This window comes from Cetorhinus maximus, chromosome 11 (genome assembly GCF_964194155.1).
Source record: "Cetorhinus maximus chromosome 11, sCetMax3.hap1.1, whole genome shotgun sequence".
In the NCBI taxonomy this organism is placed as follows: Eukaryota; Metazoa; Chordata; class Chondrichthyes; order Lamniformes; family Cetorhinidae; genus Cetorhinus; species Cetorhinus maximus.
In genome coordinates this window covers 118,715,253-118,787,341 of record NC_135889.1, presented here as the reverse complement: position 1 = coordinate 118,787,341, position 72,089 = coordinate 118,715,253, and positions in this window count along the sequence as shown.

Here is a 72,089-nt window from a genome sequence, read left to right as displayed (position 1 = left end):
TTCCGATCTTGCCAACAGGAATCCACGTTGGTCTGAATCACATTTGAGAAATAGCGGTGGGCGGCAGTCAGACCTCACTTCACTCGCAACTCCGAGGTGAGTGCCTACCTGCCACAGCGCTGCGCTGACCTCTTTGCAGTGCTAGTGGTGCGCCACCCTGCCAGGGGTTGTAGGTCTGCTCCTGGTGGGTGCCACTGTAGCCCTGAAGGACACGACTGTGCAGTGGTACTCAGGCAGGGCTGAACATTCAGATAGAGACCAGCATTTCGACCGGGGGAGGGGGAAATGGATAAGAAACACACAGGGGGGCAAAAGGGCAGGAAGGATTTGCAAGGGGGTGGAGCAGTGGGAACAATGGAAGACAGAGGGGACAGGTCCATGTCCAAATGCAGCAAGACCTGGACAATATCCAGGCTTGGGCTGACAAGTGGCAAGTAACATTCACATCACACAAGTGCCAGGCAATGACCATCTCCAACAAGACAGAATCTAACCATCAACCCTTGATGTTCAATGAATCCCCCACTATCAGCATCCTGGAAGTTACTATTGGCCAGAAACTGAACTAGACTAACCATATAAATACTGTGGCTACAAGAGCAGGTCAGAGGCTAGGAATCCTGCGGCAAGTAACTCACTTCCTGACTCCCCAAAGCCTGTCCACCATCTACAAGGCACAAGTCAGGAGTGTGATGGAATACTCTCCTCTTGCCTGGATGAGTGCAGCTCCAACAACACTCAAGAAGCTTGACACCATCCAGGACAAAGCAGCCCCGCTTGATTGGCACCCCTTCCACAAACATTTACACCCTCCACCACCAACGAATAGTAGCAGCAGTGTGTACCATCTACAAGATGCACTGCAGGAACTCACCAAGGTTCCTTAGGCAGCACCTGCCAAACCCACGACTTTACCTTCTATAAGGACAAGGTCAGCAGATAGATGAGAACATCACCACCTGCAAGTTCCCCTCCAAGTCAGTCATCATCCTGACTTGGAAATATATCACCATTCTTTCACTGTCGCTGGGTCAAAATCCTGGAACTCCCTCCCTAACAGCACTGTGGGTGTACCTACACCACATGGACTGTAGTGGTTCAAGAAGGCAGCTCACTACCACCTTCTCAAGGGCAATTAGGGATGGGCAACAAATGCTGGCCTAGTCAGTGGCCCCCACGTCCTGTGAATGAATTTTAAAAAATCAAACTTCCCTCTGAATGCTATTCGCCTCCCTGTTGTAGTAAGTTCCACATTCTCCTCAACCTCGTAGTAAGGACTCCTCAATTTATTAGTGACTCTCTTCCGTTTGTGTTTATGTTTGAACGAGGTCTGGGGTCTCACCTCCTTCCTGCCATATCCTTTTTATCAAAGTAACGCTGATTTTAATGTTCAGGGGCAGCAGTGATAATGGATCACCCACCCACTGTGGGAGGAGCGGGAAGCTGAGGTGGGGCTTACAAAGGGAGACTGGCCCACCGGACCTGCTTCTTTCCACCAGTAACTAAGGTGAAAAATCAGTCCTCGGGTATGTGTGCAGAACCTGGGTAGAGCCCCTCTCATTTATACTACCAGCTGAAGAGAAGATCACAGTTGTAGCGACTTCCAGACTGACCGCTTCCCACATCCACGATGAGTGCTTTCCTTCACAGCTCCTGTCGCAATCGGGATCTACTCTTCCCTTCAGCGATAGGACAACAATCGCACGGAGCATTGGCACTGCCTAATGCCTTTCCGAGTCGCAGATGGGGACATATCATCGCAGACGGGTCTAATTTCTGGAACTCGCTCCCCAACAGCACTGTGGATGTACCTACACCACATGGACTGCAGCGGTTCAAGAAGGCAGCTCACCACCACCTTCTCAAGAGTAACTAGGGATGGACAATAAATTCTGGCCCAGCCAGTGACACACATCCTAAGGACTTTTTATTTATTTATTCTTTTTTTCATGGGATGTGGGCAAGTATTTATTGCCCATCCCTAATTGCCCTTGAATTGAGTGGCTTGCTCGGCCATTTCAGAGGGGCAGTTAAGAGTCAACCACATGGCTGTGGGCCTGGAGTCACATGTAGGCCAGACCAGGTAAGGGCGGCAGATTTCCTTCCCTAACAGACATTTGGGAACTAGATGGGTTTTTACAATAATCGATAGTTTCACGGTCACTATTACTGAGATTAGCTTTCAGTTCCAGGTTTTATTCATTGAACTTAAATTCCACCAGCTGTGGCGCGGTTTGAACCCCTGGCACCAGAGCATTGGCCTGGATTACCAGTCCAGTGAGAAAACCACCGTCTCCCTTTAATGACTGTTGATAAAAGAGGGAACATCACCAGGTAAATGGTAGGTATCGGGGTGGGGGGAGGGGAGGGGAGGAGGGAGGGGATTGCGAAGACCTGTTCCCTTTCGAAAGACTTGGCTGACATCAAAGTGTACCTTTAAATCTGCTGATAGAGGCTTCCAGATGCTGAAAGGCGCACTTCAAACATTACTTCCCTGAATTCATTGCTTTCAATTCACTTTATTGCTCCATCAAAACTAACATTTACCTTGGCAGCCCTCGCAAACTGTGCAACATCCAGCAAACCCCTTTGAAAGGATTATACGCAGCTCCCTGTCCCAGTCTGATGCCTGCTGTTCCCTCTCAGCCAGAAGGGTTGAGGGCTCCAGCCCCTTTCCAGAGAGCTGGGCATGTAATCCAAGCCGACACTCCAGCGCAGTGCTGAGGGGGTGCTGCGCTGTCTCATGTGCCACCCTTCGGGTTGGACGTTAATCGGAGGTCCCCTCTGCCCACTCAGTTGGGTGTAGACCCCCCCACAGCATTGGAGTGTCTACTGAAAGGGTAGAGGAGAGGGGATGGATGGATGGATTGGATTCTGAGGAAATGGAGCGTGTTTCCAGCGGAAAGTAGAAGGTTGAGATGTGATAGGATTGTGTTGTTTTCTCTAGGGTTTTAAAGTACTGGGTAATGTAAGCCAGACTACTTCACCTTGACCAGAACCGTGAAACCAAAGGATGTGGCCCAGACCTGAAGAGGAGTTAAATTCAGAACAAATCTGCGGAAACGATGGGTGAAATTTTAATTCACTGGAAGTTCATGCACCTGCAAAGTTAAAATTGGGCCCATAACTCGGTGAGCGAGTGTTCGATCTGTGGGACAGGCCCCCTGAGGGAGAGTGTGGAAGCAGTTAGTATCAATTCATTCAAGTGCAATTTTTAAAAATTTATTCATTCACGGGACGTGGGCTTCGCTGGCTGGGCCGGCATTTATTGCCCATCCCTAGCTGCCCCTTGAGAAGGTGGTGGTAGATTCCTTTTGAAAAATTCCACTTTGGAACCCCGGTGTTAGAGTCATTTTAAACATGATATGGGGCGGAATCTTCTGGCTGGTGTGCGGGTGGCGGAGTCTGCACGCCAGCGCTTAAAATGCCGCGCGCTGATGTCACACGAGAGACCTGACATCAGCGCGCGGCATCGTGATGTTTCGGTCGGTGGGTGCGCTATACAGCGGGACGCGCGCCCACCATTAATTAAAGGCCTCGTTAAGGCCATTAAGTGACCAATCGACTAGGATTTTGAGGGGCCCATGCGAACTTTGGCTCGGCGCACGGGCCCAACGGGCAGGCGGGTAGGAGATTTTTTCCGCAAACTTCATCCAGTGGCGGGATGAAGTTTGATTTCGGTTTTAAAAACGTTTACTAAAGTTTTTGTTTATTTCATTAACACGTCCCATCTCGTGTGACATTTTCACGTGAGAGGGACATGTTAATGATTTTTTAATTTTTCTATTATTAATGTCTCACAGACTTTCAGCGATCTCCCTGAGGCAGCACTTTGCCTCGGGGAGATGTGGGTTCTTTCGCGCGCATGTGTGAAAAAGCACACTCTCGCTTCCCATTGGGTGGCACGCTGGGTGGGCCTTAATTGGCCCACTCACTTAAAATGGCGGCGGGGCCCGCCCGCCCATCAAGGGAAAAATTCTGCCCATGGGGTGAGTGCAGGTGACTTTGTAACTATGATTCCTACAGCAACTGGGAGCTTTCCCTACGCCATGTCTGCGTCTGTTGTAGAGTAATTATGGGGGGGGATAGTGGCATAGCGGTGATGTCACTAGACCAGTAATGCAGAGGCCCCAGTTAATGAACTACTCCTGAGGGCTTGAAGCATTGGCTGCATAGTGAGAAACTGGAGTCACAAAGCTGGTAGGAGAGCAGGGCCCATGAGTGTGTGTGTGTGTGTGTGCATCTATGTGTCCGTGTGTGTGTGTGTGCGTGTGAGCAAGTATATATGTATGTTCAATCCCTGATCTGTGCTGATCGCAACCAGATACTACACTTGGCCATGTACCTGTGAATTCTTTCTGGGCAGAGATAGTGGCAGCTTGGAAATTACTTTGTACATGTGTAAGTGTAGGTAACTGTGCATGCTACACCCTCATTCTGCAAGGGCCTCCTTCAAATAGTTATAACCACATAACATCAGAGTGGAGTATAAACGTATAGATTATATGAACGCGTGTGTGTGTGCGTGTGTATATGTGCAGGTGTGCGTGTGCATGCGTGTTTGTGTTTGTGTGTACATGTGTGAGTGTGCATGTGTGAGTGTGCATGTGTGTGTGTGTGTGCATCCGGGTGTGCATCTGTGTGTGTATGTGTTTGTGTGTGTATGCATGCGCAAGTATGTGTGTGTTTTTAAGTGAGCTGTATTTGCTGCTGACAGCTGTAGGTTGCCATTGTTATAGGGGGCAATGTGCAGCAGGGCACATGCGTGGTCAGCACTGGCCCTGTCAGCAGGTGGAGAGCATGTTGTGAATTGCTATCCTGGACTGACAGGGATGGATTTTGAAAACTCCTTTTACAGGGGTTTAGAAGGGAAGGATTTGCAAATGGGGTAGTCATGTTGGCGAGTGTTTCTAATCTCTGTGTCGCTATCCCAGTAATGTAAGTGGATTATAGGTTGCTGTGAGTGTTAGGCTATATTGCCTGTCCCCATTCCTCTCCCTGCTGCCATTCTGAGTTCCAGACTGTAAGTTCCAGCAGTGATGTGTGCATGTGCAGGCCAGTGCGCATGCGCAGAAGGGTACCAGAGGCCATTTTACGTGACCAGGAGACACGATGTTTTAAGTTGTTACGCCTGGTCCCTGGGTAAGACCCCCCCAATTTGTTATGATCTTGGACGAGGTACCCCAAATTGTTATGCTCCCGGGTGAGGAGGGATGAATTGGCTTCCTTTCTTTATTCAACCCCCTCCGTTGGTCGCAACAAGGTTAATTTAAAAAAGGACCCCTTCCCTCGTGGGTACCTGTTCCCAGTCCAAGTGTATTTATGTTTTGGAAGGAGCCAATCTAACCGGGCTTTGTTGAGTCAAAGAAAGAGTGACTTTATTAGTTACTAAATGCGAGAACAAATAATAAAAACTCAACACACATGCACACAGGTTAGAAATGAAAAATTGAGTTCAAAAATAAAAGCTAAAAAGATATATGGATCAGTCCTTTGGCTTGTCTGTGAGGAGTAGATGGTGCAGCCATTAATTTGGGATGATGTCGCTAGCGCTGACTTTGGCAGTTGAGCAGTTGGGATGGAGATTCTTGGTTCTGCAGGTTAGCAGAAAGGACTTGTCCTGTTTCCTTTTAGACTGTGGCTTTGCTGACTTGTGACTTGCTCCCAGCAATCGGAGAGGGACCTATTTACCTGTAAGCACAGGGATGCCCAGCTGGTGTTCTTCGGTTGTGACATTCACAGCACACACACACCAGAGCAGAACACCAGGCTAGCACACAGAAACAAGACTTCAGTTGACTTCTTAAAACCCCTTTCCTTGTGTTTTCCTGGAAGGGAAACAACAAACATGTCTTTCACCCAGATCAGCTTTCTTTTCAACTCAGTTCATGTTCACAGTCTGGGATATAACTCAATAGGAGGTGGTTTTGGCAGAGATGGTAATCATTTTCCATTATCTCTGCAACCACAGGAGATTACAGTTCAGTTTGCATTGTACCTTTTGCTTTAAAGAGCCTCTGCCTGAAGTAGGCTGTGTCACACCTTTTAGGTGCAACATTCCATTCTCTCTGAACTAGTTGGTCAAGTAATCCACATGGGAATTTTCCAGCAAGTGGTTACCTTACAGTCTCAGCCAGCTTTTGCTTGTATGTCCTTGTTTTAAAAAAAAACACGTCTTCCTTAAAAACTCAATAAGTCCATAAGTAATTCGGGGGTAGGATCCTTGGTCATGACAAAGTGTATGTACTTGTGTATGTGTTCCACCACTCTCCTGACTTGTGCCTTGCAGATGGTGTCAGGAGCTGAGTTACTCTCTGCAAAATTCCCAGTCTCTCACCTGCTCTTGTAGCCACAGTAGGAACATAGGAAACAGGAGCAGGAGTAGGCCATTCAGCCCCTCGAGCCTGTTCCGCCATTTAACTAGATCATGGCTGATCTTATTCTGAGATGTGTCACCTGGCTCTAGACCCCCCCCCCAGACAGGGGAAATGTCCTTCTTGCATATACCCTGTTGAACCCTGTAAGAATTGTGTATATTTGAATGAGAATGCCTCTCGTTCTCCAGAGCTGGATCTGTGTGTGTGTGTGTGTGTGTGCGTGTAATAAAATGAGAACATAAGGAATAGTGGCAGGAGTGGGCCATTCAGTCCCTCGAACCTGATATTCCATTTAATAAGAACATAGCTGATCCTTGACATTAACCTCACTGTCCTGCCTGATCCCACTTCCCTTGATTTCCTTCGAGTATAAAAATCTAGCAAACTTAGCCCTGAATGTGCCCATCACCTGAGAAGGCAGAGAGTTCCAACGATTCACAACCCTGAGTGAAGAAATTTCTCCTCATCTCATCTCATCTCTTATTCTGTCCATAGCTCCAGCCCGGGAAGCAAGGGGAAACACCATTCAGGGAAAATCCACCCTGCCAAGCCCTCTCAGGATCCTAATATATTTCAATAAGATCAGCTCCCATTCTCCTAAACTCCTGTGAGGCCCATTCTATTCAATCCTTACCTGTCTGTGTTTATGAAAGAGCCAAAGAAGAAAGACTTGCATTTATATAGCGCCCTTCATGAATTCACAACCTGCCTTCTTATATTCTTCTTCCTGCTTCTTATGTTTTTATATTCTTATGCCAATGTTTTTACACCAATGAAATACTGCTTGGTTACTTTTGTAATGTAGGAATGTGTGCGTGTTTGTGTGTGTGTGAGTAAACAGTGTATATGTGCATATAACTGTCTGTGTGTTTGTGTATAACTGTTTCTGTACTGTGTGCATGTGTATAACTGTGTTTGTGCGTGTGTGCATGTGCATAACTGGCAGTGCATGTACGTATAAAACTGTGTGCGTGTGTGTGTTGTGTGTGTATAACTGTCATTGTGTGTATGCATAAAACTGTCTGTGCCTGTGTGTATAACTGCCTGTGTGTGTATGTTTAAAACTCTGTCCATGTGTGTGTGTGCCTAGATGAGGAGCTCATAGAATGTTTTCAGGATAGTTTCTTGGAACAGCACATTCTGGAGCCAACCAGAGAACAGGCTATACTAGACCTGGGACTGTACAACGAAATTGGATTACTCAATAATCTCATAATGAAGGCACCCCTAGATAGCAGCAATCATAATGTGATTAAATTTTATGTTTACTTTGAGGGAGAGAAGATTGGGTCCTAGGCTAGTATTTTAAACTTAAATAAGGTCAACTATGAACCTACAAACATAAGAACAAGGAGCAGGAGTGGGCCATTCGGCCCCTCGAGCCTGCTCCGCCATTCAAAAAGATCATGGCTGATCTGATAGGAACCTCAAATCTGCATCCAGCCTACTCCTGATGACCTATCACCTCCTTGCTTACCAAGAATCTATCCACTTGTGCCTTTAAAATATTCAAAGATTCTGCTTCCACCAGGAAGTTTTTCAGGAAGAGAGTTCCAAAGTCTCACAACCCTCTGAGAGAAAATATTTCACCTCATCTCCGTTTTAAATGGGAAACCACTTATTTTCAAACAGTGACCCCTAGTTCTAGATTCTCTCACAAGAGGAAACATCCTCTGCACATCCAGCCTGTCATTATCTCTCAGGATCTTAGCTAGAGTGAACTGGCAAATGAGGTTAAGGTATATAGGCCCATAGAGATGCAGTGGCAGATGATTGAAGGGATATTTCAGATACACAGAATAGGTATATTCCAACGAGAAAGAAAAATTCCAAGGGGAGGACCCATCATCCGCGGTTAACTAAAAAAGTTAAAGACCATATCAAACTTAAAGAAAAGGCATATAATTGTGCAAAGAAGGTCAGAAGATTGGAAAGAATGTAAAGAACAGCAAAGAATGACAAAAAGATTAATAAGGAGGGAAAAATTGGAGTACGAGAGAAAGCGAGCTGGAAATATAAAGACAGACAGTAAGAGTTTCTACAGATATTTCAACAAAAAAGAGTTAACGAAGAGGTCCTATAGAAAGTGAGTCTGGGGATTTAATAGTGGAAAGTAGGGAGACGGCAGATGAATTGAACAAGTATTTTGCATCGGTTTTCACTTCAGGGGATATAAGTAACATCCCGGAAATAGCTGTAAATCAGGAACTGGAAGGGAGGGAGGAACTCGGGAAAATTACAATCACCAGGGAAGTGGTATTGAGTAAATTGTTGGGGCTGTGGGCTGACAAATCCCCAGGTCTGGATAGACCTAACCCTAAGGTCTTGAAAGAAGTGGCTAGTGAGATAGTTGATGCACTGGTTTTAATTTTCCTAAATTCCCTAGATTAGGGGAAGGTTCCATTAGATTGGAAAATAGCAAATGTAATTTCTTTATTCAAAAAGGGAGGGAGACAGAAAGCGGGAAACTGTAGGCCAGTTAGTCTAATACCTGTCATTGGGAAAATGTTAGAAGCTATTATTAAAGATGCTTTAGCAGGGCACTAAGTAAAGTTTAAGGCAATCAGGCAGAGTCAACATGGTTTTGCGAGAGGGAAATCATGTTTAACCAATTTATTGGAGTTCTTTGAAGGAGTCACATGTGCTGAGAATAAAGGAGAACTAGTGGATGTGCTGTACTTAGTTTTCCAGAAGGCATTTGATAAGGTGCCACATCAAAGGTTATTGCAGAAAATAACAGCTCATGGTGTAGGGAGTGACATATTGGCATGGATAGAGGATTGGCTGGCTAACAGGAAACAGAGAGTCAGCATAAATGGGTCTTTTCTGGTTGGTGGAGTGTAATGAGTGGTGTGCCACAGGGATCAGTGCTGGAGCCTCGACTGTCTACAATTTATATAAATGACTTGGATAAAGGGACAAAAGGTATAGTTGCTGAATTTGCTGATGACACAAGGGTAGGTAGGAAAGTAAGTTGTGAAGATGACATAAGGAGGCTACAAAGTGACATAGATAGGTTAAGTGAGTAGGAAAAGGTGTTTGTGTGTGTGTGCGCACATGCACGTGCAAGTGTGTGTGTAACTGTGACCAGAATTTTATGTCCCTCGGGCGGGGAACGAATCCAACCCACTCGGCTGTGAAATAGCGCGAGGTGATGGCGAGCGAGCATCCCGACGTCATCGCGCACTGGCACAATATCTCGCTCGGCAGATGTGTGCAGCAGTCGGAACTGCGCCCGCCGACAATTAAGTGGGCAATTAAGCCCATTAAAGAGGCAATTGAACGTGATTTTTCGTCCAAAGCTGCCGCCAATCAGTCGGGTGGAGTGGGGCGGAGGTGGGTGGGGCGGGGGTGGGTGAGGTGGAGGTGGGTGGGGCGGAGGTGGGTGGGGCGGGGGTGGGTGAGGTGGAGGTGGGTAGGGCAGAGGTGGGTGGGGCGGGGGTGGGTGAGGTGGAGTTGGGTGGGGCGGAGGTGGGTGGGGCGGAGGTGGGTGGGGCGGAGGTGGGTGCGGCGGAGGTGGGTGCGGCGGAGGTGGGTGCGGCGGAGGTGGGTGCGGCGGAGGTGGGTGCGGCGGAGGTGGGCGGGGCAGAGGTGGGCGGGGTGGAGGTGGGTGGGGTGGGTGGGGCGGAGGTGGGTGGGGTGGGCGGGGCGGAGGTGGGTGGGGCGGAGGTGGGCGGGGCGGAGGTGGGTGGGGTGGGCGGGGAGGAGGTGGGCGGGGCGGAGGTGGGCGGGGCGGAGGTGGGTGGGGTGGGCGGGGAGGAGGTGGGCGGGGCGGAGGTGGGCGGGGCTGAGGTGGGCGGGGCGGAGGTGGGCGGGGCGGAGGTGGGTGGGGTGGGCGGGGAGGAGGTGGGCGGGGCGGAGGTGGGCGGGGCGGAGGTGGGCGGGGCTGAGGTGGGCGGGGCGGAGGTGGGCGGGGCGGAGGTGGGCGGGGCGGAGGTGGGCGGGGCGGAGGTTGGCGGGGCGGAGGTGGGCGGGGCGGAGGTGGGCAGGGCGGAGGTGGGCGGGGTTTCCGGTAGCCATGCAGCGCACTAATCTCTGGCCATCCAAGAGACGGCCAGCCCTCTCCGAGAAGCATTAAGGGGCCTTCACACTTAACCAAGAGAGGTCTTCGTACACCCAAGCTGACCCATCCTTTCATCCTGCAGGAGGAGTACATCAGGATCATGGAGCCTGGTGGCCTCGCTGTATGTTCGTGAAACACAGAGATTGACAGAGGCGCCTGGCTGCGCAGGGGAGGAGCAGGACCCTGTGGAAGAAGAGGCAGCTGGGGCTCCTGCACACGCCGCTGAAGAGCCACAGTGAGCCTGGTCAGTGCCTAGCTAGACCCAGGGTCTATAGACGCCGCCTTTCATTCCTGCTGACGATGTGAGAACCAGTGCTGCAGAATACTGCGCATGTCCAGGGAACAGGTCGGTCACATCTGCCAGCTACTGCAGGATTTGGCACCACAGGGACATGGAGGGCATCCACTGCCAGTAACTGTGTAAGTGATCACCGCGCTCAATTTCTACGCCAGTGGCTCTTTCAGGGTTCCACAGGTGACCTCTGTGGGATGTCACAAGCCTCCACCCACAAATGCATCCATGAGGTCACGAATGCCACCTTCGCGAGGGCAACAACTTTGTGCATTTCGCCCGGGGCCAGGACAACCAGGATGCGAGAGTGATTGGATTTGCTCAGATCTGGGGCTTCCCACAGGTGAAGCGTGCCATCGACTGCACTCACATGGCGCTCAGATCTCCATTGCAACAAGGGGTCAACTGTACCAACCGCAAGGGATTCCATTCGTTGAATGTGTAGCTGGTGTGCGACCACCATGAATACATCCTGTGGGTCTGCGCATGGTTTCCAGGGATTGTGCACGGCTCCTACATTCTCAGTCGGTCACAGATCTCTGAAGTCTTCCAGGGTCCACAGAAGCTGCAGGGATAGCTTCTCGGGGACAAGGGCAACTTACAGAGGACGTGGCTGATGACACCCGTGTGGCGGCCTCAGACTTCAGCAGAGTAAAGGTATAACGAGACTCATGCTGCAACTCGCAACTTAGTGGGGCAAACCATTGGGATGCTGAAGATGAGGTTCTGACACATGGATCGGTCTGGTGGAGCCCTGCAATATAGTCCACAGAGGGTACCGTGCATCGTTGTCACCTGCTGCACCCTTTATAACCTTATGCTGCAACGGGGAGAGGAACTGGCTGAGGAGGAGATGGAGGAGCGGGAGGTCTCCTCTGATGAGGAGGACGTCAATGGGGATGAGGGTGAGGAGGTCCTCAAAGGCAACGATGATGGCGATGAGGCCATTGCACTGGCCAGACAAGGCAGGCACGCTTTGGAGCCCCTCATAGCTGCTAGATTTGTACGGGATCATGATGACATGCAGTGAGGAGACACCATAGATCTTCATATTACATCTATGAATGTTTGACTCCTGTCTGGCTGAGGGCAGCTCACTTGCGTTCTGTGATCAGGGTCATAGCATAGAGACGCAGCCATGAAAATTAAAAGCATCTGATCCTCTGTCCACCTTCAGCACCTGACCCCTTCTGCAGCACAGCATCACTGGTCACAGATACTGAAGAGATGGGGGCCCAGCCCCACCTTAAAGTTACTGAGAGCACACAGAGAGAAAGACAGAACTCTGTGACACCTGCCCACTACATTCTGGCAGCATTGACAAGCACCATGGAGACCATGGCCCAGGGAGTGTGTCCAGGGAGTGTGAGGCTAGACCATCACTGTGGTCTGAAGGCTGCACAGAGCACAGGGAAGAGGTCCTGGACTGAGACACCTGCCTTTATCTTGCGTGGAAAGGTTTTGTATCCGAGTGACATGAATACCACTCATCAGAACAAGGAGCCATAGGCAGGGAAACATCCTTGGGACTTTATTGACAATAGTGAAAATCATGGCAAGTGATTAACTCCCGTGCCCAGGCTGTGTGTCAGCTGTGGCTCAGTTCATAGCACCCTCGCCTTTGAATCAGAAGGTTGTGGGTTCATGTCCCACTCCCGGAAACCAAGAACTGTGAATGTACTCGAAAGAGTTACAATCTGTGACTGTTGATAACTCAAAAGAGTTACATCTTCTTGATTTTCCTAACCCTGCCGCTACATCTTGGTGCTCCCTGGACATCTACAGTGGAGGTGGAGGCAGCCTGCTGACTTCCCCCCCACCCCCCACCCCCCTGTCTGTTATGACCTTGGCGGGCGTCCTCTGGAGGACTGAGGCCTGGAGAGCCCTGGCCTGCTATCAAGGTCAAGCTGAAGCTGCTGAAGTTACAGGAAGAGGGGATTTGGATGGGCCGGACACTCCTGGAGTCACCTGGGCCCCGGGGTGTGCACCTGCCGACCCTCCTCCCTATGGGTGCCCAAGAGTCTCTGGTTGACCCATTGAGGGGAAGGAGAAGCTGGAGTGAGATCGAGTTGCCCTATACCCCTCTCGCATGCACACTGTTGGAGGCCAACTATGGTGTCAGCGATGGAGTTCTGCCCGCACAGCCAGTGCAGGAGTGATACCCTGGATCAAGGTCTCCATGGAAGCCGCCATCCTATCAGTGTTGACCTCGATGCATCGACATGCCAGTGCTATCACCTCAGAGTGCAGGCAGACGGACTCCTCCATCCTGCCTTGCAATCTGAGGAGTGCAGCGGACATCCCTTCCTGATGTTCCCGAGCTTGCCTTTGCAGCTCCTGCAACTGTGACATGACCGAGTCCAGAGACTGGTCATCTGACCCAGACTCAGCAATGTTCTGGCCTCCAGCAGTCCTCCGAGTGCCAGGGACCTGGGAAGTCCCTGTCTCCGCCTGCTGTGGATCAGACAGTGCACTGTGCTCACCAGATTGTGATCCCGAGACTACTCTAAAGCTAGGTCTCACCAAGGTGTGTGTCTCTGCGCTGGTGGAGGTGTGGGGTGAGCGCTGTGATGGGACTTCAGGGAGGGTGCCTCCAGATTCCCCTTCAGAGGTTTCTTTGGGGCTTGATTGGAGGCCTTGGGTCATGGAGTCCATCAGCTGTTTCCCAGATGTGCCTGTGAAAACAAGGGGAGATAATTAGTGCGCGGCAGGGACTGTGGAACAGGACACATCACTCACCGCATGGTTGTCTGACAGATGTTGCACTGCTGGATCCTCACTTGGTAGAGCAGCACCGACCTCACTGTCAGCACAGGAACGGTCCAGATCCTCGCCAGACAGCTGGGTGGCTCTGTTTTCAAAGTCTGTGAGGGCCTTGATTTTGGGCATTCCCCCACCGGTCTGCGGCCTCTCCCTCTTGTTGTGTGCCAGCTTGTCCTGCATGGATAGCGAGAGAGTATAAGCAGGATATCTGCCAGGCCAGATGATAAGTATGCCTGGCATGTGTGGGTGGTGAGTGAGACAATGACGGTGTGTGTGAGAGAGTGAAGGATGCTGTCTCTTGCACTGGCAGCGAGTGAGGGCCCTGTGGATGTGTGATGGGTGTGAGTCTGTGAGTTGAGTGTGATGGGTTTGTGAGTCTGTGAATTGGGAGGGATGAGAGGAGTGACTTACCCTGGCGGAACAGAGAAGATCATTCATCCTCTTGCAGCACTGGGTGCAGGGTGTTAGCGCTGACCACCACCTCCCACGCTGGATTGGTAATGCCGCTGCCCATCCTACGGCCAGAGCAGGGGTAGAGGACATCATGGCGAACCTCCATTGCATCCAAAAGGTGCTCGAGGGACGAGTCATTGAACCTGGGGGTCTGCAGTCTTTCTGCCTTTCGGGGTCATGTCTTCTGTGCAGCAGCCCTGGGCTGGAAACACTGAGAGGTGTGCGCGCGGCTGCACTTTAAACGTGGTGCCCAGCGTGATGAAGCAGCAAGGTGATGGTGTGGTGGGCGAATGATAGTCCGAAAGCCATGGAAACAGCGTGTTTCCCGGGAATGCATAATTAATGGGGCCGGTTCAGGACGATACAGCGTGAGAAGACGCCATTGCGGCCAACGGGTAAGACGTCATTTTACCCACCCGCTACCGCACTTAGTGTAAATCTGGCATGTTTCCACCCTGTATGTCTGTGTGCCTATGTATGTACACATGACTGCGTGTGTACATGCCTGTGTGTGTACATGCCTCTGTGTGTGTGCGTGTGTGTGCGTGTCTCTGTTTATCTATGTCTGTGTGTATGTATTATTTGTACGCACACTGTTAGGTGCACAGTTCCTTCAGCCTGTGGATGATATCACTGAGTGGGCAGCCTCAGCCTCAGCCTCAGCCTCCGCCCGTCACTGGCATATGCTGCTGATTTTGGACCAGCTGTGCACAGCAACAGCAGCATGAAGTAAGAAACCAGTCTGCTCTTTTTAAATGTCAGAGAACAGAGGGGAGGTGGTGGGGAGGTGGTGGGGAGGGGGGGGCGGGGAGACGGGGATGCTAAGCTACTGATAGAACTCCCTCTACACCTGTCAATAGCAGGATTCATGGTCCAGCCTTGACTGCCATCTGCGTTTGATAGATTAATGATGAAAACAGTCCCAGCCCCAGTCTCGTCTAATACAGATCCAAGAGCAGAATAAAAATGCTCTTTGTTTGTTCTTTTCAAGGGTACATTTAGAGAATCATCTTTGACGTAAAAGCAGAACCATGGACCGAGTTCAGATATACCCATTCCAAGGCAGTTAGGGAATTAAAGATCTTCCTCGGGCTTCCGTCACTAACAGCCTGTGAGGGCGATGTTGTAATGCTGCAGCTATTGTGTTAGTGCAAGTCACTAGAGGCTCCATGATCCTTCCTTCAAACTGTAGCGACGCGGGTATTAATAGATTGTAAAATCCTCAGCTCTGAGGAAGAGTCACACGGACCCGAAACGTTAACTCTTGTTTCTCGCTACCTCCGACGCTGCCGGACCCGCTGAGCTTTTCCAGCGTTTTGCGTTTTTATTTCAGGTTTCCAACGGGTCGGGAGGAAGGGGGGGGGCCACACCAATGTGAACCGCGGGTCGCACACCAAAGACGCTGGATGGTTTAGGCTCTCCGCCAACCCCAGCCAGACGCAGGCCCGGCTCTCGCTCGAAGGAAATTCAGTGAGTCAGCCTCCACTGAGCGGGTCAGCGCCCTGGGCCACCCAGCCTCTGAGGAAAGAGCTACCGCCAGGTACCTTAGCTAGGCCCAGGCCTCACACTACTTCAAATCGTACCCTCGCTTCACTCACACCCCTTCCTCTTTGCATTCGGTAGCAAGGTATGATTTTACTCTGGATTGGGCGCCTGTGAGACAAGGTTTATTAAAGGGTTGCCTGATGCATTTATATCGGGAGACCTGACTTCCATGGACCACCCTGCAAAAAAATACTATCAGATTTACTTTTTTCTGATCTGCTTGGCATCGGGGTTTGTATTAAGTACAGATCTCTCTCTCTCTCTCTCTCTCCCCGCTGGCTAAATCTCTCTGCTGATATCAAGCAGTTGACTGATCCGTACTGGCAGTGGGTGGGGTGGGGTGGGGTGGGGTGGGGGTGGTGTTGGTGGGGCAGGGGTTTTGGTGGAGGCTCAAGTGGTCAAATACTTGAGAGAAAATCCCACCGCAGCCGACTCGTGCTCAATAAAACAGGTAAGGCTGCCACCAAGAGGGGAAACGTTGAACTGCTCCCTTAGAAGAGCTGCTCAGTGTTTTGTGGTAAACTCGGGCGAAAGAGTTTACGATGTCTGCGCTGGCTTGGCCACATTCATCAGGCGGGCGGCAGCCGTATACCCAAACGGTGAACTGGCCACTGGGTCATGACCTCCTGGCTGCCCAGGCCGCAGCCACAAGGACACCTGCAAGTGAGATGTGAAGACGATGGATATTGACACTGACGACAGGCAGGCAATCGCTGACGGCCGTGATCTCTGGACGCTGACTGTTCGGAGGTGCATTGGAAGAGGCGAGCAGAAACCAAAAAGCTCAGCTGGCCGAGATGAGGGTCCAGAGAAAACAGGGGCCAGCGAATCCCAGCCCCCGCCTGTCTTCCTCTGCAGCAAATACGGCAGAGACTGGCGTACCAGAGTAGGGGGCTCCTGAGTCACCCCAGGCGATGTTTAACACAGAGTTGACCACCATGGCGCAAAACATCATCTTGTGGGATGGAAGGCTGCCACAGTTGGAAGAAGTTACATTTATACAGTGCCTTTCATTACCTCACAACCCTCCAAAGTGCTTTACGTCCAATTACATGCTTCTGGAGTATAGTCACTGCTGTAACCATGGCAGCCAATTGTCACACAGCAAGATCCCACAAACTGCGATCTGAATTGATTTTTAGTGATGTTACTTGAGGGGTTAATAATGGCCAGGACATCAGGTAAAACCCTTGTGCTCATCTTTGAAACAATTCCTCAGGACCTTTTAGTCAACCTGAGAGGACACAGAGGGTCCAGCATCTTATTTGAAAGAAGGCGCCTCTGACAGTGCAGCACTCCTTCAGTACTGCAGTGGGAGTTTCACAACACAAGAGAGAAGACAAGGTAAAGCAGGAATTATTGCTGATCCGGAAGGAAGGCCATGTTCAGGATAGATTACGACAGGAAGGGTTGAGGAAAGTGAGGCATTTTACAGTTTGAGATCCTGAGGAAGTTTGACTTAAAGCAGGAAATATTGAGCTCACCAAAACTCCTTCGACAGCACCTCCCAAACTTGTGACCACTAACACCTAGAAGGCCAAGGGCAGCAGATAGATGGGAACACCACCACCTGGAAGTTCCCCTCCGAGCCACTCACCATCCTGACTAGGAAATATATCGCCGTCCCTTCACTGTCACTGGGTCAAAATCCTGGAACTCCCTCCCTAACAGCACTGTGGGTGTACCTACACCACATGGACTGCAGCGGCTCAAGAAGGCAGCTCACCACCACCTTCTCAAGGGCAATTAGGGATGGGCAATAAATGCTGGCCTAGCCAGCGACACCCACATCCCGTGAATGAATATTAAAAGAAAACTGAGCCTTGATTTTCCCAACAAGCAGAGATGATGTGTTCAAGTGACAGGTGACCTGGTTGGGGGGCGGGGTGTGGAGGGGAGTGGGTGGGTGTTGTTGGGGAAAAAAGAATTTAAAAAATGAATGAATAAATTAAATAAATTAGAAATGGCGGAGGATGATCCTTTGAATGCGGAGGTTGGTGGGGTGAAAAGTGAGGAGAAGGGGTGCCCTATCATGGCTCTGGGAGGGAGGCAAAGGGGTGAGGGCAGAGGTATGCGAGATGTGTCGGACACTATTTTTAGATGACAGGAGTCCAAAAAAAAAAGGGCAGGAATTAGAGGCAGGCCGGTCAGGGGTGATGTCAGGAAGCACATCTTCACACCAAGGGGAGTGGAAATCTGAAGCTGCCTCCACCAAAAAACTGTGGAGATTTGCAAAGCGGAGATTAGCAGACGTTTGTCTGACAAGAGTATTAAGTCTCGTGGAACCAAAGCGGGTAGATGGAGCTGGGTAACAAATCAGCCATGATCTGATTGAATGGCAGAACAGGCTCGAAGGGCTGAATGGCCTCCCCCTGTTCCTATATTCCAATGCAGAAGTCATGCCCATTTGTTGTAGTGATATCAGGATAAGGTAAATAATGACCTGCAGTGCGGAGACCTGTCAGCCAGTGGCACAGTGGAGAACACGGAGCTCGCTCAGATCAACAATGTCACCTGGTGCTCTACACTGGCACTACAACTGGCCAAGTCAAACAAAATTGCAAGATGCAGTCACGTTTTGATACCGTTTTGGCAAAAGGTTATTGACCCGAAATGTTAGTTCTGTTCCTCGCTCCACCAGCTGAGAGTGTCCAGCGTTTTCTGTCTTTATTTCAGATTCCCAGCATCCAAAGTATTTTTGCTTTTGTAAATGTGTTTTTTTTTGCCAGTTTTCTAAACAGGCGATGGTTTAGTCAGGTGGCCGCTTCTTGTGGATCAACATTGGGCTTCCTATCTCCATCCTGCCTCTCCGTGTGAATATTGAAATATTTCATGTTAGCTCAGACCTTTTTGTCACGATGTGTGCACGAGCACCGAACTGCATCTCTAGATATTGTTACAATCCCAGCTGATGTTCATACTGAGCAAGTCAGGTCCCAGGGTGAAACCTGGCTTGGTAAATCTTAACTTTGTTTTTTTTTTAAATCGTGGAGGTCAGTTACTGAACACATTCACAAGATTATGCTAGTATACTGTTACCACAAAGAATAAAACGTTTATTAAACAAGAAAAATGAACTGTATTACACTGAGCAAAAAGGTGGAAAGATTTCAATACAGATACCAGAAAATGATTCAAACTCATGATATTCCTTTTATCCCCACAACCCTTACAGACACAAAACACCAGTGGGGGTTTACCAATGTCTCAACACCAAGGATTCTTGCTTGGGTTAGATCCAAACCTCAATCTAAACTCACTGTTTACTTCAACTTCAGAGCAAACACGCAAGTTACGTAAATCCAGTTCCCCAGCAGGCTTACAGGGTTCCTTATCAGAGAGGTTAGACCTTCTGCCTAAACTCTCTGGTGCACACACATTAACTGACTGCCCTTACGTGTTTCCCTGTCTCTCTATGTGTCTCTAGATCCCTGTCGCTAGGCAACAGCACAGTTTGTTCTAATTTCGTTTTTTAACCTCACTAAGCTTACTAACCCCCTGGTAACCCACCTCTTCACTTCAAGAGTTGTAAACTCTCATTAAAAATGCATGCATACAAACAGGGCCCCAGACTTCCTGGCACCCAGCTCACAAAAACCCCTAAATGAAACTCAAACCTTTCTTAACATCCAAATACAAAATATAAATTAAAGTTAAAGCTATACATTGTTTCTAACAACGTGCTTTAATAAATGGTACTTCAAGTAATGTACCCCCATCGTTCCTCACAGAGGTCCAGAGAGACAGGGAAACAGAGGACAGTCAGTTAGTGTGTGTATACCAGAGTGCAGGCAGAAGGTCTAGTCTATCTAATAAGAAATCCTGCAAAAACCTGCTGGGAAACTGAGTTTAGGGAACTTGGGCGTTTGCTCTGAAGACCTCAGTACAGCATCTTCTAAACCGCGACCTCTACTGCCTTGAAGAACAAGAGCAGCAGATGCATTTGGAACACAACCGTCTGCAAGTTCCCCTCCAAGTCACTCACCATCCTGATTTGAAAATATATCAGCCGTTCCTTCACTGCCATTGGGTTAAAATCCTGGAACTCCCACCCTAACAGCACTGTGGGTGTACCTACACCACAGGGACTGCGGCGGTTCAGGAGGGCGGCTCACCACCACCTTCTTAAGGACTATTATGGATGGGCAATAAATGCTGGCCCAGCCCAAGATGCCCCCATCCCATGAATGAATAACAAAAAGCATAATCAAGGCTATTTATTTAAGGGAATTGGGTTTATTAAGGGAAAATCATGTTTAAGGATTTGTTAAGGGAAGATTGTGTTCAACTAACTTGCTGGAGTTTTCTGAAGAGCTAACAGAGAGGGTTGATGAGGGCAATGCTGTTGATGTGATGTACACAGACTTCTAAAAGGTACTTGATAAAAGTGCTGCACAACAGACTTGTGAGCAAGGTTATAGTTCATGGAATGAATGGGACAGTTACAACATGGATATGAAATTGGCTGAGTGACAGGAAACAGTGTCTAATGAATGTTTTTTGGGCAGAAGAAGCAAAAACGACGAGGCAAAACTTTTTCATGCAGCGAGTGGGTAAGATTGGGAATGCACTGCCTGAGAGTGTGGTGGAAACAGGTCAATTGAAGTATTCAAAAGGGAATGAGACTGTTATCTGAAAAGGAAGAATGTGCAGGGTTACGGGGAGAAGGCAGGGAAATGGTAGTAGGCAAATTGCACATTTGGAGAGCCAGTGCAGACACAATGGACTGAATAACCTTTTTCTGTGCTGTAACAATTCTATGATTCTGCAATTCTATCACTTCCGGACATTGTAGCGTATTGAAAATTGCATTGTGCATTTTGTCCACTTGAGGCGACCATACACACAAGTACCAGCAGAGGGAGGTGGATGGGAATGGAGTCCTGATCTTTTCCTCACGTGGAGTGCACATTCACCATTTCTAGCAGGGTGGGAAGTGGGCAGGTTACGGCGGGGGAGGGTAACTGTATAACAGTTAGAAACACAAGCTCCAGCTGGTTCCTCGCCCTGGTCTCATGCTCAACCCCACCCTTATATATTGGGGCAACGGTAGTGTATTAGTAATGTCACTTCATTAGTCATCTGGGGCCCAGGCTTCTTTTCTGGGGACATGGGTTCAATTAATTTAAATCTGGAATTAAAAGCTAGTCTCAGTAATGGTGACTGTTGAACCATCATTGATTGTTGTAAAAAGTCCATTTGGTTCTCTAATGTCCTTTAAGGGAAGAAATCTGCTGTTCTTACTTGGTCTGGCCTACATGTGACTCCAGACCCCCAGCAATGTGGTTGACTCTTAACTGTCCTCCGAAATGGCTGAGCAAGCCACTCGGTTCAAGGGTAATTAGGGATGAGCAAGGAATGCTGGCACCCACAACCCATGAAAGAATAAGAAAAGCCATGGGTAACGCGGCACACATCAGAGTCAGAGCATCATTGCTTCTTGGATTGTGCAACAATTTATATAGCACCCATAACAGACTAAAACTTCCCAAGGAACTTCACTAGAGTGATTATCAAATAAAATTCGACTTTGAGGCACGTAAGGAAACAACAGGACAGGTGTCCAAAAGCTTGGTAAATTTTAAGGAGCATCTTAAAAGAGGAGAAGGATAGAGAAGTGGAGAGAGGTTTAGGGGTAGGATTCTGGCTTTGGGCCTATATAGCCATAAGCATGTCTGCCAATGGCGGAGTGATTAAAATCAAGGATTCACAGAAAGCCAGAATTGGAGGAATGGAGAGACCTTGGAGGGTTATGGGGCTGGAAGAGGTTACAGAGATAGAGAGGGGCGAGGACATGGAGGGATTTAAAAGCAGGGATGAGGATTTTAATATTGAGTCAATGCCAGATGAGGGGGGGTGGTCAATGGAGATCAGTGAGCACAGGGAGTGATGGATGAAGACTTGGTGTATTTTTTTTTCTTTTGTGGGATGTGGGCATCACCAGCAAGGCCAGCATTTGTTGCCCATCCCTAATTGTCCTTGAACTGAGTAGCTTTCTGGGCCATTTCCGAGGGCATTTAAGAGTCAACCACATTGCTGTGGGTCTGGAGTCACATATAGGCCAGACTGGGAAAGGACAGCAGATTTCCTTCCCTAAAGGGCATTAATGAACCAGATGTTTCATGGTCACCGTTACTGAGACTAGCTTTATATTCCAGATTTTATTGAGTTAGGAGACTGGAGTTTAGGATAATCTCAATTCGCTGAGGGTGCAAGGCGGGAGAACAGCCAGGAGAGCATTCGGCTAGTTGATTCTGCAAAGGCATTGATGAGGATTCCAGCAGTGATCAGGAGCGGTGTGTCACAGAGGTGGAAGAGGCAGTCTTGGTAATGGAATGAATATGGCTTTGTGAAAGAGTAAATGATACCGTTAATCACTAAACCAAACAGAGCTTGTCCAGCAAATATGTTATTTGCAAAGCAAGAACTAGGGGATGAGTCTGCATGTGAGTAAATCACTATCATCTGAGTTTCGTCTGAGCAGATTGTCCATGCTTTGACGGAGAAATCACATTCAGCACAATATTTAAATTGGTGTGTAAAATACGAGCAGCTTTCAGGTGGGGGCAGGGATGGGGGTGAGAATTAGACCACAGAGGTTTATTAGGCTGAGGGGATATTCAGCTTTGTGTGGTTAGAAATTAGAATAAACAGTCGCTTGGTAGTATTGAATTTGAATATTGCTGAAAAGAGAGACATGTCCCTGAAACTTTTCATCTTGCGCTCATCAGTACAAGCACAAGAATACCAAATTTCAAAGGATCACAACAATTTCAACCACAGGAGAAAAAGGCTGCTGATTGGTCAGGTAAATTAGAACCACAGGGGATGAGGGAGGGGGCCATTGTATGATCAAAAGAGAGAAAGGGAACAGGTTGAAATGCCTCAGATAATTGCCCAAGAGATAACACACTGGCTCTGTTGGCCCAGAGTGTGGGCAGGGTGTTCTAACATATTTCATTTTGTTTCCCCGCAACAATTTATAGTATGGTAGCCTAGAGGTTGAGTGGGTTGTGGCACAGTGGGTAGTGTCCCTGCCTCTGGGCCTAGGAGCTCCAGGTTCAAGTCCCACTCCAGGACTTGATGGCCAAGGAAGGAGTGAGAGTAACCTGGCCAAACAGGTTGATTATCAGCCTGTAAATCCTTCCAATGTGGCAGGTGGTAAGAGTAGGAGAGTGCCCTGGTCAGCCATGCTGCAGAAGGCAATGGTACTTTGCCAAGTATAATCATGGGCCAATCCAATGGAAGTCCATGGTTGCCAAAGCCCTCTTAGTCCTCTTAGTGCATGGTACCTGGAGGAGGAATATAAAAGGTTATGTTACTGAACCAGTAATCCAGAGGGCTGGGCCTAATTATCCAGAGACTTGTGTTCAAATCCCACAAGGGGAATTTAAACTTAATTAAATAAAACCTGGAATTAAAAAGCGAGTCTCAGTAATGGTGACCATGAAGTTACTGGATTGGTGTAAAAGCCCACCTGGTTCGCTATAGTTCTGTTGAAGAGTCATACGGACTCGAAACGTTAACTGTGCTCCTCTCCGCAGATGCTGTCAGACCTGCTGAGTTTTTCCAGGTATTTTTGTTTTTGTTTTGGTTCGCTAATGTCCTTTTGAGGAGATGATCCTTAACTGGTCAGCATTATATGTGTCTCCGGACCCACAGCGGTGCAGTTGGCTCCTAACTGCTCTCTGAAATGGCCCAGAAGGCCAGTGATAGGTGTCCTGGGGCATGACGAAGGGTTGAACAGTTTGGGCGTTTGGCCAATCGGTGTTTAGAATGAGAGGTGACCTCATTGAAACATCTGAGATCCTGGGGGGGTGATTTAATAGGGTGGATACTGAAAGGGTGTTTCCACTTGTGGGAGCGACTAGAACTAGGGGACACAGTCTATGACAGAGATGAGGAGAATTTTTTTCCCTCTCAAAGGGTTGTTAGTATGTGGAATTCTCTTCCCCAGAAAGTAGTGGAGGTTGTGTCATTGAATTTATTTAAGTTTGAGTTAGATAGGTTATGAATAGATAAGGGGGTCAAAGGTTATGCGGGGCAGACGGCAAATTGGAGCTGAGAAACAACCAGGTCAGTCATGATCTTACTGAATGGTGGAGCAGGCTCGAAAGCCTGAATGGCCTACTACCTGTTCCTAAGTCCTATGCTCCTATGACTCATCTTCTCAAGGGCAATTAGGGATGGGCAACAAATGCTGGCCTTGCTAACAATGCCCACATCCCTTGAATGAATTTTTAAAAAAATTATTTTGCCTGTTTCTAATGTAAAAGCAGTGATTCAGATGGGAAGACTTGCATTTATATAGCGCCTTTCAAAAGCTCAGGGCATCCCAAAGTGCTTTGCAGCCAGTAAAGGCACTTTTGAAGTGTAGTCACTGGCGAAATGTATCAAATAGAATATTAGAAGCTCCTACAAGCAGCAATCTCATAGGCTAATAAGCTGCTTTGTAACGGTATATAAACATAGCATGCTGGAAACACTCAGTGCGTCAGGCAGCATTTTTGGAGATTTATCGTTTCAGTTTGATGAATAAATATTGGCCAGGACACTGGGAATATTCCCTCCAACTCTCCAATGAAATAGTGTCACAGGATCTTCTACATAAACCTGCGAGAGCAGGCAGGCCCCTTGCTTTAATACCTCATAATAAAGACAGTGCCTCCAACAGTGCAGCACTCTCTCACTGCTGCACTTGAGTATTAGTCTAGACTATTGTACTCAAAAGTCTCTGGAATGAGAATTGAATCCTCAGCCTTCCGACTCAGATAAGCAGAGAGTTTCCAAGGTAACCACAGATGTACACCAGTGGCCACTAGAAGCAACTTGAGTGTCCCAGTCAGGGTAGCGGCAATGAGGATGGGTTGGGAAGGGGGGGGGCGGTGAGAAGCAGTGGAGGGTGGGGAGAAGGCGGTAGGGAGGGTGGGGGGAAGGCGGGGGGGAGGGCGTGGGGTGTGCATTCTGAAACGGGACGCACTGCGTCTGGCTTCAATATACTGTTGACGTTAGTAAACCCGGAGCTCTCCAATTTGGGTATGCTAATCCGGACGGGGTCCACCCATCACCCCAATCGCTGTTCTTGCCCCCCTCCTACCTTCCTGGACAGTCCACCACGATGATCCCCATGGTAGAATAGCCCACTCGACATGGATTATCTGGCCTCGTTGGCAAAAGAATCGAATCCGAAGTCCATTATATTGAGCCACCGCCTTCAGGAGATAGCAAGAGAATGTGGGTGGGAGAATTGGGGGGGTGAGGGAGTCGGGGTAGGGGGGAGAGAATGGGCTATTCTGTGTTGGAGAGGGAAGAGTGACCAAGAGGTCACAATGGATGTTCTTCCTAATGGGGCTGGGCTGGGCTGGGCAGGGTGGGGGGAGTAGTTTTCCTGGCTCCGTGGAGGCAGATTTGGAGGCAAGGGCCAGGAAAATAGCCCATTGGGATATCCCTCCAACACTGCCCCACTGCAGGCAAGTTTCCTAGGGAGTGGGTTACCATGGGAATCGGCAACCTGCTCAAAGGAAGCAGACAGCCAATCACAGAGATTAAGGCCTCAATTAAGGGTTTTTTTTTTTCACAATGAAGCAATTTTGCCAGTGTGGCACTGCCCCCCTCACTGTGGTGACAGGTTCTCGGCAGGAAGTCAGAGGGGTGTTGGAGCCTGCAACCCAGCCCTGCTACCAAAGATCGGCAAGACTGAAATGGGCACCGCTGCAGCCAAAAACCATTCTCGTGCCTCCAGAGTGTTGCCTCGTTTTTATTGACCCCTGTAGGGCCCCTTTCAACGGTCCCTTTTTACTTTTAGCCGCCCTCTTGCTCTCCCCCTGCTTCAGAAGAGCCCACCCCTGCCAGTGAGGTATCCGGCCAGGCCAGGCCAGGCCAGGCCTGCAGCTCCTCCCATTGACCCTCCCGAGCCCCTGTGTCTCATTCACCGTCCTGAGCTGGTGCAGTTCGCAAGGCTGCTGACTATAAAGTCATTCTGGCAAGTGAGCTGCCCAGAAGCACAGGCTGGGGACCTGGTCCTTAGGTATGGGTCCTGAAATGATCCTACTCCCCCACCCATATTTAAGCTAAATCTTTATAAAACGCTGGTTAGGCTCTAGTTTGTGCCCAATTCTGGGCACCTTACATGGGGAAGAATCTCAAGGTGGTAGAAGCAGCAGAGATTCACTAGAATGGTATCAGGAATGAGGGATGGATTTTAGTCATGGGGAGAAGCTGGGATTGTTTCTCCTGAGACTGGGGAAGCTTAGGAAGAGATTTAATTGAGGCGCTGAAGGTCACACATGTTTTTGACAGGGTCAGGAGAAACTGTTACCCCCATCAGGGCAGGTCGCTCACCAGGGGACAGAGATTTATAAACTAATTGACAAAAATAATGGAGGTGGCTTTAGGAAATGGTTTGGTTAACGCGGGGTGGGGTGTGAGTTGTTGTGATCTGGAAGACATCACCCGAAAGGGAGGTGGAAGCAGATTCGATAGTGACTTTCCAAAAAAAAAAGGAATTGGATAAAATATCTGAAAGAGAAATATTTGCAAGGCTTTGGGGGGGGTGGTGGGGAAAGGGCTAGGGGAGTGGGGTTTAGTTGGACCAGGGCCAGCACAGGCTCGATGGGCTGAACGGCTTCCTCCGGCACTGTAAGGTTCTATGAAGAGAGCGAGACGGAGGAAACAGAATTAGCTGCCAGGGCAGGCTCTCGTCACCTTTGAAGTGGTTGTAACTCTTTCGAGTACAATCACAGTTCTTGACTTTTTTTTTTCCAGGAGTGGGACGCGAACCCACAACCTTCTGGCTCAAAGGTGAGGGTGCTATGAACTGAGCCACAGCTGACACCTCTTGAAGTGTTTGTACCCCAGTCTTTAGAATGGGGACTTGAACCAATGACTTCAAATGTTCAGCCCTCAATCCAAATCCTTTGGGACCCCTGGTAGGATACGGGACAGTTAAGTTTTCTTGTGCAACAGACCCCTGTGATGTCTTTGCAGGCCTCGCCCCGCTGAATCCCTGACTGCTCCTCATTTCAAACAGCGAGGCGCGCACCCTTCCAGCTGGAGTGTGCCAGGTGATAAAATTCTCTGCACTCCCTCACCCCCCCCCTACCCCCCCTTGACATGGGACACCGAGATCCTGTCGGAAAGGTTGGCGAATGAATGGGTTCTTTGATTTAGACGAGGTGGGTACTGGAATCCAGCCAGTTCTGTCTTTCAGTCCCTGTTTCCAAGGAGTTATTAACCCGTGCTAACTGATTGCTGGGATAGTTGGAAGTTTTTGGGTGCTGGAGGAATGTGAGTAATTTCTGCAGCCCCCACCCTCACCTCCACCCCCAACAAATAACTCTCTGAACTGACACAATGACACAAGCTTTTTTTTTTAACGTTCTGTGGATTTTCTCCCAGCGATTACGCTGCTCCTCCCTCCTGGGAACCCCCGGATCATTTGTTACATCCATTGAGCAATTTGTCAAGAATGCGTTTATAATGGCTGGACCGGTGGGATCGCATGGCTGTGGGTATGGGCAGGTGTGACATCAATGGAGAGGCTGTTACACCTGTCAGAGCTGTGGAAGAGAGAGAGAAGCTGGGGGTCAGGATTCCCTGTGTCGAGAGGACGGAGGAGCTGGGGGGGAGAGGTGGGGGAGGAATCACACTTTCTGGGCTCTCTTCAAAGAACCTTACCCCTGAAGTACAAGCCCTACGGATAATGAACCATAATGGTTGCCGCTGTGTGCTGACAAATGCCATTGGGGGCATGACCTGTTACTATGAGACCCTCCCACTCACACTTGGGAAGGGCAGTGAATAAATACATTTGGATCAGTGTACCGGGTGGGAAGGATTAACCAGAGAGACTGAGGATGTGAGAGAAAGTGAGACTGTACTTTGTTTTTCTCGCTCCATATGACTGGGCTGGGAACGTATGAATTAGGAGCAGGGGTAGGCCATTCGGCCCCTTGATCCTGCTCCCCCATTCAATAAGATCATGGCTGATCTTCTGCCTCAAAGTGGGCAAAAGTGGCAAAGCTGGCATTTATTACCCATCTCTAGTTGCCTCTGAGGGCATTAAGGGTCAGCCACATTGTGTGGTACTGAAGGTAGATGTGAGGCAGGCCAGGCAGGGGTAGGAGTTACCTTCCTGTAAGACTTTAGTGAACTAGTTGGGGTTTGACAGCAAGAATTCTCAGCTTTATCAGGTGAGAACCTTTGGTAAAAGCAAAAAACTGCGGATGCTGGAAATCTGAAACAAAAACAAAAATACCTGGAAGAACCCAGCAGGTCTGAAAGCCTTCGCGGAGAGGAATACAGTTAACCTTTCGAGTCCGTATGGTTCTGGTGAAGAGTCATACGGACTCGAAACGTTAACTGTATTCCTCTCCGCGGATGCTGTCAGACCTACTGAGAATCTTTGGGGCTGGGTTGGGAAGATCAGGCCAGTAACCTGCCCATTCGGCCTCTGCCCAGTCTTGCCGCAGGTGAGTGAACGATGGAAGATGCTGCCCTCCCGGCAGCAACAGGTCGCCAATTAATGCCAAGTAACTGGCCGCTTGATCCAGCTTGGCAAAACCGCCAGAGCCTTACTGGCAGCATACACGCCCCATGTTGCAGATGAAGCTCGGCAGGTCTCTGGCGGCTCCAGGTGGCAGAATAGTGAAGGGGGGTGGGGGGTGGTGTGGGGATACCAGTGAAGCCTCCTTTGTTTATCCCCCACCTCAGAGTTTCTTCTGCCTCTGGCCCATAGCAACAGCCACAGGTTTTTAGTCAAGGGAGTCGATGCTCCACAATGATGGCCTGGCAGCTGTGGCCACAAAAAATGTTAACGTTTCACACATCTTCCGAGGGCGCCTCCATCTTGAGACGCCATCACATTTTCCGACCTGCTTCAGCAGCGCCCACTTCTCCCAGTGAGGCTGTTGACAGGTCATTGCCTCTTAATTGGCCACCCTGAGTAATATTGCACAGTCGGGCGAGCGGGCATCACCCACTATTGGCCCTGACCTCTGAGAATCTTTAAAAGTGGCAAGGTTCCTCCCATAATCTCTGGATTGCTGTTCCTTCATTGTCACTGGGTGAAAATCTTGGTACACTTTTCCTAATACCCGTGTGGATGCACCTCTGCTGCAAGAAATGTAGCAGCCCAACTCTTAGGGTTGGGTAATAAATGCTGGGCATTTCCAGTAACACTCACATTCTGGGAGAGTGAATGGTAAGAAAAATATCTTAACCGCGAGACTAATGTATTTATTTCCCACAGATAATAGGTGCCCAACAAAAATGGTTGACGCAGAGATAGGAGCATAGGAACAGGAGTAGACCATTCAGCCCATCAAGCTGCTCCACCATTCAATTAAATCATGGCTGATCATCTACCTCAACGCCACTTTCCCAAACTGTCCCCGTATCCCTTGATGTCATTAGTCTCTAGAAATCTATGGATTTCTGTCTTGAACACACTCAATGCCTGAGCTTCCACAGCCTTCTGAGATAGAGAATTCCAAAGATTCACCACCCCCTGAATGAAGAAATTCCTCCTCAGATCAGCCCTAAATGGCCTAGCCCTTATCCTGAGTTTATGCTTCCTGGTTGTAGACTCACCAGCCAGTGGAAACATCTTATCTACATCCACCCTGTCACGCCCTGTAAAATTCCTGTATGTTTCAGTGAGGTCACCCCTCATTCTTCGAAACTCTAGGGAACACAGACTCAGTCTCCCCAATCTCTCCCCATAAGATAATCCCGCCATCCCAGAGATTAATCTGGTGAACCTCTGTTGCACTCCTTCCATGGCAAGATGACTAACTCCTTCAAAGGGCAACTAGATAAATATCTCATCGGGCAGGAATACAGGGATTCATGCCTCCTGATTGTTCTGAGATGGTTCTACCTTGGACTCTCGGTGTGAGACTTGGTTAGTAGACAGACTGTAGACAAACTCTGGTATCTGCCTAACACTTGTTTATTAATACTACTTCTGAACAGGTTACAGAGTAGGCACATTGCTCCTAGGCATGATTCCAACATCTCCCTCGAGTGTCTAACACATGACTGACTTGTGTCAGTGGTACATCATCATCTACGTCATACATTAGCATATCTCATCTGTTAACTCTTTAAACTACACCTCCCCCCAAGAATGCTATCCTATTTCAATAACGTGAAACTGTTTTTACATTGTGATTTGGTAACTCCCTTTTTACAACTACAGATTCTAGCTCCAACTCCTACTCTTCCCCTCCTCAAGTCACAGTCCTGAGGGATTCAATCTCCCTCAGTATTCTTGGTCCTGAGGGAAGACACCTTGGGGACATGAGGGTTTTCTTGTGCATCTGGTAGGACATCGTCATCTGCAGAATAGGACAACACTTCAGCAGCATTGCTGTCAGGATAGCTGGGAAGCAGAGTGTAGGTTGCAGGATGACCGAACTTCAAAGACAACAAAGACTTTTCAATGAAAGACTGATCCAAAAGAGAAGACTGAAGGGCATCAACCTTTAGACCCCCTGGGACTAGAAGAGAAGAATTCAGGACACTCTGAGGAACTTGTTGCTACCTCGAAGCACACAGGGAGACAATTTCAGAAGAGGAATGATCTTCAGCTCCAGGGAAGACTGTCAAAGTTGTATTATCCACTGCTGTACCGAAGACTGAAAGGCAGTGAAGATCTTAGATTGCAATGAACTTAGATGGCGAAGGAAAACAATGACCAACTTCCCAGACTGTCAGGAAAAGAAGAGATGATTCCTTAATTACATTTCGGGACGTCCGTCTACTCTCTGTAGGCAGTGGAAAGAGAGCCACTCTTCCCTCTGTATGAGGCTGCTCCACTATGGGCAATGGGAAGAATTGCTGAGAATATGGAGACAAGACAGCCTCATCTTCTGTAATGAGAGAAATTTCCTGTAGACAATTAACTTGGCGACAAGATTGCCGTACAGGATCCTGCAGCTTCAGAAGTGCTAAAGACTCTGTCACAGCTTCTGTGCTGACCTCCGGCTCTGAAGAGAAGAAGATTTCCAGCTGGGACTGAAGCGTGGGGTTCAATTGACTTTCACCCCTGGAAGGTACCAGCTTTGGGGCAGCGTGATCCTCTACGGACTCTAACCTGGATTCAGGCAATGTATTCTCTGTGGAAGATTCGTCATGGACAACAGGAGAGAGGTTAGACAATTTATCGGTAGATGCAGTGGAACTAAGGTATGGATACTGCTCAGCTACTAAAAACATAGCTGACTCTCTAAAAAGACAACAGAGGCTTCATAAGGTGCGGCCATCAATGGGAAAGACAAATCATCCCTGGGCCTCAACCTCCAAGGAAGCGCTCAGCGTGTTACACCCCATCTCCAGGTGAGTTTCCCAAAGTTGTTGATCCAGGTGAGACCCCTTAATTTGGCACCGTCTGGCTGGGACACTCCAAAATTGTTATGCCCCAGGTGAGGAGGGATGAACTGGCTCCCTGTTCTTTATTCAGCAACCCCCCGCTGTTGGTCGCGACAAGATTTAATCTAAAAAGGATCCCTTTTGCGGATACCTTTTTCCCAGACTCTATCGTTCCAGTTTTGAAGGAGCCAATTTGATCAGACTTCCTTGAAGGCAAGAGTAAGTGTAAGTGTATTAACAACTAAAGGCAAGACAGGATAAAACACATGCATGTACGGTCAAGCAGGTTAAGAAAAAAAGGTATATAGAACAGTCCTTGACTCATGGGGAGTAGGTGATTGAGCGTTGCAGCCATTGTGATTCGAGATTCCAATAGAGTTGACTCTGGTAGACAAATAATCAGTTTCAAGGTTCCCGCAGTGTTGACTTCGGTAGAGAGAGAGAGAGAATGATTGGGATATCTGCAAAATGGCGATTTGCCTCAAGGCAGACAAACAGGTGAGGTAGGGGCAGGGACAGCTCACCAGGTACAGTTATCATTACCTCTCTCTAGTGTGCCTCCTCCTGATTTGTTACAAGCTGATATCAAAGTTTACTACACTCAATAACACCGATGTATTTTTTTGCATCTATGTCTCCACGGGCGCCACCATGTTCTGAGAAGGTCCTTCTATCCTGGACTCTAGGCGGAACTTGGTTAGTAGACAGACTGTAGACGTACTCTGTTACCTGATGAACATTTATTTATTAGCACTACATCTAAACAGGCTACAGTGTAGGATGTTGACCCTAGGCATGATTTCAACCTTTCTCTCTTGAGACTTTAACACGTGACTGACTCATGTCAGTGATACATCATCATCTATGTCATATATTAGCATATCCCATCTGTTAACCCTTTATACTACACTAACGTTCTTAAATTTTGGACTACACAAGGCAGGAAAAAGACAAAGGGAGGAAAGTAACTATCAAGTCAGGTAGGAGTGGGTGGGGAGGTAGCAGTTGGAAGATGATAGGAATAGATGTTGGATTTTTGCATGTAAGAATCTTGAACTACTAAACTGAGCCAACAGCAACTTGCAGTCATGTAGAGCCTTTAATTTAGTGAAACATCTCAAGGTCCTTCACAGGAGGTCTATCAAACAGAATCGGACACTGAGCCACATAAGGAGATATTAGGACAGGTGACCAAAAACTTGGTCAAAGAGCTAGGTTTTAAGAAGCTTCTTAAAGGAAGAGAGAGAGGCAGAGAAGTTTACATACAAACATACATCCGAGTGCATGAATCTGAAGCAGGAGTAGGCCATTCGGCCCCTCGAGCCTGCTCCACTATTCAACAAGATCAGAGCTGATCTGATTGTGGTCTCAGCTCCACTTTCCTGCCTACCCCAGATGCCCAATGACTTATTGTTGGTCATGAATCTATCCATCTCTGCCTTAAAAATATTCAATGACCCTGCTTCCATCACTCTCTGGGGCAGGATTTTTCCCTTAGTGGGGGTGCTTGGCGGGGGTGGTTGGGAAGCTGACTACCACCCGCGATCGACTCCACACTGCGATTTCACATTGGTGGGCCAATTAAGGCCGGCCCAGCGTGGAATGCGAGCTGCGGCGCTCAGCGCTGCCCGTGCGGGCGGGGGGAGGAGGGTGAGCGGGCCTAGCCTGATCTTCACGCATGCACGGGAAAGAATGCTTCAATCTCCCTGAGGCACAGAGCTGCCTCGGGGAGATGTAGCGCTGTTTAAAAAAAGCAAAAGAAATAAAATTGTCATAAAACATGTCCCCTCATGTGACTCTGTCGCATGAGCTGGGTCATGTTTTTAATTAAATAAAATTTTTATTTGATGTTTATTAGCTTTAGGAAACCTCATCCTGCCCACGGATGAGGTTTGCTAAAAAATGTAAAGGTCGCTTGGCCTTTTCTCCTGCCCGCCAACCATTAGGTTGGGCGAGCAGCATAAATTTGAATTTAATTAGCTTCTTAGTGGCCTTACTAGGCCTTTTAATTGTCGGCGGGTGTGCAACTGACTCTGGTGCGCGCCCGCCGAACAAAATATCACGAGACTGCACGATGACGGCGGGACGCTCGCCCAACGTCATCTCGCGTCATTTTATGCTCGAACATGTCGGGCACGCGCCCACACACCGAGTATAATATTCTACCCCTGGCGTCAAGGAAACAAGAAATTGCAATCTTTTTCTTCTGGTAATAACCCTGGCACATTTTCTTATGTACTGGAAGTCAGGCTGTAATTGAACTTAGAGCTAGACTGATGGTAAAGGCTTAAAGTCAACAGTGAGAAGTTGTTTTGATATGTTAATGAACCAAGAACTTCAATCAGAGTTTTACATAAAGCAATAGCAGGAGTGTTTTTGAATTGAGTTGTTGTAGTTCAAAGGGAGATGGATATATGCAGGTTGTAAAAGGTGTATGTAAGGTAAAGATATGGTAAGTTTGTTTTTACAAGTCTAAGAGCTAAAGTAAAGAATAGACGAATCAAGTCAAGACAATGGATGGATCAAAAAGAAGGAATGCATTTAAGGAAATACTGAAGGCTATGTGGTGGGGTGGGGGGCGGTGGGCAGTGGGGTGGTGGGGGTAGCTGCTTAGATCTCCCAGAAGACAGCAGGATAGCTGGTCAGAACTGTCAGAAGACAATGTGAACAAAGCCAGGCTGAAAGAAGCAGTTGCTGTCAGCCTCAGAGGACACCCCAAGGAAAAAGCACTGTGTAGTAAAAATTACTGGACTTCCATAGATTCTAAAATCTATAAGGATAGTTATAGAGAACAGAGAAGGGAAGGGTTAGCTCTGAGGATAGTTAAGATTTGTGGAACTGTCTTAAAGTACTATTTACTGTGTGAAGCCATTCGTGTGTGTAAATGAATTGTGTTTTATTTGTTTTTTCTTTATTCTTTTAATAAATGTTTACTTTACTATAAAACTATCACAAGTAGTCTGGGACATCATCTCCTGACTTCAGAACTATTCCTCATACTATACAAATTGCAAAAACTGTTTTGGCAGCTGCTTCAAGTTTCCCTCTGGGATTAGAGCAACTCGGCATTTACCATCCACCGTTACACTGGGTAAGAGAGTTCCAAAAATTCATGATTCCTTGAGAGAAAAAAATTTCTCCTCATCTCCATCTTAAATGGGAGACCCCTTATTTTTAAACTCTGTACCTTAGTTCTTATTCTCTTTCACAAGTGGAAACATCCTTTCACAATCCCCCTGTTAACTCCCCTCAGGGTCTTATGTTTTAATAAGATCACATTGCATTTTTCTAAACTCCAATGGAGTTTGGGGGAGCAATTTCAGGGTTTAGGACCAAGGCAGCCAAAGGCATGGCCACCAATGGCGAAGAGATTAAAATTGAGGATTTTCACATGTCTTGAAAATTTAACATCCAAATATTAGCTTTGAGTGATTATTGTGCTGGGAACTAAATATTTAGGGATATGTGACTTTTCGAAAGGACAGCAGGAAGGAAAGGGTAGTGGGGTAGCTTTGTTACTATGAGGTGGAATAAGCGTGATAGCAAGAAATGATCTTGGATCGGGAGATGTAGAATCCATATGGGTGAAAGTAAGAAATAACAAGGGGAAGAAGACACTGGAGTAGTCTATAGGCCCCCTGACAGTATTTGTACTGTAGGATAGAGAATAAATCAGGAGATAATGAGGGCACGTATAAAAGGCAGTACATTTAATCATGGGTGACTTTAATCTTCATGTAGGTTGGGAAAATCAAATAAGCAGAGCTAGCCGCGAGAAAGAATTCATAGAATGTATTCGGGACAGTTTCCTAGAACAATATGTTGTGGATCCAACCAGGGATCAGACTATTTTGGATCTGGTACTATGTAATGAGATAGGTTTAATAAATGATCGCAGAGTAAAAGATCCCCTAGGAATTAGTGACCATAATATAGTAGAATTTAGCATTCAGTTTGAGAGTGAGAAGCTTGGATCAGAAACAACTGCGCTAAACTTAAAAAAAGGATAATTGCAAAGAAATGAGGGCAGAGTTGGCGGGAGTGGACTAGAAAGGGAGTTTAGCAGAAAAGACGGCTGATGAACAATGGCAGACGTTTAAGAAAATAATTCAAAACTCACAACAAAGATATATTCTAGTGAGGAAGAAAGATTCAAGGAAGGGGATAAACCAACCATGGTGAGCCAAGGAAGTTAAGGACGGTATCAAATTGAAAGAAAAAACATACAACGTGGCAAAGATTAGTGGAAAGACAGAGGATTGGGAAAGTTTTAAAAACCAACAAAAGATGACCAAAAAAATAAAAAAGAGTGAGAAAATAAACTTTGAGGGTAAACTAGCAAGTAATATAAAAATGGACAGTAAGAGCTTCTTCAAATATATAAAAAGGAAGAGAGAGGCCAAAGTGAACATAGGCCCCTTAGAGAATGAGGCTGGGAAAATAATAATGGGGAACCAGGAAATGGCAGAGGAGTTGAACAAATACTTTGCATCAGTTTTTACGTTAGAAGACACTAATAGCATTCCAAAAATACTAAATAATCAAGGGTCAAAAGGGGGAAGAAATAAACACAATAACTAGCACTAGAGAAAAAATACCAGGGAAACTAATGGGGCTAAAGGGCAATAAGTCCCCTGGACCTGATGGGTTGCACCCTAGGATAGTAAAGGAAGTAGCTACACAAATAATGGATGTGCTGGCAGTAATCTTCCAAGAATTGTTAGATTCTCAGAAGTCCCAGAAAATTGTAGAACTGCCAATGTAACACCATTATTCAAAAAGGGAAGGAGGCAAAAACAGGTAACTATAGGCCAGTTAGCGTAACTTCCATTATTGGGAAAATATTAGAGTCTAGGATGTGGAAGGATGTTGTTGCTATAGAGGGAGTGCAGCGAAGGTTTACCAGACTGATTCCTGGGATGGCGGGACTGACATATGAGGAGAGATTGAGTCAGTTAGGATTATATTTGCTGGAGTTCAGAAGAATGAGGGAGGATCTCATAGAAACCTATAAAATTCTAACAGGACAAGACAGGGTAGATGCAGGAAGGATGTTCCCAATGCTGGGGGAGTCCAGAACCAGGGGCCACAGTCTGAGGATATGGGGTAGACCATTTAGGACTGAGAGGAGGAAAAATGTCTTCACCCAGAGATTGGTGAGCCTGTGAAATTCGTTACCACAGAAAGTAGTTGAGGCCAAAACATTGTATGTTTTCAAGAATGAGTTAGATATAGCCCTTGGTGCGAAAGGAATCAAAGGGTATGGGGAGAAAACAGGAACAGGCTATTGAGTTGGATGATCAGCCATGATCATAATGAATGGCGGAGCAGGCTCGAAGGGTCGAATGGCCTACTCCTGCTCCTAGTTTCTATGTTTTAATGTAATTGCAGAGCATTTAGAAATGCATAATATAATCAAGCAGAGTCAGCATGGCTTCATGAAAGGAAATCATGCCTGACAAATGTATTAGAATTCTTTGAGGAGGTAACAAGCAGGATAGATAAAGGGGAACCAATAGATGTAATATATTTGGACTTACAAAAGGCCCTCAATAAGGTACCTCGATAAGGCTACTGAATAAGGTAAGAGCCCATGGTGTTGGGGGGTAGTATATTAGCATGCATAGAGGATTGGCTAACTAATATAAGACAGAGAGTTGGGATAAGGGGGGTATTTTCAGGATGGCAACCTGTAACTCATGGAGTGCCACAGGGAGCAGTTCTGAGGCCACAATTATTTATAACATATATTAATGACTTGGATGAGAGAAGTGAGTGTACTATCATCGCGTTTGCAGATGACACAAAAATAGGTGGGAAGGTAAGTGGTGAGGATGACACAAGGAGTCTACAGAGGGATATAGACAAGCTAAGTGAGTGGGCAAAAACTTGGCAGGTGGAATATAATGTGAGGCTATGCACTTTGGCAGGAAGAATAGAGGAGTCGAATATTATTTAAATGGAGAAAGACTGAAGAAAGCTGCAGCACAGAGGGATTTGGGGGTCCTCGTGCATGAATAACAAAAAGCTAGCATACAAGTTCAGCAGGTAATAGGGAAGGCAAATGAAATGTTGGCCTTTATTTCAAAGGCAATGGAGTATAAAAATAGGGAAGTCTTGCTAAAACTATACAAGGCACTACTTAGACCACAACTAGAATACTGTGAACAGTTTTGGTCCTCTTATCTAAGGAAAGTTATACTGACATTGGTGGCAGTCCAGAGAAGGCTCACTAGGTTGATCCCAGGTATGGAGGGATTTTCTTATGAGGAGAGGTTGAGTAGGTTGGGCCTGTACTCATTGGAGTTTAGAAGAATGAGAGGCGACCTTATTGAAACATGTAAGATTCTTAGGGGGCTTGACAGGGTAGATGCTGAAAGGCTGTTTCCCCTTATGGGAGCGTCTAGGACCAGAGGGCATAATCACAGAGTAAGGGGGTCACCCATTTAAGACAGAGATGAAGAGGAATTTCTTCTCTCAGAGGGTAGTGAATCTGTGGAATTCTTTACCGCAGAGGGCTGTGGAGGCTGGGTCATTAAGTATATTCAAGGCTGAGACAGACAGATTTTTAATTAGTAAGGGAATCAAGGGGTGTGAAGAAAAGACAGGAAAGTGGAGTTGAGGATTATCAGATCAGCCATGATCTCTTTGAATGGCGGAGCAGACTCGATGGGCCGAATGGCCTCCGTCTCCCCCTATGTCTTATGGTCGTGCTGACAAAGTCACACTGTTCCCCTCATGGCGAATTTAGTCAGCCGTGCAAACTATAGCCCTGATTCTAACATAAACTGTGTGAATGGAATAACGTAGACAGCATATAGAGCAGACCTCAGACTGAAAGCACTCCATTCCCAGCCTGGCGTGTTAGCTTATCATCGGGGCTGGTATCAGAGTTCCACATGACCTCTGCATAGTCCCTCTGGAGACAAAGTCCCGCCTTTACATTGAGGATATCCTCCATCATGTTGTGTGGCACTACCACCGTGCTAAATGGTGGATTTTGAACAGACCCATCAAAACTGGGCATCCATGAGGCACTGTGGGCCATCAGCAGCAGCAGAATTGTATACAGCCACAATCTGTAACTTCCTGGCCCGCCATATTCCTCACTCTACCATTACCATCAAGCCAGGGATCAACCCTGGTCCAATGAAGAGTGCCGGAGGGCATGCAGGGCATGCCAGAAGCAACACCAGGCATACCTAAAAATGAGGTGTCAGCCTGGTGAAGCATAAGATCAGCGGCTAGAATGTCGGTGCACATTGATGAGGGCACTTCACACTTACTTGAGGTGCAGGCGGAGGCAGAGAGTGCACAGGGTGCCGGCAGTCGGAGAACTGCTGGGGACAAGGATGATGTTCAGTCGAAGGCAGATGATGGGCCTCTGGAGTCGTCCATGAGGCAGCAGATGCTACATATCCAGCGAGATGTGCGGGAGGATCTCATGGAGATCTATGAGGGTCTCAGTGCCATGGTCTCTGTTGTGAAGGATTCCATGCAGAGAATGTGCACTGTGTTGACCCTCATAGCTGAGCGCACTGCCTCCTCCACTGAGAGAGTGACGACTCTCATGGAGAGGCAGATCCAGGGGAAGAATCAGGGGCTCCTGGAGCTGCACTCAGTCCTGCAGGCCCTCACCCAGATGGTCAGTGCCAGTGTGGGAGATGGATGAGGCACCCAGTATCCCAGCTAGGTGCTCGCCCATCAATGGTGAGCAGGGAGGTCCAGAGCAACCTCACGTTGGCTCACGAGCTGCTTGTTGCCTATGCAGGCTCCTCTCAGAGAGCTCTGGATAATGGCAGCAGCTCCTCCACCCCTCCGCCAGTCACCTTGGCATCTGATGAGGCTGTGATGACTGGGGAGATGCCAGCCGTGGCACTGGCCGCTCCCTCCCAGGCAGGGCCAGCACAGGTTCCAAGGCCATCAAGGCCAACAGGACAGCAGAGCCAGCAGCTGCCTCCAATGCTGCTGCCAGCGAAGGGGGGCACCAAGACGTAGCACTCGGTAGCATAAGTTAAAAGCACCATGAGCACAAGAGAGACAGGTCACGGGTGATTTTCTGTTCATTTATGTTTGGTTTACATGTCTGCTGGTGTGGACATCAACACCAGTGATGGTAATGTCATTATGCTTTCAATATGACAATAACATTAAATTTGCTTTGGTTCTGGTGTCCTGAATATTCTTCACCTTTTTTCTTTCTGGTGCAGGATACGCCAGTCTGTAATGCTGGATGTGTGGGGGCTGGATATTTTATTGCACAGGCATTGAGTGGGCTTTGGGTGCAAACGAAGGGTCCTTTCAGACATCTGGGGTGGAGGTGGCAGCTCTGGCATGAGGTTGAAGCTGATCTTTGGCAGCCTAGCTGAAGGAGCGTTGGATCAAAGTGTCCCTGGTGTCCCTGCCTCCCTGGAGGTTACTGAGGTCTGGCTCCAGGCCCTCAGCGTTCTCCTCACCATGCTCCTCTTCTGATTCACTACTGTGCAGCTGTGCCAAGATCCTCTTCCTCCAGTGGGTCCTCCCTTGCCAGTGCCAAATTGTGGAGAGCGCAGCATGCAACCACTATCAGTGATACCCACTCTGGGGGTATTGTAGTGCACCCGCTGAATGGTCCAGGTATCGGAAGGGTATCTTGAGAAAGGCTATGGTCCTCTCTACCACCGCCCTTGTGGAGGCAGGACTCCTGTTGTACCGCTGCTCTGTCTCTGTTCTTGGATGGCGGAGAGGCGTCATTAACCACCTTTTCAGGAGATAGCCCTTGTCACCCAGCAGCCATTCATCCAGTCAGGCTGGAGCACTGAAGAGCATTGAGACCTGGGAGTGTCTGAGGATATAAGCATCATGGGAGCTGCCTGGGTACCTTGCACAGACTTGTAGAATCTGCATCTTGTGATCACACACTATCTGCACGTTCATCAAGTGGAAGCCCTTCCTGTTGACAAAGGCACCCGGCTGACCCGCTGGCACATTGATGGCCATATGTGTGCAGTCAACTGCACCCTGGACATGGGGGAACCCAGCAATCGCTGCAAAGCCTCTGGTTCGCTCAGCCTGGCCTCATCCATACGGTAAAGAATAAAGGTCAGTACCTGCCTGAACAGGGCTTCTGCCACCAGCTCGATGCAACTGTGGACAGCTGATTGGGAGATTCCACACAAATCCCCTAGTGATCCCTGGAAAGAGCTGGAGGCATAGAAGTTGAGGGTCATTCTGACCTTCAGAGCCACTGGCATGGGGTGTTCACCCACACAATTGGAGCTGATCTCAGGCCCAATCACCTGACAAATGGAGGTCATGGTCTCCCTCGAGAGATGGAGCCTCCTTCGGCATTGCACCTCAGACATATTGAAGTTGCTGCATCACTATCTGTAAACCCTGGCAGCAGGATAATGACATCTTCTGCGACCCCTTCCGACTTGGACTTCCTGCTGGTCCTGTGCCCCTTATGCCCACACCTCTCCTCCCACAGGTCCCTCCCTCCCCTGGAAGCTGCATTGGGACACCTGGCCTCCTCTCCCTTCTGCCCCTCTCTTCCTCCTCAGAGAAGGTGCCACCAGCAGAGACCACAATCCCCATTCCCAGGGTAAGGGAAAGCTGTCTGACACCTGGAAGGGTCCACAGGGTCTGAATCCTCCGGAGACTTTGGAGACATCAACAAGTCCTGAAATGAAGCCTGGGAATGGTAAGAATGAAGCCCTGAACAGAGATGAAGCTGCCAAGTACCAATAAGCAACCAGCAGCAAACTATCTACCAAACTCCTCACTCCTCACACTGGCAATGCTGATGACCCTTTTTATCCTGCCCGCCTGCCCATTTTGCCCGCGTGATGAGCACAGGCAACGACAAATCCCAGATTAATGGCCCTTTAATGGCCTTAACTGGCCTTGTAATTGACGGCAGACATGGGTCTGAGCCCCGTGCGCGCCCGCTGACCAAAGTATCGCGCGAGTGTGCGATGATGTCGGGACGCTCACTTGATGCCATCACGCCTGGTTTTACGCTCCAGCAGGTTGGGCGTGTACCCGCCTACTCAGCAAAATATTCTGCCCTTAGACATACAAGTACACGCACACAGACTCACTCACACACACACACACACACACAAACACACTCACTCACACACAGACTCACATACACACACTCACTCACATACACGCACACACAGACTCACTCACACACACACACACACACACACAGACTCACACACACACACACAGACTCACACATACACACACAGACTCACACATACACACACAGACTCACTCACACACACACACAGACACACACAAACACACTCACTCACACACAGACTCACATACACACACTCACTCACATACACGCACACACAGACTCACTCACATACATACACACACACACACAGACTCACACATACACACACAGACTCACATACACACACACACTCACTCACATACACGCACACACAGACTCACTCACACACACACACACACACACAAACACACTCACTCACACACAGACTCACATACACACACTCACTCACATACACGCACACACAGACTCACTCACACACACACACACACACACACAGACTCACACACACACACACAGACTCACACATACACACACAGACTCACACATACACACACAGACTCACTCACACACACACACAGACACACACAAACACACTCACTCACACACAGACTCACATACACACACTCACTCACATACACGCACACACAGACTCACTCACATACATACACACACACACACAGACTCACACATACACACACAGACTCACTCACACACACACACACACACACACACACAGACTCACACATACACACACAGACTCACACACACACACTCACTCACATACACGCACACACAGACTCACACATACACACACAGACTCACTCACACACACACACACACACACACACAGACTCACACATACACACACAGACTCACATACACACACTCACTCACATACACGCACACACAGACTCACTCACATACATACACACACAGACTCACTCACATACATACACACACACACAAACACACTCACTCACACACAGACTCACATACACACACTCACTCACATACACGCACACACAGACTCACTCACATACACGCACACACAGACTCACTCACATACATACACACACACACACAAACACACTCACTCACACACAGACTCACATACACACACACTCACTCACATACACGCACACACAGACTCACTCACATACACGCACACACAGACTCACTCACATACATACACACACACACAAACACACTCACTCACACACAGACTCACATACACACACTCACTCACATACACGCACACACAGACTCACTCACATACACGCACACACAGACTCACTCACATACATACACACACACACAAACACACTCACTCACACACAGACTCACATACACACACTCACTCACATACACGCACACACAGACTCACTCACATACACGCACACACAGACTCACTCACATACATACACACACACACAAACACACTCACTCACACACAGACTCACATACACACACACTCACTCACATACACGCACACACAGACTCACTCACATACATACACACACACACAAACACACTCACTCACACACAGACTCACATACACACACTCACTCACATACACGCACACACAGACTCACTCACATACATACACACACACACAAACACACTCACTCACACACAGACTCACATACACACACACACTCACTCACATACACGCACACACAGACTCACTCACATACATACACACACACACAAACACACTCACTCACACACAGACTCACATACACACACACACTCACTCACATACACACACACACAGACTCACTCACACACATACACACACACACAAACACACTCACACATACACACACAGACTCACATACACACACTCACTCACATACACGCACACACAGACTCACTCACACACACACACACACACAAACACACTCACTCACACACAGACTCACATACACACACTCACTCACATACACGCACACACAGACTCACTCACACACATACACACACACACAAACACACTCACACATACACACACAGACTCACATACACACACTCACTCACATACACGCACACACAGACTCACTCACACACACACACACACACACAAACACACTCACTCACACACAGACTCACATACACACACTCACTCACATACACGCACACACAGACTCACTCACATACATACACACACACACACAGACTCACACATACACACACAGACTCACTCACATACATACACACACACACACAGACTCACTCACATACACACATACACACACAAACACACTCACTCACACACAGACTCACATACACACACTCACTCACATACACGCACACACACACACACAAACACACTCACTCACACACAGACTCACATACACACACTCACTCACATACACGCACACACAGACTCACTCACATACATACACACACACACACAGACTCACACATACACACACAGACTCACTCACATACACACACACACACACACAGACTCACTCACATACACACATACACACACACACACAGACTCACTCACATACACACACACACACACACAGACTCACTCACATACACACATACACACACACACACAGACTCACTCACATACATACACACACACACACACAGACTCACACATACACACACAGACTCACTCACATACACACACACACACACACAGACTCACTCACATACACACATACACACACACACACAGACTCACTCACATACACACATACACACACACACAGACTCACACATACACACACAGACTCACTCACATACACACACACACACACAGACTCACTCACATACACACATACACACACACACACAGACTCACTCAAATACATACACACACACACACAGACTCACACATACACACACAGACTCACTCACATACACACACACACACACACAGACTCACTCACATACACACATACACACACACACACAGACTCACTCACATACATACACACACACACACAGACTCACACATACACACACAGACTCACTCACATACACACACACACACACACAGACTCACTCACATACACACATACACACACACACACAGACTCACTCACATACACACACACACAGACTCACATAAACAAACACACACACACAGACTCACTTACATACACACACACACGCACACTCACTCATATACACAAACACACACACACAAACACTCACTCACATACACACACACACACTCACACAGACTCACATACACAAACACACACACACACAAACACTCACATACACAGACACACACACACAGACTCACACACACAAACACACACACACTCACTCACACACCCAAACACTCACTTACACACACACACTCACTTACACACACAAACACTCACTTACACACACACTCACTTACACACACACACTCACTCACACACAAACACTCACACACACACTCACTCACACACACAAACACACACATACATACACTCACTCACACACACAAACACTCACTTACACACACACATACTCACTCACAGACACAAACATTCACTTACACACACACACACTCACTCACACACACAAACACTCACTTACACACACACACACTCACTCACACACAAACACACACACACTCACTCACACACACAAACACTCACTCACATACACACAAACAAACACTCACTCACATACACACACACTCACTCACATACACACAGACTCACTCACATACACACGCACACAGACTCACACATACACACACACTCACTCACACACAGACTCACATACACACACTCACTCACATACACGCACACACAGACTCACTCACATACATACACACACACACACAGACTCACACATACACACACAGACTCACTCACATACACACACACACACACACAGACTCACTCACATACACACATACACACACACACACAGACTCACTCACATACACACACACACAGACTCACATAAACAAACACACACACACAGACTCACTTACATACACACACACACGCACACTCACTCACATACACAAACACACACACACAAACACTCACTCACATACACACACACACACTCACACAGACTCACATACACAAACACACACACACACAAACACTCACATACACAGACACACACACACAGACTCACACACACAAACACACACACACTCACTCACACACCCAAACACTCACTTACACACACACACTCACTTACACACACAAACACTCACTTACACACACAAACACTCACTTACACACACACACTCACTTACACACACAAACACTCACTTACACACACAAACACTCACACACACACTCACTCACACACACAAACACACACATACATACACTCACTCACACACACAAACACTCACTTACACACACACATACTCACTCACAGACACAAACACTCACTTACACACACACACACTCACTCACACACACAAACACTCACTTACACACACACACACTCACTCACACACAAACACACACACACTCACTCACACACACAAACACTCACTCACATACACACAAACAAACACTCACTCACATACACACACACACTCACATACACACAGACTCACTCACATACACACGCACACAGACTCACACATACACACACACTCACTCACACTCACATACACAAACACTCACTCACATACACACACACTCACTCACATACACACGCACACAGACTCACACATACACACACACCCACTCACACACACATACACACACACACAAACACTCACTCACATACATACACACACACAAACACTCACTCACATACATACACACACACAAACACTCACTCACATACACACACACACACAAACACTCACTCATACACACACACACACAAACACTCACTCACATACATACACACACACAAACACTCACTCACATACACACACACACACACACAAACACTCACTCACATACACACACACACACACACACTCACTCACTCATACACACACACACACGCATGCATTCACACTCATTCACACACACACCCCCACATGCTCATAAACTACACACCATAATATCAGACTTACTGCCCCCCTTCATCTCCATCACTTTCATCCTTGCCTTCGTCACATCCAAACCTGATTATTTCAAGGCTCTCCTGGCTGATTGCACAACTTCCATCTTCTGCAGGCTGTAAATCTCTGCTGCTCGTACCCTATCCTGCACCGTGTCCATTCGGCCCATCTCCCAGGAAGAGTTACACTGACTCCCTGTCCCCGAATGCTTATAACATCCATCCTCATTTATAGTCCCATTCCTGTGGAGAGACGGTGAATCGATTAGATTCTAACCTGTAACTCACTCCCGGGTATCTGTTATCCTATATATAAATCCCCTGAACCCCTCGATTAGATTCCAGTCTGTAACTCACTCCCGGGTATCTGTTATTCTATATATAAACCCCCCGAACCCCACCCCGATTAAATACCAGTCTGTAACTCACTCCCTGGTATCTGTAATCTTATTTTTAAATCCCTTCGAACTCTTGGATTAGATTCTAGTCTGTAACTCACTCCCCGGTATCTGTTGTTCTCTATGTAAACCATCCCAAACCCCTCAATTAGATTCTAACCTGTAACTCATTCCTAGTATCTATTATCCGACATATAAATCCCCTTGAACCCTTCGATTAGATTCTAGTCTGTAACTCACTGCCCAGTATCTGTTATTCTCTATATAGCCAGTCCAGCCACCCACATCCTCCCACCACCAACACCCCCCCTCCCCCGCCCAGTATCTGTTATTCTATATATTATTCTATATATAAACCTTCCAAAGTCCCTCAATTAGATTCCAGTTTGAATTTGCGTCCTGGGTTTCAGTCAGCACACAATCCCAGGTTGATGTAAGTTGCTGAATGCGAGTTGAGTGCTCCCTTTGGATAATGTGTAAAACCCAACTCAAACCCACTGCCCTGTGAGACAGGGGAGTCATGCCAGCTACACAATCAGCCGCTATGAAAGGTTTGGTACAGTACGGTTAAAGAGGCCACAGATGTACACAGGCCATCATTCAACCAGTATGTTACTGCTTGTAATCTCGTCTTCTGCATTGCTGTGAGCCGTTCGAAACACTTGGCTGCGCACAGCTGGCTGCGCACAGCTGCCTGCGCACAGCTTCCTGCACACAGCTGGCTGCGCACAGCTGCCTGCGCACAGCTTCCTGCACACAGCTGGCTGCACACAGCTGCCTGCACACAGTGCACAATCCATTGCTCATGAATGCCACGGTTGGTAATCCCTGAGCGCTGGCCCATTTTGTGGGGTCTGGGTGGTATTGTGCTTGATGCAGGATTACACTGAACACACAGCCTGAAAACAGGCCATTCAGCCCACTTAGTCAATGCGGATGTTAATATTTCACACCTGTCTTCCCATTGCATCAGCCTCATCCTTTCTTTCTATCCTTTCTTAAACCTGTTTCTCTCCATCTCTCTCTCTCTCTTTCTCTCTGTCTTTCGCTGGCATCCAGCAGCTCTGCATTAATTCACCTGCAAGCCTGCACAAAGTGCTGGGGTGGTGGCAATGCGACTGCAGTGGGCATTACAGCCAAGTTTAACCCAGTCTTCATCTGACACACACACACACACACACGCCTCATGGGGCCATAAATCAAAGACCTATTCACCTGCACAGGTGGGTGTTCAGGAAGAAGAACAGGGCAGTGCCCTCTGGGGCTCCTGATCAAGATTCTTCCTTCAACCGATCCCACTTTATCTGATCATTTGTTTCATTGCTGCTTGTGGGATCTTACTGTGCACAGCTCACGGAGTCCTACAGCACAGAAGGAAGCCACTCGTGCCATCACCTCTGTGCCAGAGCTTTGAGAGGGGTCACCCAAACAATCCCACGGGAAGATTAAGGGATGATCTAACTGAGGTGTTTAAGGTGATTACAGGAGTTGATAGAGTAGGTTTGAGAGAAATTATTTCCTCTGGTGTGGGAAGCCCAGTGCTAGAAGGCATGGCCTTAAAACTAGAGCTAGGCCGCAGGGGAGTGAAATTGGGAGGCACTGTGTCACTCAGAGTGTCGTGACAATCTGGGTCTCAGGCCGGAATATTCCAGCCCCTCCCATCGGCCGGGCTTCCGGTCCTGTCGAAGGCAATGGGCGTTTTAATGGCCGGCCACAGTGGGGCCGGAAAATTCCGCCCTCTCACCCCAAAAGGGTCTTGAGGCTGGTGGGGGGCGGGGGGGGGTTGGTTTTGGGGAGGGTGGTGAGAGGGGGAGAGGGGGGTGGTGTGGAGGGGGGGAAGTGGGGGAGGGGTGGGTGTTCAAATGAAAATTTCAAGATTGTGAAAGTGTAGCTTTTTGTTAGTTAAAGGTATGAAGTGGAGGTCCTAGTGGCACGGTGGGTAGCATCTCTACCTCCCAGCGAGAAAGCTCCTGGTTCAAATCCCACCCCAAGTCTTGATGGTCAAGGAACGTGTGCTCATAACACAGCCAAATGGGTTGGTTATCAACTTGTAAATCCTCCCAACACAGGCCAATGGCAGGTGGTAAGAGTGGGAAAGATTCCTGGTCGGCCATTTGATGGAAAGAATGTTGGAGCCTCAACCATCACTGTCCATAGCTCCAGGCTACAACATGCATGTTAAAGTGTGTGTTGCCACAGCAACTGAGACTCCCTGAGTGAACTGCAATGCACAGGAAAGGGCTACAGAACCAAAGGGTGGGGTGTAGATGGAGTTAAGAAACAGATCAGCCATGAATGGCGGAGTTGGTTCAAAGGGCTGAATGGCCTCCTCCTAGTCCTTTACTCTTTATACAATCGGGGGTTCTATTATTTTGATAAGCCCCCAGTGCTAGTGCAACTGCTCCCTGAGTGAGGCTCCTACCTGGAATTACCCGACAGAGGCCGAGGGCAGAGTCGGGTGACAAATCCCCTCCAGGCCCCACAAAGAAAGCTTGGCTGGCTGCCCACCTTCGCTTGCCCAGCCTGCTCTTCCCAGTTCTAAGAGCCACCGCCCAACCGCACCCCCCCCGCCCCCAAAATCCCTACCCCTGCCCCCACCATACCCGAGCCGCCAACTGACCTTTTGTAGGCCTCAAATCTACTAAGGTGCCTCCGGAATACCCAGATTAAAATGGACCTGCAAGTTTTCCAATGCGGCTCCATGTACCCAACTGGCTTCCCACCCAGGGGAGTTAAAATTCCTTCCACCACCCCGCCCCCCCCACCACCACCAACCCTACTTTCTGGGATGGCGGCCCACTGCCAATTGGCACTGTGTAAAAAACCAGGCCGGCTGAATGATGGAGCCCCCGGCTGACAAAGTGCCTACCTTGCGCTTGACACATCGAAAAAACATTGGATGCTGATTGGGTCGGGCCCATCTCCCCCTGCTCACCCCACTTTACAGCCCCACCCCACCCAATTTTCACCCCACAGCCCAACGGGTGGAAGGTAGGATACCGAGGAGATTTACCAGAATAGTTCCAGGATTGAAGGATTTTAGCTACAAGGGCAGGTCGGTGATGCGGGATGGTTGTCCTTGGAACAAAGGAGATTGAGAAGAGATTAGATATAGAGGTTGTCATGAAGAGATGTTAATGTTATTACAAATTATTTTTAAATTGGATTTGTAGTGCGTCCGTGGCCGGATACCTGATGTCATCGTTCTCTTCAACCTGAGCGGTTTTGCCAACTCTGGGTAAACGTGTTTCAGGAGGTTTCATCACATGGCCTCAATCAGCCTTCCCCACCCCCACCCCGACCTCCGTTCCCCTGCCATCACCAACGCTTATAGAACTAAGAAATGAAAGTGACGAACAAAAATGAAGGAGAAAGCAACATCGATTTTGAATGTCTTGCAGCAGTGTTCCTAATCTTTAATTCCTGGAGACTCCACACCAATCCTGGTGGTGGTGGGGCGGGGGGGTTGGGGAGAGGGGTTGGCAACCCCTGCTCCATCTCCCTCCTTTACAGAAATTAGGAAATCACCATTTCCATGGCTTTATATTCTAGCCTCCCCCTTCCCCATTTCCTGCCAAAGTGATTGGGTGTTGGGTGAATCCCAAATTGAAGCCGTGACAATCCTAAGTCCCGCTGCGCTTTCAGTGCAACTACTTGCCTTCCTTCACACGTCACCGGCTCAGGATTCAGGGCAGAAGTTTCTTTTTTTTGCTCTGAGGGCGTTCCAATCCCTTTGGAAGTGATTAGCCAGGTCCCGGTGGCCCTGTAGGGATCTTAACTCCCCACCTTGGAGTCAGTCAAGAACGAGAACTTGGCCATTTAAAACCATCGTGCTCTTTTTTTTTAGCGTTTAACTACAGTAGCGTTTGTGAATTGCTCCAGTAGCAGTAAGTAGCGACAAATTGAATAAACGGCTGGCTGTTAGTTACGAGATCTGTTGATAATTGAAAAGCCTGTTACAGATTTGGCACCCAGTCAGCAGTTACATTATCGGCATAAATATGAATTGAAGCAACAGATGAAGGAAGGGGTCTGTCATTGCGGCGAATATTACTTCGATATCGGTTTGAGTTATTAAATACCAAAGCAAGGCCGCTCTCTGGTGCCGCTGACAGGTTAACTCAACAAAGAGGCTCACACGGGACTAACTGAAGGACCAGTACAGTCAGGGTGTTTGCACTTTGTGTAGTGGAGTGCCATCTAGTGGCAGATCCTAACCAGCAAACTGAGTCAACGTCACGAGGCGGGGAAAAAAAAGTGACTGGATTAACTGAGGGGAGAAAGGAATTACGTTTGTATAGCACCTTTCACGGCATCCCAAAGCACTTTACGGCCGATGAAAGTCATTGTGAGGAGTGGCCACTGTTATAATGTAGGGAAATTTGGCAGACGATTGGTGCACAGCAAGCTCCCACAAACAGCAAATACCAGGTAATCTGTGGGTTTTTTTTTAAGTGATGTCCGTTGAGACACTGGGGACAACTCCTCTGTTCTTCTTCAACTTAGCACCATGGGATCTTTAACATCCACCTGAGAGAGAAGATGGGGCCTTGGTTTGATGCCTCATCTGAAACACAGCTCCTCCAACAGTGCAGCTCCCACTCAATGCTGCGCTGGGAGTGTCAGGCTACATTTCATGCTCAAGCCTCTGGTGTGGTGGTGTTAGAAGTGCAGACGTCCTGTAAACAAACATCCTGCACATTTGAGGAATCATAGGGAGCCAACCCGTGGCCCCGGTACATGCTCCCAACACATAAGAGTGTTCCTTCAGAAAATCATCCAGGAATGAACCTATGGCATTGTTTAAAGAAGAAAAGCAAATTCCCCTGGTTGTCCTGACCGGTGTCCCTCCAATCAAAATCATGAAATAAAATAGGTCCTTGCTGTTTGTGAGACCAGCTATGCACAGGAGGAGGAGGGAGGGCGCCGTGGTGGCATTGTCTGTCGGTGGGGGTGGGGCCCTGGCAGCATCAAAGAAATTAGCACCTCGCTATCTCTGAAGAGACCCAAACAAACCCCACTGTGGGTTGCAGAGACCAAATTCAAAGGGAACGCTACAGAGGCCATCAATAAGCCAGGACTGGTCAACCAGAGCTGATTCATCTGCTTGGACAAAGGCCTCTGCAATCTCCATTTAAGGCTTAATGGTTGGAAAGTTAACAATCTCAGGAACCCAGACAAAGGGGTCCACACCCTTTGTCAAGACCAGGGTGGAGAGGTGGGAGTCATCTGACATGACCCCTAGCTTGTGGAACCAGTAATATTGCCTTGGGGAGCTGCAAAGCTCAGTCTGCCATTTCAATGCCTACAAGTAGCAGCACAGAAAAGGGACTCTGTCTGGATTATATAGCTGCCCCCATCTACATTGTTTCTACTAGAACTTCTGCACCACTGCTTACAAGACTGAATCATCTCCACATGCCTCTCTCATCGTGGAAGTCAACTCTACTGGAAAAGTGAATTATACAGCATCTGTCTTCAACCTGCCGACCTCTATGAAGGAATGCCTCATTGGACTTTGATTCTGGGCTCTGGACCCATGTGAAACAATATTCCTTTTCTTTGTGGTCTTTGCCCTGTCAAACTTTCTTTTCTCTATCCGTTTTAGTGGATGAGTGCACAGGGTGTTGCGGCCTGCCTCCCAGGTTTGAGTGTGTGCAAATAAACAAACCCTTTGAGATCACCCTGTCTCAGGTTTGCTGTGGGGTTATTAATAGAAATTGGATCACACCAAAACCGAGGGGTTGGGAAAAGATGCCACCACTTAGAAAGAGGGAGCAAATCAATAACATCTTTCTGTTTACAGACAGGTGGTGAGATGAGAAATCAGGGCTGTTTGAATTAACCCCCCTCTTGTCCCTAACGTGCTGTTAACCTGGTAAACCAGAGGCCCCGGCTAATGCTCTTGGGACATGGGTTCAAATCCCACAATAGCATCTGGTGGAATTTAAATTTAATTAATAAATCTGGAATTGAAAGCTACTCTCAGTGATGGTGATTGTTGTAAAAACCCCATCAGGTTCACTGCTGTCCTTTAGGGAAGGAAATCTGCCGCCCTTACCTGGTCTGGCCTACAAGTGACTCCAGATCCACAGCAATGGGGTTGACTCTTAACTGCCCCCTGAAATGGCTGAGCAAGCCACTCAGTTCAAGGGCAATTGGAATGGGCAGCATATGCTGGCCTTGCCAGCGACACCCACATCCCATGAAAGAATGAAAAGAATGGCTGCTTTGTGGCATAGGAAGAGCAGACCCTTGCAGCCTGCTCTGTCATTCAAATAAATTGTAGCACTTCTGTCTCCAAACTCTATTCGCCTGCCTTGGTTCTGTGACACTTGTACCCTCACCCAACAAATATCTGACCCAGTTTTGAAAACTGGGAACATACACCAGCTCCATTAGCAGCTGTTATAAGATAGAAACGAGGGCAATCTGTCATAGCAGAAATCTAACCTCTGTTCGGTGATGTACCGTGGTTCCAGACTGGCAAAGCCTCAATTTTAAAATTCACATCCTTGCTTTCAGATCCCCTTATGGCTTTGCACTCTCCCTATCTCTGCAAACTCTTCCAGCCGTACAACACCGCCCCCCAGGACCTCTGCGCTCCTCTAATTCTGGCCTCGCACCCCCAATTTCAATCGCTCCACTACTGGTGGCCGTGCCTTCAGCTGCCTGTACCCTAAGCTCTGGAATCCCCTCCTCAACCTCTCTACCTCTCTCTCCTTCTTTTAAGACCCTCTTTAAAACCTACCCCTTTGACCAAGCTTCTGGTCACCTGTCCCAGTACCTCCTGACTTGGCTCAATGTCAAATTTTGTTTGATAACCGCTTTTGTGAAGTACCTCGGCACATTTGACCAAAGTAAAGGTGCGATAGACATGCGAGCTGCTGTTGTTATTATTGCATCTAATGGAGGTCAGTTAGAGTTTGGGTGATAGGGTAAAGCAGACAACATTAGATCAGCCATCATTACACATGAAGTCAACAGGAATGAAACAGGGATACTGTATACTGAGCAGCTGCTACAGTGTCACTCAAAGTCAAAATGACCATCAACCAATCTTTCTCTTTACGCATGCTAATTGAACTGCTCTATGCTTTCAGAGCTTACTATCTTGGACATATTTTGCTCAGTTCATCTTTATGACTGCCATCTCGTGTCTGCCAGTAATTAGATTGCTATTCCTCTTAAACTCATTTCACTTAGTGCCCTTGCGGGCAGGCTTTTATCCCATTAGTCAGGGCTGGATGGAAGCCCAGGGCGTGTGGTGATCGGACAATGGCTCTGACAGGCAGCAGACACACCCAACCTCTCAACATACAATTTTTAAGACACTTTTAAATCGAATCATTCCAAGATAAGTGATGCCAAATCAACAGCCCATAATTTACCTCGCCATTGAATACTAAAGCCTAAAATGAGATTATATTATAGATCGTAATAGAGATAAGAATTTACTGCAATTGGCTGCAGCAGTTCCTTCACTGCTTTGCTTCTCTTTCATCTTTCCACAAGAACACAGGGGATAGGAGCAGGAGTACAATCGAGCCTGATCCCCCATTCAATAGGATCATGACTGACCTTGGGCTTCAACTCCACTTTCTCGCCCACTCCCCAAATCCTTTAATTCCCTGAGAGACCAAAAATCTGTCCATCCCAGCCTTAAATGTATTCAACGATGGAGCGTCCGCAACTCTCTGGAATAGAAAATTCCAAAGATTCACAACCCCTTGAGTGAAGGAATTTCTCCTCATCTCAGTCCCAAACGATCGGCCCCTCTTCCTGAGACTGTGCCCCCCCCTGTTTTAGATTCCCCGACCAGGAGAAACAGCCCCCCCCCCCAGAGCCTACCCTGTCTGTTGTATTTCAATGGGTCACACCCTTGCCTCTAAGTCAGCAGATTCAAATCCCACCTCAATTCTCGAGCACTAAATCTAGGCTGCTTTAGTTGTGTTGGCATCACAGGCTAATATCGGATTCCGCCACCATGTATATGGTCAGCAATTGTGATAATGACCAAGTAATCTGTTTTTTATGTTGTTGATTGAAGGATAAATATTGACCGGGACACCAGGGATAACTCCCCTGCTCTTCGAAATAATGCTGTGCGACCTTTTACTTCCACCCGAGCAGGCTGATTAGACCTTGGTTTAAATATCTCACCCAAAAGATGGCACCTCCAACAATGCAGCATTCTCTCAGGTACTGCACTGGAGTGTCAACGTTGATTTTTATGGAGTGGGATTTGAACCCAGACCCTGGTAACATCAGAGGTGAGAGCCCCAGCAACTGAGCCACACTGACAGACAGATGGAGTGCCGTCTTTTGTCTGAGATGTTAAACCGAGGCCACATCTCCCCCCTCACAGGACAAAAAGATCCCGTGGTGCAACTTCAAAGAAGAGCAGCGCTGTTCTGTCTGGTGTCCTGGGCAATACTTAGCCATCAACAAACATCCCAAACAGATTACAAAAGCAAAACACTGTGGCTGCTGGAAATAACCAGCAGGTCTGGCCGAATCTCTGGAGAGGGACGCAGAGTTAGCGTTTCCGTTCGGCGACCTTTCGTTAAAACTCAGATGAGACGTCATCAACCTGAAACATTAACCCGGTTTCTCTCTCTCTACAGGTGCAACCTGACCTGATGAGCATTTCCAGCATTTTCTGCTCTTACCTAAAACAGATTATCATCACTTTGCTGTTTGTGGGATCTTGCTGTGCATAAATAGGTTCTACGTTTCTCTACATAGCAACAGTACTTCAAAAGTACTTCATTGACTGTATAAAGTGCTTTGGGGCAAACTGAGTTGTGAAAGGTACTCCATAAATGCAAGTCTTTCTTCCTCATTATTATAATCGATGGCAATTCCTAGCAATGTTGGTGAGGTTTCTCTTAATTTATTCTCACCAATCCGCCTGTCGTAGACACATCTGTCCATGGCAGTATTGGTAGAAGTGACCATCGCACAGTCCACATGGAGACAAAGTCCTGTCTTCACATTGAGGATCCCCTCCATCGTGTTGTGTGGCACTACCACCTTGCTAAATGGGATAGATTTTGAACAGATCTAGCAACTCAAGACTGGGCATCTATGAGGCACTGTGGGCCATCAGCAGCAGCAGAATTGTACTCGAACACAATCTGTAGCCTCATGGCCCGGCATATCCCCCACTCCACCATTACCATCAAGCCAGGGGATCAACCCTGGTTCAATGAAGAGTGCAGGAGGGCATGCCAGGAGTAGCACCAGGCATACCTAAAAATGAGGTGTCAACCTGGTGAAGCTATAACACAGGACTACATGCGTGCCAAACGGCATAAGCAGCAAGTGATAGATAGGGCTAAGCGACCCCACAACCAATAAATCAGATATAAGCTCTGTAGTCCTGCCACATCCAGTTGCAAATGGTGGTGGACAATTAAACAACTCACTGGAGGAGGAAGCTCCACATATATCCCCATCCTCAATGATGGGGCACCCAGCACATCAGTGCAAATGAGAAGACTGAAGCATTTACATAGGGGGAGGTGATGGTGTAGTGACATTGTCACTGGACTAGTAATCTAGAGACCCAGGGTAATGCTCTGGGGACCTGGGTTTGAATCCCACATTGGCAGATGGTGGAATTTGAATTCAATATAAAAAAAACCTGGAATTAAAAGTCTGATTAAGACCAAGAAACCATTGTCAATTGTCGTAAATACCCATCTGGTTCATAATGTCCCTCTAGGGAAGGAAATCTGCTGTCCTTACCTGGTCTGGCTTACATGTGACTCCTGGCCCACAGCAATGTGGTTGACTCTTAAAATTCCCCCTCAACAGGGCAATTAGGGATGGGCAACAATTTCTGGTCTAGTCATTGACACCCACTTCCAATGAATAAAAAAAAAATCTTCAGCCAGAAGCGCTGAGTGGATGATTTCTATCAGCCTCCCCTGGAGGTCCCCAGCATCACGGATGCCAGTCTTCAGCCAATTCAATTCACTTCGCGTGATATCAAGAGGTGGCTGAAGGCACTGGATACTGCAAAGAGTATGGGCCCTGACAATATTCCGGCAATAGTACTGAAGACTTGCGCTCCAGAACTTGTGCTGCACCCCTAGCCAAGCTGTTCCAGTACAGCTACAACACTGGCATCTACCCGGCTATGTGGAAAATTGCCCAGGTATGTCCTGTACACAAAAAGCAGGACAAATCCAACCCAGCCAATTACCGCCCCATCAGTTTACTCTCCTGTGATGGAAGGGATCATCAACAATGCTATCAAGCTGCACTTGCTTAGCAATAACCTGCTCACTGATGCCCAGTTTGTGTTCTGCCAGGGCCACTCAGCTCCTGGCCTCATTACAGGCCTGGTTTAAACATGGACAAAACAGCTAAGCTCCTGAGGTGAGGTGAGAGTGACTGCCCTTGACATCAAAGCAGCATTTGACCGAGTGTGGCATCAAGGACCCCTAGCAAAACTGGTGTCAATGGGAATCAGGTCGAAAAACTCTCTGCTGATTGGGGTTATACCTAGCACAAAGGAAGATGGTTGTGGTTGTTGGAGATCAGTCATCTCAGCTCCAGGACATCACTGCAGGAGTTCCTCAGGGTAGTGTCCTCAGCCCAACCATCTTAAGCTGCTTCATCAATGACCTTCCTTCCATCATAATGTCAGAAGTGGGGGTGTTTGCTGATGATTGCACAATGTTCAGCACCATTTGCGACTCCTCAGATACTGAAGCAGTCCATGTCCAAATGCAGCAAGACCTGGACAATATCCAGGCTTGGTCAGACAAGTGCCACACAAATTGCCAGGCAATGACCATCTCCAACAAGAGAGAATCTAACCATCTTCCATTGTTGTTCAATGCCATTACCATCACTGAAATCCCCTACTAGCAACATCCTGAGGGTTATCATTGACCAGTAGTTGAACTGGACCAGGCATATAAATACTGTAGCTACAAGGGCAGGTCAGAGGCTGGGAATCCTGCAGCAAGTAGCTCACGGCCTGATTCCCCAAAGCCTATCCACCATCTACAAGGCACAAGTCAGGAGTGTGATGAAATATTCTCCACTTGCCTGGATGGAGATGACTGCAGCTCCAACAGCACTTGAGAAGCTTGACACCATCTGGGACAAAGCATTCTCCTTGATTGGCAACCCACCCACCACCTTCAGTATTCACTCCCTCCACCACCGACGCACAGTGGCACCAGTGTGTACCATCTACAAGGTGCACTGCAGGAACTCACCAAGACTCCTTAGACAACACCTTCACAACTCAGCCTCTACCACCTAGAAGGACAAGTGCAGCAGATACATGGGAACACCATTACCTGCAAGATCCCCTCTTGTTAGGCCACAGCTAGAGTACTGCGTGCAGTTCTGGAATCCGCATTATAGGAAGGATGTGATTACACGAGAGAGAGTGCAGAAGAGATTTACCAGGATGTTGCCTGGCCTGGAGAGTTTTAGTTATGAGGAGAGATTGAATAGACTGGGACTATTTTCCCTGGAGCAGAGGAGATTGAGGGAGGGACATGATTGAGGTGTATAAAATTATGAGGGGCATAGATAGGGTAGACAGGAAGGAACTTTTCCCCTTGGTGGAGGGTTCAATAACCAGGGGGCATAGATTTAAGGTAAGGGGCAGGAGGCTTAGAGAGGATGTGGGGAAGAATTTTTTCACCCAGAGGGTGGTGGGAATCTGGAACTCACTGCCTGAAAGGATGGTAAAGGCAGAAACCGTCATAACAGTTAAGAAGTATTTGGATGTGCACTTGCAATGCCATGGCATACAAGGCTATGGGCCCTAGTGCTGGAAAATGGGGTTAGAATAGTTAGGTACTTGTTTGACCGGCGCAGACTCGATGGGCCGAAGGGCCTTTTTCTGTTCTGTTCTCTATGACCCTATAACTCTATGACTCCAAGCCACTCACCACCCTGACAAGGAAATATATCGTCGTTCCTTCACTGTCGCTGGGTCAAAATCCTGGAACTCTCTCTCTAACAGCACTATGGGTGTACCTACATCACATGGACTGCAGCGGTTCAAGAAGGCAGCTCACCACCACCTTCACAAGGGCAATTAGGGATGGGCAATAAATGCTGGAGTAGCCAGCAATGCCCACATCCCATGAATGAATAGAAAAAAATTCTTACAGAGTGAGTGTTGCTGTTGAGGCCAGCATTTATTGCCCATCTTGTATCGCCCTTTAGCAAAAGGCGTTGAGTTACCTGCCACCATGAGTCAAACCTGTTGTCTTGGATCTGGACTCATATGTAAGCTCGATCGGGTAAGGATAGCAGATTTCCTGCCGGGAGGATAGTGGCAAACCAGATGTGTTTTTGTGACAATCCAGTAGTTTTATGATAATTATTAATGAGATATTTCCTTAATTCTTCATTTCTCTGCCCAGAGGCACATCTGCCCCACAGCACCGCAGCCTCCAACACATGTGGGGCAAGGAGGCAGGTCCCAAATGCACCCCAGCTGGCACAGGGATTGCACCCTGTGCTGTTGGCACCAAACTGGTCGACAGCCACCCAGCTTCCCAGGCCCAAGGAGTGAGAATTGCTGTGACAACAAGCACTTTACCCTGCATATTGTCTGCCTGGAACTATGCACATTGACGGCAGCGGCATTTATTTCAGAGCCAGATTTAAATTTCTCCATTGGTGGGAATTGAACTCATGGCCAGAATATAACACTCATCGGGCGAGTCCGCGCCATCCCCACCGAGCGTAAAATGATGCGCGGTGATGTCGGGCGAGTGTCCCGACGTCATCGCGCACTCGTAAGATATTTCGGTGAGCAGGTACACGCTGGAGTCTGCAGCGCGCCCACTGACAATTAAAAGGCCTATTAAGGCCATTAAAGTTACAACTGAAAGAAATCTTTTGCTGCCCGTCCAACTGTAAAGTGTAATTTCAGCTGGGGATCGTAACAGAGAGGTCCCGGAAGAAAGCACCAGGCAGGGACAAAGACAGGGATCAGAAAGAAGCCCCTGAATTCGAGTTAAAAGAAAGGAGCAAAGCAATAGACTCTGAGTTAAAGAGAGAGCTGAAAAGGCCAAGCGGCCTTTGCATTTTTTTAGGAAACCTCATCCACGGGCGGGATGAGGTTTCCAACAGCAAATAAAAATAAAATAAAAATGTCAACATTTCATCGATAACAAGTCCCTGCTCATGTGACAGAGTCAATGTGAGGGGACATGTTTTATAACACATTTAAAATATTTATTTTTAACGTTTTAAACTCTTCGTCTCCCTGAGGCAGCTCTGTGCCTCAGGAAGCTTTACCAGCACGCACCCGCGCACACGTGCGAACTTGCGCTCTTGCCTTCCTGTACCCCCCGTTCCCCCCCCACCCCTCACACAGGCAGCGCTGGGCTCTGCCATGTGTGTTTCACACTGGGCGGGCTTTAATTGGCCCGCCAGCCTGAAATCGCAGTCCGGCCCCGATCACGGGCAGCGGTTAGCTTCCCGGCCGCTCCCGCCCACCCCCGACGAGCCCGCCCGATGAAGGAAAAATCCTAGCCTGTGCCTCGTGAGCATTAGTTTGGACTCAGGATTACTAGTCGAGTAACTTTACCATTATGTGACTGGCCCCTCATGTGTAGGTAGCCCCTCAAATCATTTTGTCAATTACATGGATGCCATTACATGTCATATAAACCACCCGAAATCAAGGGGTACAAGGGGCAGATCCATGTCCCAGCTCCTGCCCTGACTCAGCAAAAATGCTTTGCATGTCTTGGTCATTTACCCATTACTAATTCAGTCAACATCATCAAAAACCACTTGCATTTATATAGCAACTGTAATGTAGTAACACATCCCAAGGTGGTTCACAGGAATGATTACTGTGATGAAACTCAAACGCTTACATTTGGAGATTGGGGATACCAGTTCCCGGTGAGCCTTGAGGCTTCCGCATGTGCGCCGGCCGAGAAATGGCCTTACGTGTTCAGTTTGAGTCTTTTATGTTCTTTAGGCCAGGAACCTGCCCTCCACGCCTGCCCAGAGGAAAAGAAGTAGAACGGTGTGAAAAGCAGATCAGGTGACCTGATAACGGAGCGCCATTGTACCAAGTAGGTGTCCCAGAGAACAGGGCACAGGAGGGGAACAGGGAGAAGGTCCCAAGCTAGAGTGTGGGACAGGGAGTGTTAGGAAATAGAGATAGTTTAAGTATATTTCTATTTGTGGGTGTTAGGAATGAGTTTTAGCTTTAAAGTTTAAGTTTGATTTGTATTTCTATATCTGTGTTAAGAGAGGTCAAATGGAGTTTTAGTTCCACTTTAAAAGGCTGCTTGCGTTTCTAATGAGGAGTTTACGACTGCTATGAGGTAAAGGTAAATATACAAGAGTAGAAAGAATAGTGCTATTGCCTAGCAACAAGGGGGGGCCAGGTAGACAGGTTCCTCCCACAGACATACACACAGAACTAAAGAAACAGCAGTTTTAAGTTCAAATGAAGCCAGGACCCCAGAGAGACTAGACACTGGGGGAGGGAACTGCAGATTTCCCAAAAAAACGAAAAGGTCCCAAGCGAAGAAAAGCTCCAAAAATCCAGGCTAGTGGAAGAGGGGAAAGTCCAAAGGAGACCTTGTAGTCAAAGGAAGGACAGGAACCTGGGAAAAGGTCCTGCTATGTGAAGTTAAGAGTGAGGGGCAGAGAGAAGGGCTCCGAGCTTCAGATATAAAGTGAGAAAAGCTTGCAAAAAGCAAGAAGACTCAAAGAGACAGCTGAAGGTCTGTAATTCTTTGCTATGGGCATGTGAAGCAGTGATGTACTGTCAAGGCTGAGTCGGTGAGAGAAAGTGCATGGAAGACAGCTTGAGTGCATGTGGTGACCCAGGGGAGAGGAACATCAGAAGGAGAGTTTGAAATCATGGAGGTGAACCCTTGCAGAAGAGAAAGCGTCAATTTGGGAGAAGATTCCAAGGTGAAGTCTTGGAAAGTGAAAATTGAAAACCCTCATATGAAGGAAGGAATTCAGTGAGACTGATTGGATAATGGTGTGACACACATCTAGGGGGAGTTGAGGAGAGATCCATAGCATCTGTTGAGGTGGCATCTGTCACTTGAGGTCAGAGTATGGTGTGTATGACCATAGGGTGCCATAGGTTTACATGGGCTGGGTACTTACTGTGTACATTAAAGTATAAGATAGCTTTTGTGACTTGTGTTATCCTTACAAATCTGTATACATCTGTAAAGGTTTAGTTGTGGGTGAAGGAGTATTGTAATATAGTTCATCTTTTCATGTTGAATAAATGTTTTATTCTTTTGTAAAAAAGCTCATCAGCTGACTCCTGTGACTCTGTTCAGTAGCCACGCTCCATGAATTTAAATAAACAAAATAAAAGTTAGGATCTATCAGGCTGGATTCCACCCTGGGATCAGGCTTGTCCAGGGGTAATTTCATCTGGGGGTCATAACAGAAAGGTCCCAAAAGAAAGTTCCAGGCAGGGACAAAGACAGGGATCAGAAAGAGGTCCCTGAAGTCAAGTTAAAAGAAAGGAGCAAAGCAATAGGCTCTGAGTTAAAGAGAGAGCTGCAGACTTGAAGTCAAGCGGGCTTGAGAGAAGCCCTAAAGATCTGAGGAGGTAGCCGAAGATTGGTAACTCCTTGGTGCGGGCTTTTCGGTGTTCTGTTTGGCAAGCTTGAGGATCTGAAACTGTGCATGGAAGATGAAGTATAAGTGTACTTGGATATCCAGGGAAAAGGAATCTCGGATGGTAATATTGAAACCCTGCAAGGTGAGCCATTGTTGCAGCCGCTCGAGTGGGAACGACACTCGGAGGGAATTTCAAGGCGGGTTCTTCAATTGTGGAGATTGGAAACCCTCGTGAGAAAGAATAAGTTCCCGTGAGACTGTTTGGCTCACAATGTGACAAACATCTGGGTGGATTATTGAGAAATCCAAGGAATCTGCTTTGGTCGCATCTGTCATTTACTTTGGAGCAAGGTGTATCTGACCACAGACCACCTGTTAATTCACATGTACCTCATATTTACCCTGAATATTAGAATATAAGGTAGACATTGTAAATTATTTTATCCTTCTCAATTTGTATGTGTCTGCAAATTTATTGCTGGGGCAAAGGAGTAGTGAATATTTGAATAATCTCGTTACGCTTGTAGTTAAATATTTCCAACCTCTTAGCCTGTGTAAAATAGTTCATTTTTTTTCCCTTGTTTAACAAATATTTTATTCTTCTTGTCAAAATTTAATCAGCAGACTCCTGTGAATTTGTCAATTAACTTGCTTCCACTGTTTTCCCCAAAAAAGTTAGGGTCTATCAAGCCAGGTTTCACTCTGGGATCTGACTTGTCCGGTATTAACATTAGCTGGGATCGTAACATTGCCAAACAAGATTTCCCACCGAGTCACATAGGGGGGTGGTGGGGGGGGTATCAGAACCGATAACCAAAACTTGGTCAGGTTTTAAGGAGAGTATTACAGGAGCAGAGAGAAGCGAAGAGGTTTAGGGAGGGAATTCCAGAGCTTTGAGCCCAGGCAACTGAACGCATGACCATCAATGGAGGAATGATTAAAATCAGGAATATGCATGAGGCCAGAATTGAAGGAGCGCAGAAATCTCAGAGGGCGATGGGGGTTAGCGAAGGTTACGGGGGTAAGGAGGGATGAGGCCACGGAGGGATTTGAACATAGACTGAGAATTTTAAAATGGAGTTCTTGCCAGGCTGGGGGCCAGTGTAGGTCAGTGAGCACAGGGATGATGAATGAATGGGTCTTGGTGTGAGTTAGAACACAAGCAGCAGGGTTTTTGATGTGGTCAAGTTAACTGTGTATGATCGGTGGGAGGACAGCCCAGAGCGCATTGGAATAGCATACTCCAAAGGCAACAAAGACATGGATGAAGGTTTCAGATCAGCATCCTGTAACAAAGGAAATGCAGTAATTATGGGAGACTTTAATCTTCAGATAGACTGGGATAATCAAATTGGCAAGAATGGTCTAGAAGATAAGTTTGCAGAATGTTTTCATGAAGTTTCTTAGAGCAGTACGCAGTGGAGCCAACTAGCGAAAAGGTTATCTTAGATCTAGTATTGTGGAGTGAGGCAGGGTTAATTAGTAATGTTATAGTAAAAATTCCACAGGGGAATAGTGACCATAAAACCATTCAATTCCATGTTAAATTTGAAAGTGACATATTCCAATCACAGACAAGAATGTTAAGCTTAAACAAAGCCAATTATATAGGTATGAGGGGAGAACTGGCTAAGGTTAACTGGGTAAATAGACAAAAAGGTATGGAGGTAAATGAACAGTGGGAAGTGTATAAAGAAACCATTCAAAATGTTCAACAAAAATACAGTCCATTGAAGAACAAAAACTCAGCAGAAAGACGCATCCACGGCTCACTCAGGAAGTTAAGGATAACATTAGATTAAAAGAAGAGGCTTATAATGTTGCAAAAAAACAGCATCAAATCTGAGAACTTGGAGTGTTTTAGAAACCAGAAAATGACCACCAAAAAGTTTATAAAAAGAGAAAAAATACAATATGAGAGTACACTAGCTAGAAATGTAAAAACTTTGTGAGAGCTTTAATAAGTATATAAAAAGGAAGAGAGTAGCTAAAGTAAACATTATTCCCTTAGAAGCGGAGATGGGAGAAATTATCATGGAGAATGAAGAAATGGCAGAGGCATTGAACAAATATTTTGTGTCTGTCTTCATTATAGAAAGCATAAGTTTCATATCAGAAATAGTTGGTAACCTAGGGGCTAAAAAGAGTGTGGAAATTAGGAAAATTAATATCAGCAGAGACAAAGTAGCGGAGAAATTTAAGAGACTAAAATCCAACTAAATTCCTGGGACGTTATGGCCTCCAACTTATGGTTCTAAAAGAGATAGCTGCAGAGATACTGGATGTGCTGGCTATGATTTTCCAAAATTCCTTAGATTCAGGAATGGTCCCACTAGATTAGAAGTTGGCAAATGTTACACCACTGTTCTAGAAAGGAGGGAAAGAGAAAGCAGTGGACTACAGGCCAGTTAGCCTGACATCAGTTGTTGGGAGAAAACTAGAATCTATTATTAAGGAAGTCTTAACAATGCACTTAGACAAAGCACAGTATGGTTAGAAAAGTCAACATGGTTTTACTAAAGGGAAATCCTGTTTGACAAATTTATTAGAGTTTTTTGAGGATGTAGCTATTAGGGTAGATAAAGGGGAACCAGTAGATGTAGTATACCTGGATTTCAAAAAGGCATTTGATAAAGTGCCGCACAAAAGGTTAATAGACGAAATACAGATTCATGGAGTTAGGAGTAATATATTAGCATGGATAGACATATGGTTAATGGAAGGAAAGCAGAGAGTGGGCATAAATGGGGATTTTTCAAGTTGGCAGGTAGTAAATAGTGGAGAGCCGCAAGGATCAGTGCTGGGGCCTCAGGTATTTACGATCTATATTAATGACTTAGATGAAGAGGCAGAGAGTAATATTTCTAAATTTGCAGATGATATCAAACTAGGTGGAAAGGTAAGCTGTGGGGAGGACACGGAGAGGCTGCAAAGAGATACAGGCAGGTTAGGTGATTGGGGAACAAGATGGCAGATGGAGTATAATATTGGGAAATTTTAAATTATTCACTTTGGTCGTCAGAATAAAAAAGCAGGTACAGCGAGCAATTAGGAAGGTGAATAGCATGTTGAGCTTGATGAAGAATAAAGAAGTCTTGCTGCACTTGCATAGAATTTTGGTGAGACACATCTGGAGTACTCTGCACAGCTTTGGTCTCCACATTTAAGAAAGGACATCCCTGCATTGGAGGTGATACAGCGAAGGTTCACCAAATTGGCCTCCGGGATGAGGGGGTTGTCCTTAATGAGGAGCTGGGTAAATTGGGCCTATGTTCTCTGGGGCAGAATTTTGCCCTTGGCGTGTGGGCTTGGCGGGGTTGGTCAGGAATCCGGCTGTCGCTGCCAGCGATCGGCACGGCGCCACGATTTCACGCTAGTGGGCTAATTAAGGACCGCCCAGTGTGAAAGGCGGCTGGGGAAGCCGTGAGAAGGGGCAGGTGGTGGTGGTGGGGGGGATGATGTTCGCCGGGTCCAATGGCGACCCAGCGGCCGATTGAAAAGCGGCCCAGGCAGCCCCTGGAAAGCTGCCACGGAAAGACCCGGAAGTGAAGATGGATTCCACGACGGTTGGACACGGCAAGCAGGAGGGCAGGTCAGCGGGTTTCTCCGATGAGTACCTCACTGCCCTCCTGGAGGAGGTGGCAGCCAGGCGGGAAACCCTTGTCCCCAGAGGTGGGAGGAGGAGGAGGACCCTGCACCTCACCGTAAAGTCCCAGGAGGAGGTGGCATCCAGGGTGAGCAGCCACGATGTGGTGAGGCACATGTGGGTGCAATGCCGGAAGCACTTCAGTGATCTGCTGCGATAGGGAAGGGTTAGTACCGTGTTGGCAAGGGTCAGTGTGCAAAATAGTTAAGGACTAGCCACCACACCCCCCACCACCCCATTTACCTGAGGGGTGTTAGAGTGTGAGTGGCAACTGTCAATGACGCCGGAGCTGGCCAAGGGGGTGAGCCCTGGCTGCTTGGACTGAGTACCTTGTGGCTCATGGGCCACAGATCAGTTGAGCCCGGCCAGGTGTCCCTCAGCTGGGGTTGGCCAGGCTGCAATGGCAATGCAGTTACAGAGTGGTCTACTCAATGATCCTCTATCTCTACAGGAGAAGACATCCCATTACAATATTGAGAGGTCACAGACTGGCGCGGACCTCGATGTACATTGGTGAGGGCACTTCACACTCACTTGAGATGCAGGCAGAGGCAGAGAGTGCCCAGGTTGCCGGCAGTGGGAGGACTGCTGGAGACCAGGACAATGCTCAGTCGATGGCTGATGATGGGCCTCAGGAGTCGTACCTGAGGCAGCAGATGCCGGATGTCCAGCAGGGTGTGCGGGAGGATCTGGTGGAGATACATGAGGGAATACGTGCCATGGTGTCCATTTGGAAGGAGTCTCTGCGGATCATGACCATTGCATTGACCCTCATGGCCGAGCACACTGCCTCATCCATGGAGAGTGCGGCGACTCTCATGGAGCGAGTCCTCCAGGGACACAATCAGGGGTCCCCAGGGATGCCCTTGGTCCTGCAAGCCCACACACCGGCAACAACCTGAGCTGGTCAGTGTCAGTGTGAGACATGGATTGGGCACCCAGTATCCCAGCTAGGTACCCATCTATCAATGGTGAACAGGGAGGCCCAAAGTGACCTCACATTGGCGCACGAGCTGCTTGTTGTCTCTGCGGGCTCCTCTCAGGGCACTCCGGATGATGCCAGCAACTCCTCCGCCCCTCTGCCAGTGACCATGGCATCTGATGAGGCTATGGTGACTGGGGAGATGCCAGCTATATGAGATGTTGTTTTGTGCTATTGGCTTCATTTGTTCTGTAGGTGCAGGGAAGGCCATTGTGTAATGATGGACGTGTGTCTCCTGAAACTTTATTGCACAGGCACAGAGTGTATGTTGGTGGCCAAGGAAATGGTCCTGTCAGGGATCGAGTATGGAGCCTGCAGCCCTGGCATGTGGTGGTGGTTCTTATTTGGTAGGCTAGCTGAAGGAGCGTTGGATCAAAGCCTCCCGGGTGTCCCTGCCTCCCTGGAGGTTACCCAGGTCAGCGTCCACGCCCTCAGGATTCTCCTCCCCGTGCTCGTCCTCGGATTCACTACTGGACTCATCATCTGTTGCCTGTGCAGCTGCATTAACATCCTCTTCCTCCAGTGGGTTTCCCCTTACCAGTGCCAGTCTGTGAAGAATGCAGCATGTAACCACTATCAGTGACATGCTGTCTGGGGGGTATTGCAGTGTGCCCCCTGAACGGTCCAGGCATCGGAAGCGCATCTTGAGAAGACCTATGGTCCTCTCTACCATCACCCTTGTGGAGGCATTGCTGATGATGGGCCTCAGGAGTCATCCCTGCTCAACCTCTGTTCTTGGATGGCGGAGAGGCGTCATGAACCACCTTTTCAGGAGATAGCCCTCGTCACCCAGCAGCCATTCATCCAGCTGGGCTGGAGCACTGAAGAGCATTGGGACCTGGGAGTGTCTCAGGATGTAAGCGTCATGGGAGCTGCCAGGGTACCTTGCACAGACTTGTAGAATCTGCATCTTGTGATCACACACTATCTGCACGTTCATGGGGTGAAACATAGAAACATAGAAACTAGGAGCAGGAGTAGGCCATTCGGCCCTTCGAGCCTACTCCGCCATTCATTCTGATCATGGCTGTGATCATCCAACTCAATAGCCTGATCCTGCTTTCTTCCCATATCCTTTGATCCCTTTCACCCCAAGAGCTATATCTAACTCCTCCTTGAAAACATACAATGTTTTGGTCTCAACTACTTTCTGTGGTAACGAATTCCACAGGCTCACCACTCTCTGGGTGAAGAAATTTCTCCTCATCTCAGTCCCAAATGGTCTACCCCATTTCCTCAGACTGTGACCCCTGGTTCTAGACTCCCCCACCATCGGGAACATCCTTCCTGCATCTACCCTGTCTAGTCCTGTTAGAATTTTATAGGTTTCTATGAGATCCCCCCTCATTCTTCTGAACTCCAGCGAATATAATCCTAACCAACCCAATCTCTCCTCATATGTCAGTCCCACCATCCCAGGAATCAGTCGGGTAAACCTTCGCTGCACTCCCTCTATAGCAAGAACATCCTTCCTCAGATAAGGAGACCAAAACTGCACACAATATTCCAGGTGTGGTCTCACCAAGGCCCTGTATAATTGCAGCAAGGCATCCCTGTTCCTGTACTCGAATCCTCTGGCTATGAAGGCCAATATAGCATTTTCCTTCTTTACCGCCTGCTGCACCTGCATGCTTACCTTCAGCAACTGGTGTACAAGGACACCCAGGTCTCATTGCACATTCCCCTCTCTCAATTTATAGCCATTTAGATAATAATCTGCCTTCTTGTTATTGCTACCAAAATGGATAACCTCACATTTATCCACATTATATTGTATCTGTCATACATTTGCCCACTCACTCAGCTTGTCCAAATCACACTGAGTGAAATCCCTTCCTGTTGGCAAAGGCACCTGGCTGACCCACTGGTGCCTTGATGGCCACATGTGTGCAGTCTATTGCACCCTGGACACGGGGGAACCCAGCAATCGCTGCAAAGCCTCCGGCTTGCTCAGCCTAGCAGCCCTTGTCCGCAAGGTAATGAATGAAAGTCAATGGCTGCCTGGACAGAGCTTCTGTCACCAGCTTGACGCAACTGTGGACAGCTGATTGGGAGACTCCACACAGATCCACCAACTGACCCCTGGAAAGAGCTGGAGGCATAGAAGGTGAGGGCCACTGTGACCTTCAGAGCCACTGGTATGCGGTGTCCACCCACACAGTCAGAGCTGATCTCAGGGCCGATCCTCTGACAAATGGAGGTCACTGTCTCCCTTGAGAGACGGAGCCTCTTTCCGCATTGCACCTCATACATATTGAGGTAGCTGCATCGCCGCCTGTAAACCCTGGCAGTAGAATAGTAGCATCTTCTGTGGCCCCTTCCACCTTGGACTACCTGCTGGCCCTGCGCCACTTGTGCCTGCGCCTCTCCTCCCACAGGTCCCTCCCCTGGAAGCTGCATTGGGACACCTGGCCTCCTCTCCCTTCTGCCCCTCTCTTCCCCCTCAGAGGAGGTGCCTCCAGCAGAGACCACAATCCCCGTTACCAGGGTAAGGGAAGGGCGTCTGATACATTGGAAAGGCCCCCACATGGCCTGAATCCTCCGGGGGCCTGGAAGACAACAATGAGGCCTGGAATGAAGCCTGGGAATGCTCAGGATGCAGCTCTGAGCCGAGAAGAAGCTGCCCAGTTCACAAAGTCAACCAGCAGCACACGGTCTCCGAAACTCACAACTCACATTGACAAGGCTGCTGACCCTTCTTATCCCGCCCGGGGATGAGCTTTTGCAAATTGTGTCCTGCCCGCCTGCCCGTTTTGCCCGTGCGACGGCCGAAACTTCGCGCGGGCGACATAAAGTCAAAGACAATTGGTGTGTCAAGGGCCTTAACTGGCTTCTTAATTAATGGCGGGCGCGCCTCCATCTCCTTTTGCGTGCCTGCCTAGCGAAATATCACGGGAGTGCGCATTGGCATCAGCACACTCAGTTCATGCTCACGCGGGTCAGGCGCACGCCCGCCCGCCCGCCAAGCGAAAAATTCTGCCCCTTGAGTGTAGAAGAATGAGAAGCAATCTCATTGAAACCCACAAAATTCTGAAGGGGGTTTGATGGGGCGGACACATTGTTTCCGCTGGTCGGGGAATCTAAAACACGGGGGCACTTACTCAGGATAAGGGGCCGATCATTTAGGACTGAGATGAGGAGAACTTTCTTCACTCAAAGGGTTGTGGATCTTCGGAATTCTCTACCCCAGAGATTTGCGGATGCTCCATCGTTGACAGATTTTTGGTCTCTCAGGAAATTAAGGGATATGGGGAGGGGGGGTGCGAGAAAGTGGAGTTGAAGCCCAAGATCAGTCCTGGTCGTATTGAATGGGGGAGCAGGCTCGATGGGCCATATGGTCTACTCCTGCTCCTATTTCTTATGTTCTGATGTTCTGTTGGAGAGACAAGGGCATTGGCAAGCGACGTTAGGGAGTTATAAGTAGACGGTATTAGCGATGGAGAGGACACATGCTTGAAAGCTTAGCTCAAGATTAAATCAAGTGTAATGAAAAGGTTCCAGGTGTCGTTACTGGATCAGGCAAAAATTGACACCGAGCCAAACTTGGAGATGTTAGGATAATTGGTCAAAGATGCAGGTTTAAGAGAGAAGGAGATGGAGAACATGCAAACAATACTTCCTACTAATTCAATAATCAGAGATTTTACACAGGCGATTTCCTAATAAATTGATCTTTAAAGAAAGTTTAATTTAAAAACCACCTTCTTTTGCTGTAGGAACAATCTAATCCACATTTTGGAGAGAGTTGGCTTAGAACTAGAATCCATTTAAGTACAGCAGGGTTAGGAGTTATTAATAGTGTCATGATCTTATTGTTTGCTGGTTACTTAATACATGCTAAGACTGTTATGTTTCAGGACAAGAAAATAAAGAAATCTAGGAGTCTTAATGACCTCAATGCTGGAATATGTCCAATTAATGTCCTGGGGGTTACCATTGACCAGAAACTGAACTGGGCCAGCCATATAAATACTGTGGCTAAAACAGCAGGTCAGAGGCTGGGAATTCTGTGGTGAGTAACTAACCTCTGACTTCCCAAAGCCTGCCCACCATCTACAATGCACAAGTCAGGGGTTTGATGGAATTCTCACTCTGTACTTGACTGGATGAGTGCAGCTCCAACGACACTGAAGAAGCTGCACACCGCCCAGGACAAAGCAGCCCGCTTGATTGGCACCCCATTCACCACCTTCAACATTCAGTCCCTCCACAATGCACTGCAGCAACTCGTCGAGGCTCCTTCGACAGCAATGTCCAAACCTGGCGACCTCCACCACTGAGAAGGACAAGGGCACCAGACGCATGGTAACACCTCCACCTGTAGCTTCCCCACCAAGCCACACACAATCCCGACTTGGAAATATATCACCACTCCTCTACTGTCGCTGGGTCAAAATCCTAGCACTCCCTCCCTAACAGCACTGTGGGTGTACCTACTCCACATGGACTGCAGCGGTTCAAGACGGCAGCTCACCACCACCTTCTCAAGAGGCAATTAGGGATGGGCAATAAATGCTGGCCCAGCCTGCGATGTCCACATCCCATGAAAGAATTTTTAAAAATCTATGGAAATGAGCAACCAATAAGGGCAATAGGATATTGTATGTAAGTGACAATTGTACCTCAGTGGGTAGCACTCCTACTTGTAAGTCTGCAGTTTCAAGTTCCAGCTCTGTAGAGATGAGCATAAATCCTAGGCTGACATCCCAGCGCTGAGGGAGTGCTGCACTGTCAGAGGGCCTATCTTTTGGATGAAATATTGATTGGAGGATTCCATGGCACTCAAAGGAGAGCAGGGGAATTCTCCCTGGGTGTCCTAGCCAATGTTTATCCCTCAGCCAACACGATTAAGACAGATAGTCCTATCAGTGCTCTCTGTGGGACCTTGCTTTCAACAAATTGTTTTTTCATACCTTTCAAAATCTAGCCCATTGGCTGTAAAAACTTTGGGATGTGCTGAAGCTGTGAGAGGCGCTATATAAATGCAAGTTCTTCTCTTTGATTGAGAAGGGGGCTGGAGACAAATTTCCCAAAAGTTTTCTTGAGAATGGCCATTGCATTTTTCCCCTATGTTTTAGGCTGTCCCAGGAGTTGGTATTGAGACGGATTAGGAGAGCAACCTTCGAAGTTCATTCTGTAAAAGGCGACATAAGCACTGATGGGCTGGAAGGCCATCTCTCATTTTCCTTTTCACATGTTCCTATGTTCGCTTATATCAGCCAATTAACTCGAAAGCCACATGGTTAACGCTGTAGTAGCCATAACGGCCACCAGAGGGAGGCCAAAAGTAATTCTGCAAAAAAAAATACAAGTGTTTTTTGAAAACTGGTGCTCTGCTTTTACGTGAGCTGCTTTTTTTATATGACAGTGATAACAATTCTTCTATTTTATCCCTTTTCTTCAATCTTTTATGCATAATTTCCAGCCAAGGATATAAACAGATTTCTTCCTCTCAGGCATTCACCGGGGGAATGTTTGATTGTGACTTGAGATTGATTTCCTTGAGATGG